At 47.5% G+C, this 72,089-nt stretch overlaps 1 protein-coding gene across 1 annotated transcript; it reads left to right on the forward strand.

The window, feature by feature from the left end:
• The first annotated feature begins 37,403 nt into the window (after positions 1–37,403).
• LOC119923596 (olfactory receptor 14A2-like) lies at positions 37,404–45,877 on the forward strand. The gene is made up of 3 exons (XM_038742936.1): positions 37,404–37,481; positions 45,014–45,082; positions 45,341–45,877. Exons 1-3 carry the CDS (start codon positions 37,404–37,406, stop codon positions 45,875–45,877), a joined length of 684 nt encoding a protein of 227 aa, XP_038598864.1.
• Positions 45,878–72,089: the final 26,212 nt, after the last annotated feature.

Raw genomic sequence — 72,089 nt, forward strand, 5'->3', positions numbered from 1 at the left:
ATCGTCTGCTTTGTCTCTATCGTCATCTCGTACGTACGCATCTTCCGGGCCGTGCTGATGATGCCGGCAGCTGAGGGTTGGGGCAAAGCCTTCTCCACCTCCCTGCCTCATCTCGTCGTCGTCACTCTCTTTGTTGTGACTTGCTTCTGTACTTACGTGAAGCCCCCGTCAGGTTCCCCCTTGTCGCTGGACCTGCTGGAGTCCGTGTTTTACACCGCGGTGTCCCCCACCCTGAACCACCTCATCTACAGACTGAGGAATCGAGGCATGAAGGTCTCCAACGGGAGAGTCATAAAGGGGAGATTTTCCCACCCTTTTCTCTGAAAGAAACAGTCTCTTTGTGTTGATACTGTCATCACTCACCTCACTAAGACACCCTACAGAGGGGCACATGTAAACAGTTATCTGGCCGAAAGGAGGCTTTCTCAGGTTCCGGAGGGATGTCTGGTAAAATCAGTGTGTGATGGATAATCCCGCCTCAGAGGGCACTGGGGTTGATACAAGCTAACGGGTTGGACCCTGTTTATATCCCACAAGGGCCTCAATATTCATCCCCATTTTACAAAAGAGGGAACTGAAACCACAGAGAAGTGGAGTAACTTGCCCAACGTCTCATAGTAGACAGGTGACAGAGCCGGGATTATCACCTAGGTCCTTCTGACTCACAGGCCTGAGCTCTATCCACTTGTCCATGCTGCTTCTCTTGGGTGAGTCTTTTAACCTTCATAATTAACAAAAGTATTGTTCCTTCTCAGACCACTGAAGCACTCCAAAACCTATCAGTCTCACGTGATGTGGAAAAGTTCCCTCCTTGTGTTGTATTCCTTAGTATCGATGTCTTCTTCTGAATAAGGTTTATCCAACTTGCTACTATTCCTTTCTGAAAGTGAACGTGTTATCAGTGCTGTGACTTGGGAAGTGAAGTAGTGCGATCTAGTGAAAACAGCATGGGCCTAATAGTCATTCATTAATTCAATCAATCGTTTTATTGAGCGCTTACTGTGTGCAGAGTACTGTCAGAGTGCCTGGGTAGACTGTAAGCTCATCCAAACTGACAAGGCTGTCCCACAGTGCCAAAACCCAGCAGGCGGCTGCCTGGTAGCCATGGCTGGGCAGTGGGTAATAATAATAATAATTATAATTATAATGGTATTTGTTAAACTCTTTCTATGTGCCCGGCACTGTACTAAGCACTGGGCTGGACACAAGCCAATCAGGATGGAGGTACTTGTGATGCTTGGGGTCACTGCAATGGACAATGCCCCTCTTCTGCAAGCCCCCTGCTCAATCAGGGGACACGGTCTTGGTCTGAAACCCAAGGTAGTTTCTGAGTGTGAGCATTTCCCCAGACTGGCTCCGACTCTTTCATCCGCCTCCTTGTCTTTCCCTTTCCCTCCACCCTCCTCCACCAAAGTCACTCTCACTGAGACAGAGTGGGTCTGAGGGGCCCTGACCTTTGGTCTTCTGGGTGGAGCAGGTCATGAAATCTCCAAAAAGCTGACTACCACACTTGGCACATAAGATGTGCTCAATAAATTGTCATCATGGATGAATAAATGGATAAACGGATAGATGATTAGATGAGAGGAGATGGATCTGAGAAGTTGGATGGGATCTGTATCCATATTTTGCTCCCTTCTTCCAATGGTCGTACCTACCCTGAAAGTGCGCCTTATTCTCCACCACTGCAAAGCTTTACTGAAGGACATCTCCTCTAAGAGGCCTTCCCTGACTAACCCCTCTTTTCCTTTTCTTCCACTCACTTCTGCACCCCCCTGACTTGCTGTCTTTATTCATCCCCCTCCCAACTCCACATCATTTATGCTCATATCCGTAATATATTTATTTATATTAATGCCTGCTTCCACTCCAGACTGCAAGCTCACTGTGGGCAGAGAATGTGTCTGTTATTTTGTTATACTATACTCTCCCAAGTACTTAGTACAGTGCACTGCAGACCGTAAGCACTCAGTAAATACGATCGACTGACTCCTAAGTTATTTTTATTAATCATCACCATCCTCAGTCACAAGTATTTATTGAGCGCTTACTATGTGCAGAGCACTCTACTAAAATCTTGGGAGAGTACAATGTAACAAAATCAACCAGCACGTTCCCTTCCCATAACAATCATATTTATTGAGTGCTTACTGTATGCAGAGCACTGTACTAAGCGCTTGGGAAGTACAAGACGGCAACATATAGAGACAGTCCCAACCCAATAACAGGCTCACAGTCTAGAAGGGGGAGAAAGAAAACAAAACACAGCATGCGGACAGGTGTCAGTACCATCAGAATAAATAGAATTATAGCTATAAACACATCATTGATAAAATACATAGAGCAATAAATATGTACAAACAAAATAAAAGTAGTAATAAATATGAACAAATATATACAGAGGCTGTGGGGAGGGGAAGGGAGTAGGGCAGAGGGAGGGAGGGGGCGATGGGGAGGGAAGGAGGAGGAGAGGAAAAAGGGGAGACTCAGTCTGGGAAGGTCTCTTGGAGGAGGTGACCTCTCAGTAGAGCCTTGAAAAGGGGAAGAGAGCTAGTTTAGCGGAGGTATGGAAGGAGGGCATTCCAGGCCAGAGGTAGGACGTGGGCAAGGGGTCGACAGTGGGACAGGCGAGAACGAGGCATAGTGGGAAATTTAGGCACAGAGGAGCGGAGTGTACGGGCTGGGCTGTAGAAGGAGAGAAGGGAGGTAAGGTAGGAAGAGGCAAGATGATGGAGAGCTTTGAAGCCAATAGTGAGGAGTGTTTGTTTCATGCAAAGGTTAATAAGCAACCACTGGCGAATTTTGAGGAGGGGGGTAACATGCCCAGAGCGCTTCTGTAGAAAGATAATCCGGGCAGCAGAGTGAAGTATAGAATGAAGTGGGGAGAGACAGGAGGACGGGAGATCAGAGAGGAGGCTGATGCAGTGTTCCAGTCGGGACAGTATGAGAGATTGAACCACCAAGGTGGTGGTTTGGATGGATCGGAAAGGACGGATCTTGGCGATATTGTGGAGGTGAGATTGACAGGTTTTGGTGATGGATTGGATGTGTGGGGTGAATAAGAGCGGAGTCAAGGATGACACCAAGGTTACAGGCTTCTGAGATGGGAAGCATGGTAGTTCCATCCACAGTGACAGGAAAATCAGGGAGAGGTCAAGGTTTGGGAGGTAGGATAAGGAGCTCAGACTTGGACATGTTGAATTTTAGGTGGTGGGCGGACATCCAGGTGGAGCTGTCCTGAAGACAGGAGGAGATTCGAGCCTGGAAGGAGGGAGAGAGAACAGGAGAGGAGATGTCGATTTGAGTGTCATCTGCTTAGAGATGATAGTTGAAGCCGTGGGAGCGAATGAGTTCACCAAGGGAGTGGGTATAGATGGAGAACAGACGGACACCAAGAACTGACCTTTGAGGAACCCCTATAATAAGGGAATGGAAGGTGGAGGAGGAGCCCGCGAAGGAGACTGAAAATGTACAGCCAGAGAGATAAGAGGTGACCCAGGAACGGAGTCCGTGCAGCCAAGGTTGGAGGATGTGTTGAGAAGGGGATGGTCCACAGTGCCAGAGGCAGCTAATACTTTGAAGAGGATTAGGATAGAGTAGGAGCCATTGGCGTTGGCCAGAAGGGGGTCACTGGTGACCTTCGAGAGGGCAGTCTCGGTGCAGTGTAGAGGATGGAAGCCAGATTGGAGGGGTTACAGGGGAGACTTGGAGCTGAGGAATTTGAGGCAGCGAGTGTAGATGGCTCGTTCTAGGAGTTTGGAAAGGAAGGGTAGGAAGGAGATAGGGCGATAACCGAAAGGTGCAGTGGGGTCAAGAGAAGGTTTTTATAGGATGGGGGAGGCGTGGGAATGTTTGAAGGCTGAGGGGAAGAAGCCATTGGAGAGTGAGCGGTTGAAGATGGAAGTTAAGGAAGAGAGGAGGGAAGGGGTGAAAATTTTGATAAGATGGGAGGGAATGTAGCCCGAAACACTGGTGGATTGGGTGGCACTTGAGAGGAGGGAGGCGATTTCCTCTGAAGATACTGCTGGGAAGGCTGGGAAAGTAGAGGAGAGGGTTGGGGGGGCGGGGTGAAGAAGAGGGAGGGGTGACTTTGGGAAACTCAGAACTGATGGAGTTAATTTTCCTAATGAAGTAGGTGGCCAGATCGTTGGCATAGCTCTAAGCTACAATGGCGTACGCAACCTCTTCTGCCATGGAAAGGCATTGATTCGTAGGACAATTTTCGTTCAGAAGAATTGATGATGGCACCGTTTTTTTTACCCAGAATCAGTCACACTGTCTCATCCCTGACAATCATGTTCCCCCTAAAAACGTTTTTGACATACAGGAACCACTGACAGCCGAAGTGACAATAGCATTGTGCCGATGCTCAGTTGTAGCATCAGAGCCTGGCAGGCGATTGCCATGGTAGCCAGTATGGGGATGCTGGAGGGAGGAGAGCTCTAGTGATGGGACCATTGGTGGATAGAGCACGGGCCTGGGAGTCATAAAGATGTGGGTTCTAATCTCAGCTCTTTCACAAGTCTGTTTTGTCACTTCACTTCCCTGTGCCTCGGTTACCTCATCTGTAAAATGGGGATAAGAGTGTGAGCCTCAAGATGGACAGGGACTTTGTCCAACCCGATTAACCTGTATCTAACAGAGCTTAGAACAGTTCTTGGTACACAGTAAGCTCTTGAAATTTACAAAATAGTTTATTATTCATTAATGCTAGCACGACATTCCCCTCCTACAATCCTGCCCTGTTTGGGGTCCGGTCTTGGTCTGAACTGTTCTCTCCCCCATTCTGGACTGTGAGCCTGTTTTTGCGAAGATTGTCTCTATTTGGTACTGAATTTACTTTCCAAGCTCTCAGTACAGAGCTCTGCACACAGTAAGCGCTCAATAATATGATTGAATGAATGAATGAACTCTAGCCTGTTCCCCGAGTGCGAGAATCTCCCCAGAATGGCCCCATTTTTGGCTTCATCCTTCTGGTTCCATCCGGCCTGTCTCCACCCCTGCTTACTCTCACCAGGGCAGCTGGGGCTGGCGGGGGGTACTGACGTCCTATGGACTGGGCTGGTCTCCTCTTCCACCTCGGATTCCTCGGTGAGCCACCAATTGGCAGCCAGGAGCCCTCAACAACTCTCTACTCTCACGTGGATGCCGACCTGCTATCCAGGTGGGCCCCCTCCCCGTAGGTAAAGCAGTCGCTGCTCCTAGGGGGAAACCTGGAGGACCGGCCTGGACCTCTGTGGAGGGACCACGTTAGCCAGGCGACGCGAGAACCCTCTGGAGATAAGGACCTGGCACTTCCAGCTGCAGCAACGGTCCTGGCCTGTGATGTTCCCATGGCAACAACAGCATCTTCTTCTTCATATGTATACACATATCCAGAGAAAGGGAGAGAGTGATATGCTTCTGAATAGGAGAAGCAGCATGGTTTAGTGGAAAGAACCTGGGCATGAGTGTCCCTGCTCTCCAGAATGCTTGCTGGGTGACTTTGGGCTAGTCACTTCACTTCTTTGGGCCTCATTTCCCTCAGCTGTAAAATGGAGATGCAATACCAGTTCTCCCTCGTATGTAGACTGTGAACCTCATGTTGGACAGGGGTTATGTGTAACCTGAATAATTTATATCTATCCCAACGCTTAGAACAGTGCTTGACACGAAGTAAGTGCTTAACAAATACCATATCAAAAATAGAATATATCTTCATATCCTCATTGGGGGAGTACGATTGGTTACTCCGAGTAACCAATGGAGAATCAGAGCCCTTAACACAGAGGTAGGGAGTGACAGATTGGCAAGATCAGTTAGTGGAGACTACAAGCAGCTTGGCCTAGTGGAAAGAGCCCAGGCCTGGGAGTCAGAGAAACTGGGTTCTAATTCTGACTTAATCTCTCATCTTCCGTGTGACCCTGGGCAGGTCACCTAATTTTCCAGTGCCTCAGTTACCCCCTCTGAGAGGCTGAGAGTCCCATGTCAGACAGGGACTGTGTCCAACATGATTATCTTGTATCTACCCCAGCGTTTAGCCACATGTTACCTGGGTGACCTTGGACAAGTCACTTCACGTCTCCTGTCTGTCAGTCTCCTTATCTGTAAAGTGGGGATTAAATCCTATGCCCTCCTTACTTAGACTTTGAGCCACATGTGGACAAGGGCTCTATCCAACCTCATTATTCCTTCCTTTTTTCATTCATTCAATCATATTCATTGAGCGTTAGCTATGTGCAGAACACTATATTAAGTGCTTGGGAAGTACAATTCATCAACAAATAGAGAAAATGTCTGCCCACAATGGGCTTACGGTCTAGAAGCGGGGAGATGGGCGTTAAAACAGGTAAACAGGCATCAGTATCACCAATATAAATAAATAGAAGTATAGATATATACACATCATTAATATAAATAAAGAGAATTATAAATATGTACAAATATACACAAGTGCTGTAATGGGGGGAGGGGCATAGAGCAAAGGGGGCGAGTTGGGTCAATGGGGAAGGGATGGAGAGCAGAGGAAAATGGCGGGTTTAGTCTGGGATTAACTTGAATCCACCTCAGCATATAGCTCAGTGATGGACACAAAGTAAGCACATAACCAATATCTAAAAAAAAGTCCTCACTCGCCTCTGGAAGAATTCAACCACCTCCTAGCTGCGTCTACAAAAACATGAATAACCGCAGAGTTTGTCCAAAACTGATGAAGAGGTAATTTAATCAATCATTCAATCTGTAGTATTTATTGAGCTCCTAAGGTATGCAGAGTCGTATGCTAAGATGTTTAAGAGACTACAATAGAATATCAAGACATAAACCCTCTCTTCAATCTAGAGGGGGGAAACAGACATTAGAATTATAGACAGAAGGAAGAAGGAAAAGGAAGTGCTTAAGTAATAGTGCATGTAAAAAATCAATGGGTGGTATTAATTGAGTGTTTACTATGAGTAAAGCAATGTACAAGGGGTTGGGTAGCGAGTACAATACGACAGAATTAGCGGACACATTCCCTGATAATAACGAGCCTAAGAAATCTATACAAAAGCAAAGGGAGTTGGTGGGTGTTATCTGGAGAGAAGAGAAATGAATGGGGAAACGTTCTGGGTGATGATGATGATGATGATAACGGTATTTAAGTGTTTGCTATAAATCAAGCACTGTTCTAAGCACTGGGGCACAAACATGGTCATCAGGTTGTCCCACGTGGGGCTCACAGTCTTCATCCCCATTTGACAGATGAGGTCACTGGGGCACAGAGAAGTTAAATGGCTTGCCCAAGGTAACACAGCAAACAACTGGTGGAGCCGGGATTAGAACCCATGTCCTTTGACTCACAGGCCCGTGCTCTTTCCCCAAAGGCATGCTGCTTCTCAGCATGGAACGGGGTGAGATTTCAGGAGTATTTTGAATATGGGGAGAGCAGAGGTCTGGTGGGGTTATCGATCATCAATCAATAAATTGCATTTATTGAGTGCTTACTAGGTAAACACTTGGGAGAGTAAATATAACAGTGTTGGTAGGCCCAATCCATGACCATGATGAGCGTACAGTCTACAGGGGAGACAGACGTTAATATAAATAAATAAATGATGGCTATTTACATAAGTGCTGTGGGACTGATAGTGAGGTGAATGAAAGGAGCAAATCCAAGCGCAAGGGTGACACAGAAGGGAGTGGATTGAACGAGGAGGACGATCCTGACAGGAGGAATGGCAACAGCTAGGGTCTGGATGGCTGTTACAATCTCTGTGATCCGGGGCTTCCCTTCCTGCTCAGAGATCAGAAATGGTATTTGTTAAGCGCTTACAGTGTGTCGAACACTCTTCTAAATGCTGGGGTAGATACAAGTGAATTAGGTTGAACACAGTCCTTGTCCCACATGGGGCTTACCATCTAAGTAGGAGGGAGAACAGAGGCACATAAAAGCGAAATGAATTTCCCAAGGTCATACAGAAGACATGTGGAGGAGCTGAAATTAGAATCCAGGTCCTCTGATTCCCAGGCCCGTGATCTATCCATGAGGCCATGCTGCTTCTCCCTCCTCAACTTTACTGGCTTCATCCTTCACCCAACCTTCTCACTGACTTGGATGCAAGCTTGATCTTGTCATCTCTAATCACTGTACATGTTTTCTAATCACTGTACATGTCTTCCATCCAGAAGGAATTGGGTTTGCTACATTCCGAGTAACAGTAAGAAATTGCAAGTGCAATTAATCAATAGGTCAGTCAATCAAGGGTGTTTGTTGAGCGCTTTTTATGTGCAGAGCTCTGTGCTATATACTTGGGAGAGTCCAATACAACAGGTCAATGAGGTAGGAGTGAGCTCTCAAAGTCATTGAAGCAACATGGCCTTGCAGGTAGAGCTTGGGTGTCAGAGGACTTGGGTTCTAATCCCAGCTCTGCCACTCATCAGCTGTGTGACTTTGGGCAAGTCATTTAACTTCTCTGGGCCTCAGTGACCTCTTCGGTAAAATTGCATTTAAGAATGTAAGCCCCACGTGGGACAACCTGATTACCTTGTATCTACCCCAGTGCTTAGAGCAGTGCTTGGCACATAGTAAGCCCTTAACAAATACCATAATCATCACCATAATTATTATTATTAATTTCATCTCCTCCATTTGTCTGCTATATGACCTTGGGCAATTCACTTCACTTTTATGTGCCTCTGTTCTACAATTACACCACAGTTCACATACTTTAGTCCCTTGTAATAATAATAATAATTGCAGCATTTCTTAAGCACTTGATATGTACAAGGCATTGTATTAAGTCCTGGGGTGGATACAAGCAAATTGGGTTATACGCAGTCCCTGTCCCACATGGGGTTTATTTTCTTAATCCCCATTTTACAGTTGAGGTAACTGAGGCACAGAGAAGTGAAGTGACTTGCCCAAAGTCTCACAGAAGACAAGTGGAAGAGCCAGGATTAGAACCAAGGTCCTTCTGACTCACATGTTTCTGCTTTATCCATTAGGCAGTGCTGCCCTTCAAGGCAACCTACTTACTCTCCTTTTCCTTTCTATTTCCCACTGCTGATATCTTGCTCACAGTTTCTTGCTGTGTGACCCTGGACAAGTCATTTAACTTCTCTGTGCACCAGTTCCCTTTCCTGCAATAATAGGGATTCGATTCCTGTTCTCGCTCCTACTGTGAGCCCTATGTGGGATCTGATTATCTTATATCCATCCCAGTACTTATTGCAGTGCTTAGCACATAGTAAGCACATACTAAATACCACAAGTATTATAACAAACTCCCTTTTTCCTCCCAGACTAAGACCCCCTTTTCCTCACCTCCCTCTCCCCTCTGCATCACCCATCTCTCTCCCTTTCCTCTTCCCTCCCGCCCCACAGCACTTATGTATCTATGCACATACCTATAATTCTATTCATTAATATTAATGCATGTTTACTTGTTTTGTTGTGTATATATCTATAATTATATGTATTTCTATTGATGCCTGTTAGCTTGCTTTGTTTTTAGTCTCCCAGCTTCTAGACTGTGAGTCCACTGTGTACAGGGATTGTCTCTATTGCTGAATTGTACTTTCCAAGCACTTAATATGGTGCTCTGCACACAGTAAGCACTCAATATGACTAAATGAATGAATGAATGAATTGCCTGGTCAGAATCTTGTACCACCTATGAACTTGAGTACTCATAAACCCCCTTAGCATTTGTGTATATACTGCATATTCCTTATTATTTACACAGTAAAATATCCCCTTTTCTTTCATCCTCTTGTATGTAGTTTATTCTGGTGGCCTTTTCCCCTGTTAAATTGTAAGCTTGTTGAAGGAAGGGATTGTGTCTGCTAACTCTTTGTATTCTCCCAAGTGCTTAGAACTGTGCTCTGCTCATAGTCAGTCTAATAAATACCATTGACTGACTGATTGATCATGCCTACTTGGCAACTGCTGATTGTTGCCAACTTGTACTTCCCAAGCGCTTAGTACAGTGTTCTGCACAGAGTAAGCGCTCAATATATACGATTGTATGCCTACTGTGGGGAGATGTCCCCCAAGCCAGCTGGGGTCTCCGACCAGAGGGCGGCTCCTGGTTCTTAAGATTGGGCAACGAGCCAAAGACCAGATACCGAGCCAGAGTGATCCATTCTGCCTCTTTATTAGGTGTACTCACATAGCAGTAGCGCAACAAGCAAGACAAGGAGGAGGTCCGAGTCCTAAACAGCAGGGCAGACTCTTCAGGGCTCTGTCTAAATGCCTACAACTAAAAATAGCAGCAAAGCCTCATATGCAAAGCCCCTCATACCGGTTAGCCTTCCCTGTATTCCCGGGATTTTTATCTGATTAGGACAGTTCCCACTCCCCAGTCTTGTAGTGTAGCAGTTCTGTGTCCTTACTGTGGGTTGCTCAGGCGGAGAGAGGGGGTGAATTCACAGATAGGGCACTTTTCCCACACTCCACCCCTGCACCCCTCCGTACGCCTAGAGCAACCTGGAGCTGGAGACCATGATAGTTTTGGTGGAGGGCCTGCGCTGGGGGTTGCTCAGACAGAGGGAGGGGGTGAATTCACAGATAGGGCACTCTTCTCACATTTCACCCCTGTGCCCCCTCCATACGCCTAGAGCAACCTGGAGCTGGGGACAACGATAGGTTTGGTGGAGGGCCTGCGTAAGTAACAGCATCCTAGCACCAAAGTTGTGCAGAACACAACGCACCCTAGCACGATTTACTGGGACCAGTGTCCCGTTCCCACACTCCCACACGCCCACAGCCATGAGAAACACCATCTGTCACCATCTTTTGATTCAGTGTTTGTATCTGCAGTCCGGCTTCGTTTAGGCAGAGCGCAGTGCTGTTCCAGTCTTGCTGTGTGTCCTCCAGGGCTTGTCGTCTCACTTTCATGGTCTCCTCCACTTGCTCTGGCCAAGCTACTGGGTCCACTAGATCCGTCGGGACGTCCCAGAGGAGACTGTGGTGTTCATGCCGCTCCCATTCGGAGAGGTCGATATAATTACCAATGTGCTACCCTACTAAAAACATATTACTACAAACAAGTGTTAAATAATTTAAATTAATTGATCATGTTTATGTTTCGTGTACTCCACACATCCAACAGAATTTCCCATTACCCATATACCAGTAGTCTCCCTCTTCTACCCTGGCAATGTAAATCGGTTAATTCTCCTGTATGGTCTCACGTCCGCTGGAGTCATGTGAGCAGAACAAATCCCTCTTTACTTGGGTATATCAAGAAGGGGAGAAGGGCTCCCATTGATTCCTGTACCCATTCCACCATCCCCACCTCTCTCCCAGGGGGACCACCTGCTTGCCATCCTTCATTATCCCTAATCCCACTAAGGCTGTGGCTCGCAGGGGCAGGTCGCCCATGGGGTGGTGTACCCTCAGTTTATTGTAATGGGAGGTACACCCGCCGTATAGTACTTGAATGGCCGGCCATGCGACAGAGGCTGGATACAGGCAAGCCAGGCTGGCGGGGGGTGGGCACTGTGAGCGGCTTACTTCTTCTGTTAGGGTGGTGAAATATGGTGGCAGTCCTGAGTCTGAATGCAGGCATCCGACCAGGCAAGGTTTCGGGCCCCACGGGCTAGCTCTCCTGTGAGTATGCCCGTCCAGGTTTTCAGAGCTACAGCGTCCTGAAACATTCTAGTGTTAATTAGCTGCTGGATCTGGCTTTCATATTGAAGGTCTCGGCCTCGGGCATCCCATAGGCCTTCTATGTCCGCTTGGTTCCCTATTCCCAGTGCGCTGCCGACCCACCCAGTGATGTCTCTCTTTCACCATCCGGGGGCCCTTGCTGGCACGCCGTTCTTTATCCACCAGGCTCATTGTCTCCAGAGCTGAGCCAAGGCAGTGGAGCAGTTTGGGTGATGGGTATCTACTCACCACGGTTCCAACGACCAGGAGATTGCTTTGGTAGTCCATCGAATGTGGGTGAACAGGCGAGCCCCTTCCAGGGTGGCTGCCCATAGGTATGTGACCGTGGTCCCGGGTATCCATTATCCATATTGTCCGGTATTACCTCCACAACCAGCAGGGGCGTGCCCGAATTCCAGGAAAAATCTGAGGGGTTTTCCCAGCCCTAGGTAGGGGCTTTCAGCCAATAACCATACTTGTGCCATGGAGGGGTGATCCAGGAAGGGCATCTCCCAGACAGCGTGATGGGTGCCGCTAGTGTTCCCTGATCCTCATATCCATCCGGTTTCTCTGTTATTGGGTTGAGGCGCAGCCATGCCACGCTTGTGCCCGGGTCACTGGTGATCTGCCACGACGTGGTGCCCACTGCGATGACATTTGTGATACTTGTCTTTGACATCGTGACGTTCACACTCCAATCATGAGAAGAATTCAGCATGTGGCAGGGCACCTGCACAGTGGCGTTGAAGGCCGTCAAAGTCTCCCAAGTCCTATTGTATTCTCCGGCTGCAATCACAGTGGCAGGCAACCATCGTCCTTTAGGCGTGGCATCCCACCACACGTTGGTTCCACCGGTCAACGGTGATGGAATGGTGGTGTCACCTTCCAGCCGGGTAAGGTCCACAGAATGTCACGTTGCATGGCCCAGTCATCGCAACCTCGTGCCCCATAAAGTGAGTCCTCTGATCCGAATCTATGTAGGCCAGCAAGCCGTATCCAGCCCCCATCACCTGAAGCCCTTGTATAGTAGTAACCTGCATGGCTGCTGCCACCGGGTAAGCAAACACCACTCCCGTACGAGTATCCACCGCGGTGAGCGCAGATCTCTTTCTCTGGCTTAGGGTCAGGGACCCTAGGTTGGCCATAAGGCAGCGAATTCTTTTGCATACAATGTTTACAATTGCGCAAGAATTCGTGTGCCTCCCTGTGGATTCCTTCCCACTCAGGTCCCCGGAGGGCTCGATAAGTGGCATCCACCCCAGTATGAGCTAGTGAGGTCCCCGGAATATTCAGTCCACCCTCACCCATCCATTCTCTGGATGGCGTTTGTAGGCCGTGCCTCCCGCTCTTGTGCCAGCGCATCTGTCTCCTCGTTCCCCGGAGTTTACCGGTGAGCTGGCACATGGTACATGGTGAGGGGGTCCTCCCGGGCTCTTAATATTCGGGCGATGTCACACCACACCAATTTTCCCATTCCTCGCCCCGTGCTACCATCCACCCCTGGGCTTCCCACACCCCCAAGCATGGGGCTAGGCTGATGTATACGGCCCACTAGTCGGTTGTCATCATCATCATCATCAATCGTATTTATTGAGCGCTTACTATGTGCAGAGCACTGTACTAAGCGCTTGGGAAGTACAAATTGGCAACATATAGAGACAGTCCCTACCCAAAAGTGAGCTCACAGTCTAAAAGGGGGAGACAGAGAACAAAACCAAACATATTAACAAAATAAAATAAATAGAATAGATATGTATACAAATAAAATAAATAAAATAAATAAATAGAGTAATAAATATGTACAAACATATATACATATATACAGGTGCTGTGGGGAAGAGAAGGAGGTAAGATGGGGGGATGGAGAGGGGGACGAGGGGTAGAGGAAGGAAGGGGCTCAGTCTGGGAAGGACTCCTGGAGGAGGTGAGCTCTCAGCAGGGCCTTGAAGGGAGGAAGAGAGCTAGCTTGGCGGATGGGCAGAGGGAGGGCATTCCAGGCCCGGGGGATGACGTGGGCCGGGGGTCGATGGCGGGACAGGCGAAAACGAGGTACGGTGAGGAGATTAGCGGCGGAGGAGCGGAGGGTGCGGGCTGGGCTGTAGAAGGAGAGAAGGGAGGTGAGGTAGGAGGGGGCGAGGTGATGGAGAGCCTTGAAGACCAGGGTGAGGAGTTTCTGCCTGATGCGCAGATTGATTGGTAGCCACTGGAGATTTTTGAGGTTGTCAAGGTATATACAATAGGTGCATGGATAGGAGCATCTGTTCTGCCCTGAGTTCAGCCCATTGGCTGAACTGACTGACCCCTTCTTCCTAGAGGATGGTATCCATGTTGGGGGGTGGGCTGCAAGCGCAGCCCACGTACTTGAGTTCCCTTTGGATGACCCGTCAGAGTACCATGTGCCATTTGGCGGTTCCCCCTCCCCCTTCTCCGCAGGCCAGTTCTCGCAAGTTGATAACGAGGGTATCGAGGGAGGGGGTCCCGGGTCGTCAAATGTCACCACCCCTAATATACTCTCGGGTACTGCAGTGATGAGTACCTGATAGGTGGCGGGGGCCATCCGGCCCACACCCAATCGTAGGGCGGTTCTCCCAGAGGAGGTGTTGTGCCCCCTAAACACTTCTATCCACATACGGAGGCTTATGAAGTTGCTGGGGTCCCCATGTATAAGGGTGACTTCTGCACCGGTGTCCAACAAGGTGAAGGTGGACTGACTATTGTGGGGACCTCAGTAAATGGTCAGGGTAACATACGGCCTCCTATCTCCTCCGATTGACCCGACCTGAATGGAGCGGCTTTGGCCACGTCCCTACAGCTGATCTCTCTATTCGCTCAGGTCCGGGTACAGCAGTGCAGAAGGCACCACCCGGGGCTGAGTGAATGGGCCTCCTTCTTTTTTTCCACCCGTTGACACTTTCGGGTGCTACAGCTGTGGGTTTGCATTCCCTTGTGGTATACCGCTGGTCCTCAGGTATATTTTTCCACAGACGAACAGCACGGTGCTTGTCTGCTTGACTATCTTTTCTCGTTTGGTCCCCGCCGCTATGAAATCTCTCCAAATTTGTGGTTGAAATAACACCTTCTGTATTGCTCCTTCCGGAGTGATGGGTTTTGTCGGGGCAACCCCTCGAACCCTGCTAGGCTTTGCAATCAGCCCCTCCAGATCCCCGAAAGCCAGTATAAGATCTATGACAGGCTTGCCCATCTATTCCTCAACCAGGGGCAACAACACTCCCGGTATGTGGGAGGTGGGCACCGACCGGAGAAGTTTACTGCACATTCCAGAATTCGAGGGTGCTGCATCGGGGCTATAATCTCCCCTGGCATATATTTTCTGTCTCATTCCAAACCTTCTCAATAACGCGCATGCCCCTTCTACATCCACCCAAGTTTATGGTTCCGTGAGTAGCTCGACCGGGGCGGCTCAGGTGTCTTCTACTGCGGCCACTACCCAGTCCGTTAGGGAGTGGTTACCACTGTGGGCTTGACCCACCTTCAACTGCTGCCAGACATGGGGGGGGGAGCTACAACTCCAGTTAGTTTAGCTAATTCTTGTGCACTTAACTTAACCCCGTCACACCCCTAGTCCCAGCATCGGACCAACCAGGACAGCAGCGTTTCTTGAGGCAGCTGTCGGTATTACTTGTGAACCTCCATCAATTCTGCGGGAGTATAATCCCGTACAGTGATGTGGTCCCTGGGTTCGGGGTTTCTTATAATAATAATTATGATGATGATGATGATGGCACTTTTTAAATGCTTACTATGTGCAGAGCACCGCTCTAAGCGCTGGGGCGGATGCAAGTTCCCACCTGGGGCTCACTGTCTTAATCCCCATTTTACAGATGAGGGAATTGAGGCCCAGAGAAGTTAAGTGGCTTGCCCAAAGTCACACAGCTGACAAGTAGCGAAGCCGAGATTAGAACCCATGACCTCTGACTCCCAATCCCGTGGTCTTCCTGAGTGATGAGGGGTCGTACCCCTCCCTCGCTGTCTTCTTCTATGATGTTTATCATTTCCTCATCATCCCATTCTTCATTTGGGTGTCAGGCGTTCGGGTCCCAGTTGGTGCCGATTATAAGTGCCCATACCCTGGGGCGGCCCATCGGACGCCACTTCAGCTTTGCTAGTCTGCACCCAAGATGCCCCCGTTCTCTACTGCTTCTTCAGCGGTCTTATTTGCCCTTTGTAGGAGTCCCGCATAAAGTTCTTTTGACTACTGATTCTCGCGAGTCACCTTTTCGGCTTCGCTGGCCTTACTTTCGCTTTCCAGCCGCATGCTCATTTCATGTCGGCATGCCGCCAGTAGCAGCCACCCTAGGTTGGCAACGGCTCTCATCGATGATTATGAAATCTTATGGATGTCCAGGGCTCGTAGAGCGTCCTCTATAACCTTCGGGGTCTCCGCTAGAGCGCACCATTCCCTGGGTGGCGATGGGGGTGATCAGCTTTATCAATCAATCAATCAATCAATCAATCGTATTTATTGAGCGCTTACTATGTGCAGAGCACTGTACTAAGGGCTTGGGAAGTACAAATTGGCATTACATAGAGACAGTCCCTACTCAACAGTGGGCTCACAGTCTAAAAGGGGGAGACAGAGAACAGAACCAAACATACCAACAAAATAAAATAAGTAGGATAGAAATGTACAAGCAAAATAAATAAATAAATAAATAGAATAATAAATATGTACAACCATATATACATATATACAGGTGCTGTGGGGAGGGGAAGGAGGTAAGACGGGGGGATGGAGAGGGGGACGAGGGGGAGAGGAAAGAAGGGGCTCAGTCTGGGAAGGCCTCCTGGAGGAGGTGAGCTCTCAGCAGGGCCTTGAAGGGAGGAAGAGAGCTAGCTTGGCGGATGGGCAGAGGGAGGGCATTCCAGGCCCGGGGGATGACGTGGGCCAGGGGTCTATGGCGGGACAGGCGAGAGCGAGGTACAGTGAGGAGATTAGTGGTGGAGGAGCGGAGGGTGCGGGCTGGGCAGTAGAAGGAGAGAAGGGAGGTGAGGTAGGAGGGGGCGAGGTGATGGACAGCCTTGAAGCCCAGGGTGAGGAGTTTCTGCCTGATGCGCAGATTGATCGGTAGCCATTGGAGGTTTTTGAGGAGGGGAGTAATATGTCCAGAGCGTTTCTGGACAAAGATAATCCGGGCAGCAGCATGAAGTATGGATTGAAGTGGAGAGAGACACGAGGATGGGAGATCAGAGAGAAGGCTAGTGCAGTAGTCCAGACGGGATAGGATGAGAGCTTGAATTAGCAGGGTAGCGGTTTGGATGGAGAGGAAAGGGTGGATCTTGAAGTGCTTTATCAAGCACTTCAGCTCAAGCACTTCAGCTACACCAGACCACATCCCCACGTTCCACTCTGATTTCGACATCTCATGGATGTCCGGGGCTCATAGAGCGTCCTCTATGCCCTTCGGGGTCTCCATAGAGCACCCAATTCCCGGGGAGAGGAGCCGCCATATCACGTACTTCAGCTACACCGACCACATCCCCGAGTTCCACCCAGATTTAGACATCTTACGGATGTCCAGGACTCGTAGAGCTACCTCTATGTCCTTCGGGGTCTCCACTAGAGCAACCCATTCCGGGCGGGGGGCGGGGGACAGCCATATCAAGCACTTCAGCTACACCCGTCCAAACCCGCGAATTCTACCCCGGGATCTGAGATTCCAGGCATCCCGCCTCCTTTTTACCCACGATTGGGGTTTGGGGCATCACCACCTAATCCTGCCGACTACGTCAATTGTGGGGAGATGCCCCCAAGTCCGATGGGGTCACATCCCAGAGGGCGGTTCCGGGTTCTTTAGATTGGACGACGACGAGCCAAAGACCAGACATCGAGCCAGAGTGTTCAGTTCTGCCTCTTTATTAAGTGTACTCACATAGCCGTAGCGCAGCAAGCAAGCCAAGGAGGGGGTCCGAGTCCTAATCAGCAGGGCAGGCTCTGCAGGGCTCTGTCTAAACGTCTACATCTAAAAATAACAGCAATGCCTTTTATATACGAAGCCCCCTCGTACACAGTCCTCCCCGTATTCACAGGATGTTTATATGATTGGGACAGTTCCCACTCGGCAACCCTGTAGTGTAGAGGTTCTTTGTCCTTGCTGTGGGTTGCTCCGGGGGAGGGAGGGGGTGAATTCACAGATAGGGCACCCTTCCCACAGCTATGAATTCCATTGTTCTCTTCAAAGCAACTACTACAGTGCTCAGGCTCAGTTGAATCACAATAAGTACTCCTGAGTGGTAGTCACCGACTGTGTCTATCAGCTCTACTATACAGTCCTCTTCCAAGCGCTCAGTACAGTGCTCTGCACATAGTAAGCACTCAGTGAATATTGTTAATGGATGGAGTAATTGAGTCCTTTGGGAAAATTTGAGTAACTCTTGCTTGGGTACACAGATCAGGTCCCTGATCGATATCGGGTTCATTCAAGTCATAAAATGTCGATTATTCTCCCCCAAATGGAAGAGAGTCCCTCAATGGACCGTACACAGGGCGGCCTTCAAGTCCCGATTCCTCGAGCTGTAGATGAGAGGGTTCAGGGTAGGGGGCACCGTAGAACACGGATACCAGCAGGTCCAGCGTCGAAGGGGAGCCTGACAGAGGCGTCAAGTAAGCACAGAAAAAAGCCATGACAAACAGGGATGACGACGAGGTGAGGCAGGCAGGTGGAGAAGCCTTTGGTCCAGCCCTCGGCGGATGGAATCCTCTTCACGGCCTGGAAGCTGCGCACGTACGAGATGACGATGGAGACGAAGCAGACGAAGTAGACGAAAGCTAACACCACCCCGGTAGTCACACACACATTGATGGCGATGTGGCCCTCGGAGGAGATCTTCAACATGTAGGGAACGTCACAGAAGAATTGGGGATCAACGTTGGACCCACATAAGGGCAGAGAGAAAGTTGGAGCTGAAAATAAGATTCCACACAGCCCACGGTTGAGTCAGGAGGCAGCAGCCGTCTTTACACAGGCCCCTCGATCCATGATGACACCATAGCATGGGGACGTCAGATGGCTATGTAGCGGTCGTAGGACATCGCTGTAAGGATGAAAAACTGAACTGCCAAACAGGACCACCAGGAAGACGTGAGCGGCACAGCCCAAGAAGGAGATGGAGTGGCAGTTGGTAAAAGAGTTGAGTACGGAGTTGGGGACGGTGACGGTGAGGAGGCAGAGGACGAGGACGGACAGGTTCCTGAGGATGGGGGTGTGGATGCGCCGTTCGAGGGCGGTGACGGCGACGATGAGGAGATTCCCTCTTAAGGCCTCCAGGTAGACCAGAAGGAACAGCGCGGCCTGGACCAACTGCATTCATTAATTCATTCAATCATATTTATTGAGCGCTTACTTTGTGCAGAGCACTGTACTAATTGCTTGGGAAGTACAATTTGGCAACATATAGAGAGGGTCCCTACGCAACAGTGGTCTCACAGTCTAGAAGAAGCTCCCGAACCTCCGAGAAAACCAGCGGGAGGAATTCTGTCGCAGTGGAGATGTTGACCACGTCCTGGTTTAGGCCAAGGGACGTGGGGTATAATCCCTGGGTTCCAGTCTCGGCTCTACCACTTTTCTGCTGGCTGACCTTGGACAAGTAACTTATCGTCTTGGTGTCTCAGTTCCCTCATCTGAAAAATGGTAATTAAGCCTGTGAGCCTCACGTGGGATATGGACTGTGCCTAAATTGATTAGCTTGTATGGACCCCAGCGTTAGTAGGGTACCTGACACATAGCAAGTGCTTAACCAAAATAATAAAAAAAAAACAAAACCTGATTCAGAGGTAGATGACAACCTCCAGAGAGAGGTTTGCACAACAGGACAGTGACTCCGTCCCTGAATAAACCTCATCTGCCCACCTCGACCAACCTCCTGGCTTGGCTTAGGACAAAACAGAAACCCTTCCAGAGTTTACGTATGCTTAGTTCGCTGTAAGCATCAACAGAGATTGTGGATACACAGGTTCAAGCCCTTCCCTTGTCATTTACATCCATTGCTACTAGAATGCCCTGGTTCTGTTCTTACAAAATGAGTTAGGAGTGCCCTGCTGTAGTACTCATCACATCCAATACCACACTCGTCACCATCAATGGTATTAATTGACCACTCCTTGTGTGCAGATCATTGTAGTAAGCACTTGAGAGAGTAGAGGTGGCGTTTCTTTCTAAAACAACCAGATAGGTTTACAGAGTTAGATAATAGTAGTAGAAATAATGATAATAAATTGTGTTGTTCATTAAGCACTTACTATCTAGACTGTAAGCTCGTTATGGGCAGGGAACATGTCTGCTCCCAAGACCTAAGAACAGTGCACTGCACATAGGAAGCGCTCAATAAATACCATTGATGGATTGGTTGAGATATGGCAAGCACTGGATTAACTGCTCGTGTAGATATACTATGGGCCGATAGGACCCTTCTCCTGTCCCACTTGGGAGGTTATTCTGATATTCCAAGTTCCTGAAAGCGTTCAACCAATCAAACAATCAATGGCATTTATTGAGCATGTACCTTGTGCAGAGCACTGTACCACATGCTTGGAATCGATAAATCAATGGTATTTATTGAGCTCTTGCTATATGCAGAGCAGTGTATTAAGTTCCTGGGAGAGTACAACATAACGGAGTCGATAAACACATCCCCTTCCCACAGAGATAGCTTGGGGGGGAGGGGCAGACATGAACATAAATAATCAAATAAATTACATATGTAGACGTAAGTGCTGTGAGGCTGAAGATGTGGTGAATACCAAGTGCTCAGAGGGTACAGATCCAATTGCAAGCTCTAATAAAAGTCCATTAGAGAGAGAAAGAACGGATTATAGCTACAATATATTATTCTCAAATTCTGTTTCCATCTGTCAGCGTCAATGTGGCTGAACTTTGCTCTTTCTACTATGGAGAATTAGATAAGGTTAAATGATAACTATGTATCAACCACTGCTTTGTCACTCGTCCGCTGACCTTCACTTCTCTATGCCCCAGTTACTTCGCTTGTAAAATGGAGATTATGACCGTGTGTTCCCTGTGGGATATATTCTCTATCCAACCTGACTGGCTTGTGCCTACTGCAGTGCTTAGTATAATAGCTGGTACATGGTAAGTGCTAATCGAATACCACGGAAAAGCACCGTACTAGGCGCTTGTGCATGGTACTTTCTTAAATAATAATAATGGTATTTGTTAAGCGCTTACTATGTGCCTGGTGCTCTAAAGCTTAGTAAGGTACTCATACTCAATAAAAGTTCGATAAATGCCACTGACTTTTAGATTAATCGATTGGGCGAACTCACAGGAAGGAACAGGGGAAATTTCAGCTCAGATTTCCTTTTATCTCAGACTCCCATTTCAAATCTCTCTTCCCTGCCCCTCACTTTTCCCCTGTTCCTCTCTTGTGTCACCGGGTCTGTCCTGGGCTGGGGAACTTCGACCTCTGCTGAGAGAGAGGCTCACTCCATATCGTCGGTCCTGGACGCTGCTGGAGGTGACAGGAAGGACTGGACGAGGGGTGAGAGCTGTCAGGATCCTTTCTCCCCCTCTTGGCTCTCCTGATGGCTCCACCGTCCCCTTAGACGACAGCCGGGTTATTTCCTGGGGGATTCCCAGTGGAAGGACGGGCCCGGGGCTCCGCTGAGAGGCTGCCCGTCCGAGAATCTCGGAAGGCTGGGATCGTGGGTTTTCTGTGGTCTCCGACCCCACAACCTAAATAACTGCACAGTCCCACTCTGGTGCTCCCTCCTAGTACAACCTCAACAGATTCATCATTCTCTTTCCATGATTAATAATAGCTTTCTGTTTCAACTCTGGGGATTGGAGATATATCGTGGTATGGAGACTAGGCTTCCTAGCACATTTGGTTAATCATGGTTGAATCCAATATTCAGATTGACTTGGTCAAAAAAAGAAAAGGACCCCAAGATCTCATTCCAGTTTTGACACTGAATGGCTGTGTGTCACAGGCACCTGCATCATTTATGAAAAGTGTAAGCTCGTTCTGTGCAAAGAATGAACCTTGGCCTTCTGTTGTACTTCAATTTGCTTGATTGATTTAATACTTAAATATTGAAGTATATTATACAATAAATAGTAGCAACAGTAAGAGTAGGAGTATAAATCATAATGGTGTTTATTGAGTGACAACTGAGATCATAAAGGGTGTTGTAAAAATTCAATCTGTACCCCTGCTTCTGGCTTCTGGAGCAGATATGAGGATCAAAAGAAAGTCTAAAACACCCTTCTGCGGCTACATCTTCAATTTTCTTTAATGATATTTGTTAAGCATTTACTATGTACCAGGCACTGCATCAACAACTGGGGTAGATCCAAGGTAATCAGGCTGGACACAGTCCATGTCCAACATGGGGCCCACAGTATTCATCCCCATTTTACAGATGAGGGAACGGAGGCCCAGAGAAGTGAAGTTAGTCGCCCAAGGTCACACAGCAGACAAGTGGCAGAGCCAGGATTTGAAACCAGGTCTTTGTGACTCCAAAGGCCCGTGCTAGTGATTAATAAAGAGGGTGAATCCAAATGCAGGGATCCATCCCCAGGCATGGAAACTAGATTTAAATACCAGTCAAGAGCAGCTGGATAAAAACTCTTCTACCAAACTAGTCAAAGCCATTGATAATTGGCAGCGTGCAACCAGGGAAAGTCTTTATCGACAAATAACTCAGATCTTTGCAGGCCGCTCAAGTCTTTCTAGAGTCAATCCTTGGGGAGAGAAATAACAGGGTCAGAGTGTGAAGTGAAATTTTCTATTTCTGGAGAAAAGACCCCCAACCAGGACCCTCCCCATCACCATTTTCACGTCCCTGTTCCTCAGGCTGTCGATTATAAGGTTCAGGGCGAGGGGCACTACGGTGTAGAACATGAACACCGGCAGGCCCAGCTGGAGTGAGGAGCTGGAAGTCGGTTTTAAGTGGGCGAAGGCGGGCGTGGAGAAATAAAGGTGACGACGACGAGATGGGGCAGGCAGGTGGAGAGAGCTTTGGCCCGGCGCTCGGCGGCCGGCATCCTCAGCACGGCCCAGAAGATTCGTACGTATGAGATAATGATGAGAATGAAGCAGTCAACGCCTAACGCTACTATAGAGGTGACGCTCACGTCGAGGGTGACGTGGTCCTCGGAGCAGGTGATCTTCAGCAGGGACGGGACGTCACAGAAAATCTGCTGGATGGTGTTGGACATGCAGAAGACCCGGGAGAAGGTCGAAACTGAAAGCAAGACTCCAAACCTGCCCCACTGAGCTACGAGGCCTCAAGCCATGACGACCTCGTAACTCAGAGGGAGGCAGATAGCGGCATAGCGGTCTTAGGACATGGCCGTGAGGACGAACAACTCCGAGAAAGCAAGCCAGACCACAGAGACTTGAACGACACAGCTCACTAGGGAGATGGATCTCTTGTCGTTCATGGGAGTTGTGGAGGAAGTTGGGGACGGTGACGGAGATGAGGCTGAGGTCGAGGAAGGTTAGGTCCCTGAGGAAGAATTACATGAGGGTGTGGAGGCGCCGGTCGAGGGCGGTGATGGCGACGGAGAGGAGATTCCCCGTTAGAGCCACCAGGTTGATCGGAAGGAACAGTGCGGCATGGACAAGCTGCAGCTCCCAAACCTCCGAGAATCCCAGCAGGAGGAATCCCGTCACCGTGGCGACGTTGGGCGTGTCCTGCAAGATGTCCATGGGCATCAGATGATAGGACCTGATTTCAGATAGGTATTAAAAACATTCAGGGAGAAACCCACACGACAAGATAATGCCGTTGTCCTGGGACGAACCTCAATCAGTCCATTAATCAATGAATGGTATTTTTTGAGCACTTACTGTGTGCATAACACTGTCCCGAGCACCTGGGAGAGTCCACTATAGGAGAGTTGGTAAATACATCCCTTACCCACAACATACTTGCAGTCTAGAGGGGGAACATCATCTGATCATCTCGTCCTGCCTCCCGTATTAATTTAGGACAAAACGGAACATTTTCCACGTCGATGATGTCTGTTGTATTCAGAAGCATCATCAGAGATTGTGTCCAGAGTGTTCTGCACAAAGTAAGTGCTCAGTACGTTCCATTGACTGATTTGGGCTATAAAAGTCTAGAACGCAGGGGTTATGTAATCACAAAACTATGTGTTTAAGGAAGGCTGGTGCTGAACAATTCGCTTTGTCAGACACTACACACATGCACACAAGCCATTTCTTCCTACAACACAACACACTACGTCCAAACAGGCTCGTAGTGTGGAATGGAAGTTTGCAAATTCTCAGACTGCTTCCTAACCAAGACACGTTCCAGCCAAAACAAGGATTATGGCAAAATTGAGCGTATCAAGTAACTTACTCTCAGGATTTTTTTAATCGTATTTGTTAAGCACTTACTGTGTGCTGGGCACTGTACTAAGCACCGTGGGGGATACAAGTAAATCGGATTGGACACAATCCCTGTCCCACACGGGGCTCACGTTCTAAATCCCCATTTTACGAACGAGGTAACTGTTGCACAAAGAAGCGAAGTGACCTGCCCAATGTCACACAGCAGATACGTGGTTGGACAGGGATTAGAATCCAGGTCCTTTTGACTTCCCGGTCCATGCTCTTTCCACTAGGCGACACTGGTTTTAATTTAGAGAAATTGTGACTCTGACCCTGGTCATCAAGTTCCCTATTGAAATTTCCCACACCTTTCTCTGCTCCTCTCCGGAGTCACCAGGCCTGTCCTAGGTTGGAGAGCATCTACCTCTGCAGAGAGAGAGGCTCACTTCATCACAACAGTTCTGGGCATTGGTGGAGGTGACAGGAAGGTCTGGGCGAGGGGTGAGAGCTGTCAGGATCCTCCCTCCCCCTCTCGGCCATCCGGATGGCTGTGCCATCTCCTCAGTCGACAGACGGCTTGTTTCCTGGGAGATTCCCTGTGGGATGATGGGCCTAGGGTTCCGCTCTGAGAGTTGACTGCCCGGGAATCTCGAAAGGCGGGGATGGTGGGTTCTCTGTGTTACCGGCCCCCACAACCTAAATAACTGCCCATTCCCGTGTGGTTCTCACTCTGGTACCCCTCCCTTGACAACATCAACAGACTAATCATCATTACTATTCTGTGATTAGTAATAGCGTTCTGGTTAAACTCTGAAGTTTGGAGCTTCATCCCATGCCAGGGCTAGCGACCATCTCAAATCTGCAGCAATCCATCTTAGACATTCCCCTCTAGACTGCAAGCTCATCACGATCAGGGAATGTGGCTACCAACCCTGTTATATTGTTCTATCGTACTCTTCCAAGTGCTTAGTAATAATGATGGTATTTGTTAAATCCTTACTATGTGCCAAGCACTGTTCTAAGCGCTGGGGGGATACAAGGTGATCAGGTTGTCCCACATGGGACTCACAGTCTTAATCCCCATTTTATAGATGAGGTTACTGAGGCACAGAGAAGTTAGGTGACTTTTCCAAAGTCACACAGCAGACAGGTGGCGAAGCCGGGATTAAAACCCATGACCTCTGACTCCCAATCCCGTGCTCTTTCCACGGAGCCACGCTGCTTCTCTAAGGAAGCGTTTCTTGATTCTATCAAGGACTTCACATAGTAAGCCCTCAATAAATATGATCGATCAATTGATATGTATTATTTTCCCCCACTGATTTCCTATCTGCCGTCTCCATTCCTCCCAAACTCACCATCTCCCTGTGCCTCGTTTCCAACTCCCCCCCACTCAGATTCTTACTTCACCAACTTTACTGCGCTTGGAATTACCTCTCCCTTCATGTCCACCAGATCACAGGGCTTCCCATTTTCAAAACTCCTTCCTGAAACTCTATTAAATCCACGGGTCCTTCCCTGATTATTTTTTCCATAATGCTACATGATAAGTGTTTACTATTTTCCAGGGACCGTTCTGAGCAACCACATGTCCAAGACTGAACTCCTTGTCTTCCCTCCCAAACCCTGCCCTATCCCTGACTTTCACATCTCTGTTGATGGAAATAGCATCCTTCCCGTCTCACAAGCCTGCAACCTTGGTGTCATCCTTGACTCCGCTCTCTCATTCACCCCTCACATCCAAGCCGTCACCAAAACCTGCCGGTCTCAGCTCCGCAACATTGCCAAGATCCGCCCTTTCCTCTCCATCCAAACCGCTACCCTGCTCGTTCAAGCTCTCATCCTATCCCGTCTGGACTACTGCATCAGCCTGCTCTCTGATCTCCCATCCTCGTGTCTCTCCCCACTTCAATCCATACTTCATGCTGCTGCCCGGATTATCTTTGTCCAGAAACGCTCTGGGCATATTACTCCCCTCCTCAAAAATCTCCAGTGGCTACCAATCAATCTGCGCATCAGGCAGAAACTCCTCACCCTGGGCTTCAAGGCTGTCCATCACCTCGCCCCCTCCTACCTCACCTCCCTTCTCTCCTTCTACAGCCCACCCCGTACCCTCCACTCCTCTGCCTCTAATCTCCTCACCGTGCCTCGTTCTCGCCTGTCCCACCATCGACCCCCTGCCCACGTCATCCCCCGGGCCTGGAATGCCCTCCCTCTGCCCATCCGCCAAGCTAGCTCTCTTCTTCCCTTCAAGGCCCTACTGAGAGCTCACCTCCTCCAGGAGGCCTTCCCAGACTGAGCCCCTTCCTTCCTCTCCCCCTCGTCCCCCTCTCCATCCCCCTCATCTTACCTCCTTTCCTTCCCCACAGCACCTGTATATATGTTTGTACATATTTATTGCTCTATTTATTTATTTTACTTGTACATATCTATTCTATTTATTTTATTTTGTTAGTATGTTTGGTTTTGTTCTCTGTCACCCCCTTATAGACTGTGAGCCCACTGTTGGGTAGGGACTGTCTCTATGTGTTGCCATCTTGTACTTCCCAAGCGCTTAGTACAGTGCTCTGCACACAGTAATCGCTCAATAAATACGATTGATTGATTGATACATACAAGCTAGGCAGGTTGGACACAGTCCCTGTCCCTCGTAGGACTTCCAGTCTTATTCCCCGTTTTACAGATGAGGTAGTTGAGGCAAGAAGTGAAATGACTTGCCCAAGATCACGTAGCAGACAATTGGTGGAGGCAGAATTAGATCCCAGGTCCTCTGACACCCAAGGCCATGCTCTATCAACTAGCCTATGCTGCTTCCCTGTGCTTCCCTGCCTCAAGCTGCTTAATTGTCTCGGTTTGGGCCTGTGTAAAAAGCCCCCATCCTCATCCTTAATAATAAGAATAACAATAACAATAAAATAACAATAATTATTATTGTGGTATTTGACAAGCGTTTATTATGTGCCAGGCACTGTACTGACTGCTGGGATTCGATACAAACTAATCAGGTTGGACATATTCCTTGTCCCAAATGGGGCTCACGGTCTCAGTCCCCATTTCACTGATGAGGAAACTGAGGCCCAGAGAAGTTAAGTGTCTTGCTCAAGGTCACAGAGCAGGAAGGTGGCGGCACCGGGATTAGAACCCATGTCCTCTGAGTCTTACGCCTGTGCTCTGGGCACTAAACCATGCTGCTTCTCTGGGTTGATCCTCCAAGCCAGCCTAGGGGAGGGTCTTGAAATTGATTTAGAGTCATTTTTCGTTATCTCTAGATTTGCAATCAGAAGACCTCAGAAAATACAACTGATTAAATGACCGATTGATTGTTTAAGTTAATGAACAAGATGAAACTCAAAGCGTGGCCTAGTCGATATAGCATGGACCTGGGAGTCAGAGTGACCGGGTTCTAATTTCGGCTCTGCTACCCTTCCGCTGTGTGACCTTGAGCAAGTCTCTTCATCTCATCTGGAAAATGGGGATTAAGACTGCAAATCACATGTGGGACAACCTGATTACGTTGTATCTACCCCTGGGCTTAGAACAGTAATTGACATATAGTAAGCGCTTAACAAATGCAATTGTTATTATCGTTATTATTATAATTAGGGTTTCTGAAAACGGGGAGATGGGAAGGTATCACTGATACTGGCTGGGTGGACACGACGGGAAAATCCCTGGTTTCAGATGGAACAGGAATTAGCCTAGGGTTCATCCTCTTCTTGGGGTGAGGAGGTCACTGCATTCTCTCCTCTTAATGGTCCTGTACTCTTTCAAAATATCTCAGTCATGGACAATGGAGAAATAATCTGTCACACCACATTTCCTCCTCTCCCCTTCTAGTCCATCAGAGCACAGTTTACCCTATCTTCAAAGCCCCTCCATCATCCCACCACTTCCAGGATGCCACACACGATTCACTTTTCTTCTCCATTTGTCATTTGTCAACTACCAATCAGCATCTTAGACCACTTCTCCATTTTTGCATTCACACCCACCGTTATAGATTTGTTCATAGTGGCTTTTAAAAAATAAATTCTGTAAGCATATAGTCATCTGTTTACCATTCTTTCCAATCTCTTCTTCATCCTTTCATTGATTAATTCTGTGAGTATCTCCCCTGTTAGATTCTAAGGTCTTGGAAACGTTCACTACAGTACTTTACACCCAGGGTGCATTCGACAAATATCGTTGATGGATGGATGGATGGATTGATAGATGGATAGATTGTTAGATGGATGGATTAATAGATGGATGCATGGCTGGGTTTTGGATCGATGGATGAATGGATGGATGGATGGATGGATAGATGGATGGATAGATGGATGGATGGATGGATGGATGGATGGATGGGTGAATTATTTATCTGCAGTGGGACCTTAGACAAGGCACTTCACTTCTCTGTGCCTCAGTAACCTCATCTGTAAAATGGGGATTGAGACTGAGAACTATGTGGGATAGGGACTGTGTAAAACCTGATTAGCTTGTATCTGCCCCAGCACGTTGTACAATGCCTGACCAATAGTAAGCGCTTAACAAATACCACTATTATTATTATTATGGATGGATGGATGGATGCTTGGACAGATCCGCCCTTTCCTCTCCATCCATACCGCTACCCTGCTCATTCAAGCTCTCATCCTATCCCGTCTGGACTACTGCATCAGCCTGCTCTCTGATCTCCCATCCTCGTGTCTCTCCCCACTTCAATCCATACTTCATGCTGCTGCCCGGATTATCTTTGTCCAGAAACGCTCTGGGCATATTACTCCCCTCCTCAAAAATCTCCAGTGGCTACCAATCAATCTGCGCATCAGGCAGAAACTCCTCACCCTGGGCTTCAAGGCTCTCCATCACCTCGCCCCCTCCTACCTCACCTCCCTTCTCTCCTTCTACAGCCCACCCCGCACCCTCCGCTCCTCTGCTGCTAATCTCCTCACCGTACCTCGTTTTCACCTGTCCCGCCATCGACCCCAGGCCCACGTCATCCCCCGGGCCTGGAATGCCCTCCCTCTGCCCATCCGACAAGCTAGCTCTCTTCTTCCCTTCAAGGCCCTGCTGAGAGCTCACCTCCTCCAGGAGGCCTTCCCAGACTGAGCCCCTTCCTTCCTCTCCCCCTCGTTCCCCTCTGCATCCCCCCATCTTACCTCCTTCCCTTCCCCACAGCACCTGTATATATGTATATATGTTTGTACATATTTATTACTCTATTTATTTATTTATTTATTTTACCTGTACATATCTATTCTATTTATTTTGTTTTGTTAGTATATTTGGTTTTGTTCTCTGTCACCCCCTTTTAGACTGTGAGCCCACTGTTGGGTAGGGACTGTCTCTATATGTTGCCAATTTGTACTTCCCAAGCGCTTAGTACAGTGCTCTGCACATAGTAAGCGCTCAATAAATACGATTGATGATGATGATGACAGGTGGGTGAACAGAAAGACAGATGGACGGATGGATGGTAGGACGAATGCATGGATAGATGAACGAATGGATTCGAGGCAAGGATTTGCTCAGTCAAATTCATTCATTCATTCAATCGTATTTACTGAGTGCTTACTGTGTGCAGAGCAATGTACTAAGTGCTTGGAAACTACAATTCAGGAACAAATAGAGATAATCCCTACCCACAACGGGCTCACAATCTAGAAGGGGAGAGATAAGCATCAAACAAATAAACAGGCAGTCAAATCTGGGGAACAGTTTCCATGATTGTTTCCCTTCTACCTTGTCACCCTCTTATTTTCTGATTTTCACAACCACCAAGTGTGGTCTTAAAATTCCTGCAATTACTGTTATTACCAGTAGCAGTATCAGCATTATCATTATTGAATTTATTAAGAATTTACTTGCAAAAGACTGCCAAGCGCTGGAGTAGAAACAACCTAATCAGATTGGACACGTTTCTTGACCCACAGCGGCTCCAGGTGTAAGAGAAATAGAGAGCACATATTGCACCCCGATTTTACAGAGACTCAAAGAGGGTACGTGGCTGGACCAAGGTCATACAGCAGGCCGGTGGCAGAACCGTGCAGACATTTCAAATCTCAAGATCCCAGCCAGATGCTCATTCCACTAAGCCATGATGCAACCCAAACAATCACTTGTCGGTTTTTATTTATTCATTCAAAAATATTTATTGAGTGCTTACTGTGTTCAGAGCACTGTACTAGTGACGGCATATATTAAGTGCTTACTACGTGCAAAGCACTGTTCTAAGCGCTGGGGATGTTACAAGGAGATCATGTTTTCCCATGGGGGGCTCACAGTCTTAATCCCCATTTTACAGATGAGGGAACTAAGGCCCAGAGAAGTTAAGTGACTTGCCCAAAGTCACACAGCTGACAATTGGCAGAGCCGGGATTCGAACCCATGTCCCGTGACTCCAAAGCCCGTGCTCTTTCCACTGAGCCACGCTGGAGAGTACAATTCAGAATATAGAGAGATAATCCCTGCCCACCCCGGGCTTACAGTCACACACGGTTTATCAACCTCTGTCCCAGACATTAACAAATCCTCAGGCTCTGGACTTTCTCTTTGTACAGCTCATTATATGGATACCCCCACGGTCAGACCCTGATGAGGAATGGCACAATCAGCAGAAGGAAAATGACGTTTTGTCCCTTAAGGATGGAGGAAGACCCTCCCCTTAAGTACCCTCCCCAGGGCAGCCTTTATGTCCCGGTTCCTCAGGCTGTAGATGAGGGGATTCAGTACCAGGGGCACCACGGTGTACAGCACGGACAACAACAGGTCAGACGACCGGGGGAACCTGACGGAGGCCTCACGTTATTATAGAAATAAGTCATGACAAGGAGAGTGACAGCGACAAGATGGTGCAGGCAGGTGGAGAAGGCTTTGGCCTGGCTCTCGGCGGCCGGCATCCTCAGCACGGCCAGGAAGATGCACACGTATGAGGCGATGATGAGAATGAAGCAGACGAGGTCTAAAGATATCCCATCGGTGACGCTCACATGGATGGCAACGTGGTCCTCAGAGCAGGAGATCGTCAGGAGGGAGGGGACGTCACAGGAGAACTTATGGACGATATTGGACCCACAGAAGATCAGGGAGAAAGTCGAAGCTGAATACAAGATTCCAAACATCACCCCAGTGAGCCAAGAGGAGGCCGCCATCTTTCCACAGGACGTGTTCATGATGTGCTTGTAGCACAGGGCATGGAAGATGACGGCAAAGCGGTCATAGGACGTACCCTGAGGAGGGGAAACCCTGAACCAGCAAACAGCACCACCATGAAGACCTGTGAAGCACAGCCCAAGAAGGAGATGGAGATGCAGTTGCTCAAGGAGTTGAGGACGGAGTTGGGGACAATCATGGTGATGAGGCTGGAGTTGAGGATGGACAGGTTCCTGATCAAGTAATAATAATACAATAATGGCATTTGTTAAGCACTTACTATGTGCAAAGCACTGTTCTAAGCGCTGGGGAGGATAAGATGTTCAGATTGTCCCACGTGGGGCTCAGGTAGAAAACACTTGTTCTCCACTACAGTTAACAAGAACCGCGAAGCAGCACGACCTAGCGGAAAGAGCCCGTGCCTGAGAATCAGAGGATCCGGGTTCTAAACCCGGCACTGCTACTTGTCTGCTGTGTGACCTTGGGCAAATCACTTAACTGCTCTGTGCCTGTTTCCTCAACTGTAAAATGGGGATTCAATACCTGTTCTCCCTCCTACTTACAAGGTGAGCCCCATTTGGGACAGGGGCTGTGTCCAGCCTGATTGATTTTTATCTACCCCAACACTTAGAACAGGTCTTGACACATAGTCAGCACTTAACAAGCACCATTTAAAAAAAAGAGGAGCTTCAGTTACCTCTACATTTGCAAATTGTTCTTCTAGTGCAAAGAGTTGGAAACGACTGTGAGCCCACTGTTGGGTAGGGACTGTCCCTATATGTTGCCAACTTGTACTTCCCAAGCGCTTAGTACAGTGCTCTGCACACAGTAAGCGCTCAATAAATACGATTGATTGATTGATTGATTACATGGGGTTGTGGAGGCGCAGGTCGAGGACGGTGACGCTGATGATGAGGAGATTCCCCGTCAGGGCGCCAGGTCGACCAGGAGGAACAGCGGCACGTGGACCAGCTGCAGCTCCCTGATGTCCGAGAAACCCAGCAGGAGGAATTCCGTCATGGTAGAGACTTTAGGCATTTTGGCGAGGCAGCATTGGATTTCTGCAATGGATGAGGGAAGAGCCAAAGATAGAGTCAGTTGATGGGATTAGTGAAGGAACTGATAGGACAGTTGCTGGTGATTCTCTATGGAGAGGAGACAGTTATTGAACTCAAAATAACCTTTGAGGTCACCATGGAGGCATTGAACATTTCTGGGGAATGATGTCCACTCCCTGCACAGGATGAGGGAGGGAAGAATTTAATTTAGAGACATTGATGTCGGGGGTGAAGGAATAGGACTGTCAATCATTTTCTATTTCTTGAGTACTTACAGAGGATATAGTATTAGTACATATAATCACTGCCCCCGAGGAGCTTCCATTCTATTGGAAGCACCAAGCTTAGAATCGTCTAGAAGCAGGGTGCACTATTGGGAAGAACACAGACTTGCGAGTCAGAGAACCTGGGTTCTAATCCCACCTCTACCAGTTCTCTGCTGCATAGCCATCGGAAAGTGACAATTACTCTACGCCTCAGTTTTCTCAGTAGTAAAATGAGGACTCTATACCCGTTTTATCTCCTACTTAGAATGTGAATACCTCGTGGGACACGGACTGTGTTCTACCAGGTTGCCCTGAATCTTCCCCAGCACTTAATACTTTGCTTGCCACATAGTAAACACTTAATAAATATTAAGATAATTATTTTTGGTTGAGGAGACCGAAACTAAAATGAATAGCAGATAGCAGAGGTAAGAGAACATAACGATATGTTCATGACTGTTGTGAAATTCTTTCGGTGGTTTTACAGTCAAACAAGAAGTGTCTTTACACATAGATTCATCCATTTAGTGGAGAGAGAAGAAGCCTGGTAGACAGAAGAACCTGGATTCTAATCCTGTCTCCGCCCCTTGTCCTCTCTATGACCTGGGGACAGTCACGTACCTTCTCTGTGCCTCAGTTAACTCATCTGTAAATTGGGGATTATGACTGAAAGCACCATGTGGGGCATGGACTGTGTCCACCTTGATGAGCTTGTATCCACCCCAGTGATTAGTGCGGTATCTGGCATATAATAAGCACTTAACAATACCATAAAATAAACAAGAAAAATAAAACCCACATATACATCAAAATGACTCCATTTGCTCAATATCTGCATTCACACTTGTACTCACACAAACACAAGCATACCTCATCTTCATCTAGTCCTTTCCTAAAGCATTGCTCGGCTTATGTCTCCCCTCTCTTCAACCTCCTTTCATGATAAGTTGTGTCTTTTCACAAGGAACAAAAACTCATAATGGGCCTGAAGGCTTTCTTCCCGATGACTGCACTTCACCCCGTTTCCATCTTTCAGCACGTCTTCTCAGCTCTCAAAACAACTTTCTAGTTGTTACTCACGGTCGACTCTCCCGTTTCCATCCCAGCCTGGAACTCGTTCTCTTATCCTTTCAAAAATCACAGACAGCACAGTTCTTTCCGAATTCTGAGCACTGCTAAAATCCCCCCTCCTCCAACCAGCTACCCCGATTCATTTCCCATGCCTCTAAAACAACTTCACCTAACTCAAGCGCGAATCAACTCGTGTGCATCCTAATTTAATGGAAAAAAGCATGGGCCCAGGAGTTCTCTTCTAGACTGTGAGCTCCTTTAAAGCAGCTTACAGGCCTACCAGCCCTGCTCTATTGTACGCTCCCAAGCATAGCTTAGTGGGGGTCAGAGGACTTTGGTTCTAATCCTGCCTCCGTCCCTTTGCTGCTTTGGAATCTTGGGCAAGTCGCTTCCCTTATCTGGTCCTCAGTTTTCTCATCTGTAAAATGGCATGCAGTAACTGCATATTCATCTTTCCATTATCTTTTTCCTTCTAGTAGGGGCAAGGAATGTGTTCTAAAGCGGATAGAGCACGAGCCTGGGAGTCAGAAGGAGTCAGAAGGACCTGGGTTCTAATTCCACCTCTGCCTCTTGTCTGCTGTGTGACCACGGGCAAGTCATTTAACTTCTCTGAAGCCTCAGTTACCTCATCTGTAAAATGGGGGTTAAGACCATGAGACCCATGTGGAACGAGGACTGTATCCAACCTGTTTAATTTGTATCTACCCCTGTGCTTTAACAGTGCTTGGGACATAGTAAGAGCTTAATAAGTACTACTATAATTATTATTACTCTCCCAAGAGCTTAGTGCACACAGTAAGTGCTCAATAAATATTATGCAAGATTGATTGACTGATAGTAAATTATACTGTGTCAACCTTGCCCAGTAGACCGGAAAATTCTTGAGGGAAGGCATTCCAACCTTTGGGAAGAGCTCTCACAGGTAGGAATTGCTGATAGTGCCAGTGGCTGTCCAAAAGTGGTCACACATCCTCAGCCCTGTCATTTACCCTCTGCAAGGGATTCTGGGACCCACTGAAGGCCAAAGTGACTGTCCACAGTGCTGACACTGTGCTGGAGCACCGTAGCCCGGCGGGTAGTTGGCATGGTAGTGAGATTTGAGGAGAAAGGAGGAGAGGTTTGTGATGGTTGGGGGTTACTGAACTGGAAAACACCTCTCCTCCTGCTAGCACCCCTTCCTTGATGGGGGAAGTGGCCCTAGTCTGAACCCCAACTTAGGCCCCAGACTTCCTCCACCTCTTCCATTCTCATCCTCGTTCCCCCTGCCCCTCCATCCTCCTCACCCACGGTCACTCTCACTAGAGCAGCGTGGGGCTGGGGTTCGCTGACCTCTCCAGGGCTGGGCTGGTCCCCTCTTTCCCCTCGGACTCATGGGTTTGTTCACCCAGGAAGGAACAGAGAGGAGTCCTTGAGCTCTCCCAGCTGTCCCGCAGACCCTGAGGAGCACTCCAGATCGGGCCCCGTCCCTGTAGATAAAGGAGGAGCTGCTGCCTGTGCCCTGAGCAAGCCATGCACCCTCTGGGCACCTGGTTCCTGAGGCTCCTGGGAGACAAGGGCCCGGTCCCTGCAGCATCAGGCATGGTGCCAGCACCCGGGATTTCCGTGCAAACAGTGGCATCTGCATCCCAGCGTCCCAACGGTTCCTGTTTTCACCGACAGTCTTTAGCTACTGTGAATAGTTTCACCTTTGTCTAATTCAGAACCTGAGACACTAAATCTGTCTGTCTATCAGCCAACTGTAACTTTTTCTTATGGCCTTTGGGAAGCACTTACTATATATCAGGCACATTACTAAGTGCTGTGGTAGTTACAAGCTAATCAGATCGGACAGAGTCCATGTCCCCAGTGGGGCTCATGTCTCAATCTTCATTTTACAGATGAGGGAACTGAGGCACGGAGAAGTTAAGCAACCCTGCCCAAGGTCACACAGCAGATGATCGGTGGAACCGCGGTCAGAACCCATGTCCATCTGAACCTGAGGCCCGCGCTCTACCAGTAGGCCACACTACTTCTTCTGACTTGTCCTGATTGCAAATCCCTTGAAGCTCTGTTCATACTGACTATATAAACTGTACTCTTGAATCAGGCGTTCGTCCACTTTTCCATCTTTCCCTTCTCTCCTCCCTCCTCTACAGAGTTTAATCTGTGTCTATCTCCCCCATTAGATCATAATCTCCTGGAGAGGAGGAACAATGCAGTTATATTTCTTTTCAACTCTCCTGAGAGCTTACTACAGTGCTTTGCTCTCCGGATGCGATCAATAAATACCATTGATAACAATAATAATAATAATTATGGTCTTTGGTAAGCGCTTACTATGTGCCAAGCACTGCTCTAAGTGCTGCAGTAGATACAAAGTAATCAGGTTGGACACGGTCCTTGTCCCAAATGGAGGTCACAGTCTCAATCCCCATTTTACAGATGAGGGAACCGAAGCACAGAGAAGTGAAGTGACTTGCCCAAGGTCAAATGGCAGACAGGTAGCGGAACTTGGATTAGAACCCACGAGCTATGACTCCCAAGCACCTGCTCTGGATGGATGGATTGATGTATGGATGGATAGATGAATGATTGGAAGGATGGATGGATGGAAGTAAGGAAAGATGGACTGATGAGAGAGGATGGATTTGACAAGACAGATGAAGCTGCAGTCATCCTTTCTTCCCTTCTCCCATACTTCTTCCCATTTTCCAACTTTCATTCCCACGAGCACAGTCATGCTAAAGAACGTAACATTATATTTTCATAGTCATTCCTAATAATGATAACATTATCGTATTTATGAAGAGGTTTTGTGCCTAAATTGTTCCATGTTCTGGAGTAGAAACAAAGCAATCAGTACAGACACAATTCCTGTTGCACCGGGGCTCAGAGTGTAGGAGGAAGAGAGATCCTAGGGATGTTAAGTCACTGCCCCTAGGTCACACAGCAGGCATCAGAGCTCAGTCTCAATCAATCATTCATATTTATTGAGCACTTACTCTGGTCCCAGCACTGTACCAAGCATTTGGAAAAGTTCAAAATAACAGAGTTGGTAGATACGTTCCCTGCCCACAATTAGCTTACAGTTTAGAGCTATTCCCATTCCTTTAGGCCATGATAAAGTATATATATGTATATATATACATGGCAATTGTTAAACACTTGCTATAAGCCAAACACTGTTCTAAGCACTGGGGTAGATACAAGGTAATCGGGTTGTCACACATGGGATTCAAAGTCTTAATCCCTATTTTAATGATGAGGTAATTGAGCGGTGAAGACGTTAAGTGCCTCGCCCAAGGTCACACTGAAGACAAGTGGCAGAGCAGGGATTACAACCGCCCCAGAACTAGATTTACTGTACTAAGCACTTGGGAGAGGTTCAGAGTAACAGAGTTCTTAAACATATTCCCTGCCCACAGTGAGTTACAGTCTACAGGGACTCCCCTTCCTTTAGGCCATGATGCCTTCCCAAAACTGGATTGTCAGTCATACTTTAGTTTTATCCGCCTCCTTCCCAGACTTCGACAATTCATCAACGTCCAGCGTTTTCTGTGAACCCTGTAGGACAGCTAAGTATCTGGCTAGGTCCAAGGGCAATTCCTTGGATAAGTGGTGGGGTCAGATTATTTGTTCAAGGAAGGAGACATTTTGTCCCAGAGCAGAGGCTGGGTGAGTGACCCTTTTAGGATCCTGCCCATGGCGGCCCTCATGCCTCGGTTCCTCAGGCTGTAGAGGAGGGTGTTCAGGGCAGGGGGCACCACCGTGTAGAACTCGGACACCAGCAGGTCCATGATCAAGAAGGAGTTTGAGGGCGGCTTGATGAGGACAAATACACCCGCAAAGAGGAAAGCAGTGACGACGACGAGATAGGGCACGCTGGTGGAGAAGGCTTTGGCCCAGCTCTCGGCGGCCGGCATCCTCAGCACGGCCCGGAAGATGTGCACGTACGAAACGACGATGAGAATGAAGCAGAAGATGCCTAACGCTACTCCGGTGGTGATGGTCACATCGACGGCGATGTGGTATTCGGAGCATGTAATCTTCAGCAGGGAGGGGACGTCACAGAAAAAGTGTTGGACGAAGTTCGATCCGCAGAAGGACAGGGAGAAGGTCGAAACTGAAAACAAGACTCCAAGCAGGCCCCCACTGAGCCACGAGGCTGCCGCCATCTTCCCAAAGGCCATTCTATTCACGACGACCTCGTAGCGCAGAGGGAGGCAGATGGCCGTGTAGTGGTCATAGGACAACATCGTAAGGACAAAATATTCTGCACCTCCAAAGAAAGCCACCAGACAGACCTGTGTTCCATAGCCTAGGAAGGAGATTTCTCTACGGTCGTTCAGGGAGTTGTGGATGGATTGGGGGACGGTGACGGAGATGTAGCAGATGTCGAGGATGGACAGGTGCCTGAGGAAGAAGTACATGGGGGTGTGGAGGCGCCGGCCAAGGGCGGTGATGGCGATGATGAGGAGATTCCCTGTCAGGGCCTCCAGGTAGACCAGGAGGAACAGCGAAGCGTGGACCAGCTGTAGTTCCCGGACCTCCGGGAATTCCAGCAGGAGGAATCCCGTCACCGCCGTGAGATTGACCATTTCCTTCCCAGAGATAAGATGTTCTAGCTGTGTAGGAGAAGACCGTTTTTAACCATTACATATGTGTCGTCATCACACAGTAAGGTCTTCGTAAATCCTTTTATGACTATTCCCATTTTCTTCTGATGGGCAAGATCATGGTGACACCATGATCCGTATTTGACTCTCCCAAGTGCTTAGTACAATTCTCTGTGCATGGTCAGGGCTCAATACATAGAAAGGCAGCGTGGCTCAGTGGAAAGAACCCGGACCTGGGAATCAGAGGTCGTGGGTTCTAATCCCGATCTGCCGCTTGTCAATTGTGTGATTTATGGCAAGTCACTTCACTTCTCTGGGCCTCTGCTCCCTCATCTGGAAAATGGGGATGAAGACTGTGAGCCCCATGTAAGACAACTTGATCATCTTGTATCACCCCAGCGCTTAGAACAGTCCTTGGTAAGCGCTTAACAAATACCATTGTTGTTAATACATGTCATTGATTGACGGCTTGATTCATCAATGGTTGCTTCCCCTTCTAGACTATAAACTCCTTGTGGACAAGGAACATGTCAACCAACTCTGTTGTATTATACTCTCCCTAATGCTTGGTACAGTGTTCTGCATGTAGTAAGGGCTCAATGAATGCCATTGATTGATCGATTTGTTGATGGCACACAGCCAGTTTGAGGTTACCCAATTTTTATTAGATTGTAAGTACCATAATGATAATAATAACGTGTTTGATTCACCAGATGTGAATACTACTTGTACTGGAATGGATAAAGTCCAATCAGATCAGACACATTTCCTGTCCCACAAGGGGCTCATAGTCTAAGAAGAAGGAAAAAAGAGATTTTAATGCCCATTTTACAGATGAGGAAACTGAGTCGTAGAGAATGTAAATGATTTGTCCAATATCACACAGCCACCGAGTCCCAGCCCTCTGACTCCCAGCCCTCTGTTCTTTCCATTAGTATACAACCTTTAACCCCACATCGATATCGATCAACCAGTGGTATTTATTGAGCGCTCACTGTGTACTATACTAAGCACTTGGGAGGATACAACAGAATTGATAGACACATTCCCTGACCACACTGAACGTGTCTTCATACCTAAACTGTGAGCCCTATGTGGGACCGGAACTGCGTCCAAACAGATTAACTTGTCTCTACTCCTGTGCTTAGAACAGTGCATGACACATGGGGAGTACTTAATAAGTAATAATGTGAATAAGGATGAATTAATGAGCATACAGTCTAGAGATGCATGGAGACTGTCTGGATCCTTTCAGGAAAATATATATTTTGTATGGTATATGTTAATGACAATGAAGGTATTTGTTAAGCGTTTACTATGTACAAATCACTGTTCTAAGTGCTGGGGTAGATACAAATAATCAGGTTGTCCCACGTGGGCTCGCAATCTTAATCCCCATTTTACTGATGAGACAACTGAGGCACAGAAAAGTTAAGAATTTGCCCAAGGTCACACAGCTGACAATAACAATAATAATAATAATGGTACTTATTAAGTGCTTACTATGTGCAAAGAACTGTTCTAAGCACTGGGAAGGTTACAAGGTGATCAGGTTGTCCCACGGGGGCTCACAGTTTTAATCCCCATTTTACAGATGAGGGAACTGAGGCCCAGAGAAGTGAAGTGAATTGCCCAAAGTCACATAGCTGACAGGTGGCGGAGTCAGGATTAGAACCCATGCATGATCTCTGTCTCCCAAGCCCGGGATCTTTCCACTGAGCCATACTGCTTCTCACTTACTATGCACTTACCCTATGCCAGGCAGTATACTAAGCACTGGGGTAGATTCAAGCTAATCAAGTTGGACACAGTCCCTCTCCCACATGGGGCTAACGGTCTTAATCTCCATTTTACAGTTGAGGTACCTGAGGCAAAGAGAAGCCAAGTGACTTGTGACTTGTCCAAGGCACACAGCAGACAAGAGTCAGAGCCAGGATTAGAACCCAGGTCCTTCTATCTCCCAGGCCCGGGCTCTTTCCAATAGGCCACACTGCTTCTCCGCTGTGGTCCCTAAACTTCAAACACAGCACTTTTCCTGACAACTTGATAACTGGTAGAATAGCACGTAGAGTTCTCACGTACCAGTCACCAACTGAAATGGTACGGATTGAATTGACAAATCTTGTCAGCCTCCTCTTCTATGAACGTTGGAACCCCAAGAGCATATCTCTGATTTTCACCTTCTCTCTGTTCGACGAGAGTCTGGACCAAGCCGAGGCATGGAGATGGTGGGTTGTTTTATCTCTCTCCAGTTGGGAGGTGTTGCGGGGCATCGTTGTATCACTGTGTCCCCCCCACCACCGCTTTTACTAGTTGGTGTACCAACGCGCTATTTTAAAAGCTGTCTGGACAATCCACTAAACAAGTGGTCCATGAATTCACGTTCAGGTATATACTAGAAGTCGTAACTGTATTCATTAAGTGCTTACTGTGTGCAGAGCACCGTACTACGCGCTTAATGCAGTGCTATGAACATAATAAGAGCTCAATTCATACAACTGAATGAATAATAAATGATAGGAGAAAGTACACGGGTGAGATTTTAAACACCATCCCTGTCCCTCACGCAGATTACAATCTAAAAGTAGATAGGAATCACATCTACCAACCTCGTTGTATCGAATTCATTCATTCATTCATTCAATTGTATTTATTGAGCGCTTTCTGTGTGCAGAGCACTGTACTAAGAGCTTGATCGCTTAGTACAGTGCTCTGCATCATCATCAATGGTATTTATTGAGTGCCCACCATGTGCAGAGCACTGTACTAAGCACTTCATTCCTTAATAGATACCATTGATCTTTATCCTTCATCCTTCATTCTCAGAAAAGATTCCACACCGGTAATAAGAATACAGTAAGTGCTTACCAAATGCCATAACAATGGTATAGTGTGTGCCTAATAAATATCATCATAATAATAATGATATAATAATTGCTTAACAACTGTAATAATAATATAGTGAGTGCTTAACAAATACCATAATAATAAGGTAGTAAGAGCTTAACAAATGGCATAATAATAATATAGTGAGTGCTTAATAATGTCCACATAATAATGTGGTACGTATTAGACAAATCACATAATAATAGCATCGTGAGTGCTTAACAGATGCCATAATAATAATATAGTGAGTGAACAGTGCCCCAGCGCTTAGAAAAGTGCCTAGTGGCATATAGTAAGTGCTTAACAAATATTATTATTATTATTGTTATTATTATTAAATTCCATAATGATAGGATAATGACTTCTTAACAAATATCACAATAATAATAATAAAGTAAAGACTTAACAAATGCCGCAATAATAATATAGGGAGTGCTTAACAAATACCACAATAATAATACAGTGAGTTCTTAACAAATTCCATAATAATAACATAATGAGTGCTTACCAAGTCCCATAAAAAGATAGTGAGTGCTTAACAAATACCATAATAAGAATATATTAAGTGCCTAACAAACGCCATAATAATAATATAGTGAGTGCTATATAATAAGAATATAGTAAGTGCTTAACAACTGCCATAATAACAATATAGTGAGTGTTTAACAAATGCTATGATGATAACAATATGAGTGCTTAACAAATGCCATAGGAATTTGTTAGGAATAGCACTATAGTGAGTGCTTAATATATACCATAATAATAGCAGAGTGAGTGCTAAACAAATATAATAAACTAGTGAGTGATTAAGGAATACATCATCAATGATAATAATATTAATAATTATAATGATAATAATATTAATATTAATAATTATTATAAATCTAGGCAGATAAATCTAGGTGGACCAATCTCTCCCTTGAGTTTTGCCATTTTCCTGCTTGTAGAGGTTGAAGATAATGGCCCACTGGGAATCCTAGCCTCTGTGAGCAGGCGGGATCCCCAGGGATGGGAGAAGATTAGAGTCGCATGTTCTTAAGGAATTCATAAAACTGGCTCCTCTGTTTGTGCAGCACCTTATTCTAAGAGTATTTGCCATCAGTTTTGGTCTCAGAAGGGAAGACCATCAGAGATCTAGAGCATTTTCTGGTGATCGTGAATGCGGTGGCTGAGACCCGGGTAATCATGAGATCTAAGGAGAGTATCCATCAATCAATGGCTGTTTAGTGGGTGCAGAGCACTGCACTAAGCGCTTGGGAGAGTACACTAGTACGGAGTGGGTAGACACGTTCGCTGCCCACTGCCTACTTGTTTTGTTTTTGCCAGCCTACTTGTTTTGTTTTGTTGTCTGTCTCCCCCTTCTAGACTGTGAGCTCGTTGTGGGGTAGGGACAGTCTCTATATGGTGCCAACTTGTACTTCCCAAGAGCTTAGTACAGTGCTCTGCACACGGTACGCGCTCAAAAATACATTGAATGAATGAATCCAGTGCTCACTATGTGCACAGCACTGAATGAGCGATTGAAAGAATCCAACATAACAGAGTTGGTGCACATGATCCCTGCCCCAGTGAGCTTACACTGTATATGGGGAGGCAGGCATCAGTGATATATATTGAGTGTTTGAGTGAAGAACACTGAATTAAGCAACTGGAAAAGTACAATATAACAGATTCGGTAATTATAATAATAGCAATTATTATTATAATGATTAAATATATGATTATTATTAATAATAATAGAAATTATTATTATGGTATTTGTTAAGCACCTACTATATGCCAAGTACTGTTCTGCAGACACATTTTCTTTCTACAGTGAGCTGACCGTCTAGTGCGAGCAAGCAAATCTCTCTCATTTCATTCCAGACCTTATTCTAGGAAGACCCATGAGGAAGGTGAGCTTGATTTTCCTGGTTTTAATAATTGGGGCATTAAACTGAAGAAATTAAGAGAAGCGAAGTGGGTTGCCCAAGATCACACAGCAGGAAAGTGGCAAAGCCGGGATTATGCTCTTTCTATTAGACCAAGCTCAGTGTACTGTTTACAGGACAGGGGGTGACTAGGCTGGGGAGATATGTTCTGGTATGAAGCAGGGACAGAGAACAGAGAGTTTTTTTTATGATGATGATCGTATTTGTTAAGCGCTTACTATGTGCCAAGCACTGTTCTAAACGCTGGGGTAGATACAAGGTAATCAGGTTTTCCCACGTGGGGCTTACAGTCTTTATCTCCATTTAACAGATGAGGGAACTGAGGCACAGAGAACTGAGGTGACTTGCCCAAAGTCACACAGTTGATGAGTGGTGGAGCCTGGATTAGAACCCATGATCTCTAACTCCAAGCCCGGGCTTTCTCCACTAAGCCACGCTGCCTCTATTTGTTACTGCATGATTATCATCATTACTATACCATTATTATGGTATAATATTACTATTATTATTCTAATTACCGTTCTATTCCACTGTTCTACTTTCTGTGCTGTTCCACTGTTCTACCGTTACTCTTCTAATAGCTGGAGTAGATTACAAGTTCATTAGGTTGGTTGCAGTCCCTGTCCTGCATGGAGCTCGCAGTCTAAGTAAGGTGGGAGAAGAGAAGAACTGAGGCATAGAAAAGTTTAGTGACTTGTCCAAGGTCACACAGCAAGCATTTCGCAGAGCCAGAATTAGAAGCCAGCTCCCCTGACGTCCAGACCCATGCTCTCTCCACTAGGCCATGCTGCTTCTCCCAGGCTTGTTAGTTTGAGGGTCCCTTGAACGCTGCAGAGACCCTGCCCTGAGAGGTCTTAACCTGCCCTCCATCCTGCCGTGGCCTGTGTTATGGTGCCTTGTACCATATTTATTTATTTATATTAATGACTGTCTCATCCATTAGACTGAAAACTCATTTGGGCAGGGAATTTGTCTGCTAATTCTGTTGTATCATACTCTCCCAAGCATTTAGTACGGTGCTCTGCAAATAGCCAATAAATACCATTGATCGATTGATTGATTGTGAGAAGCAGCATGGCTTAGTGGAAACATCATGGCTTGGGAGTCAGAGGTCGTGAGTTCTAATCCCGGTTCTGCTGTTTATCAGCTTTGTTACTTTGGGCAAGTCACTTAACGTCTCGGTGCCTCAGTTACCTCTTCTGTAAAATGGGGATTGAGACTGTGAGCCCCACATGGGACAACTTGATTACTTGTATCTACCCCAATGCTTAGAACAATGCTTGGCATATAGTAATACTAATATTATTAGTAGTATTGGTATTATTATTGTACGCGGTGGTACTGAAAACAGCAGGAGCTTGTGTTCAGCTGTAGTTGCAGCTTTCCTCGTTTTGAAGAAAAATTAAAGTTGCTGGGATTTTTCTCAAATATTTCCCTGCCAGGACAGCATTTCCCAATAGTCAATCCATCCATCAATCAATAGTATTGATTGACTGTTTTTCAATTGTAGAAATCGGAGAAGCAGCGTGGCTCAGTGGAAAGAGCACGGGCTTTGGAGTCAGAGGTCACGGGTTCAAATCCCGGCTCTGTCACCGGCTCTGTCAATTTTCAGCTGTGTGACTTTAGGCAAGTCACTTCACTTCTCTGTGCGTCAGTTACCTCATCTGTAAAATGGGGATTAAGACTGAGAGCCCCCCGTGGGACAACGTGATCACCTTGTAACCTCCTTAGCGCTTAGAACAGTGCTTTGCACATAGTAAGCGCTCAATAAATGCTATTATTATTAATTTGTAGACGCCACGCCCTGGATAGAGGGGAGCAGAGGAGAAAATGCAAAGGAGGAAAGAGTAGGATTTAATCCTCATTTTGCAGTTGAGGTAACTGGGGCCCAGAGGAGTGAGATGACTTGCCCAAGGTTACAGAGCAGACATATGGCAGAACCGGGATAAAAGCCCAGGTCCTCTGACTCCCAGGCCCGTGCACTAGTCACTAGGCCACAGTGCATGGATAACTTAATATTTTCACCTCCATTCATCCCACAGGACCGTATTCCCCATTTCCCCACAAGGAAGAAATGGTTAATCACACAGCGGTGATAGATTTCCTCCTGCTGGGATTCTCGGAGATCCGGGAGCTGCAGCTGGTCCACGCCATGCTGTCGCTCCTGGTCTACTTAGCGGCCCTGACGGGAAATCGCCTCCACGTCGCTGTCACCGCCCTCTACCGGCGTCTCCACACCCCCATGTACTTCTTCCTCAGGAACTTGTCCGTCCTCGATCTCTGCTACATCTCCGTCACCATCCCCAAATCCATCCACAACTCCCTGACCGACCACAGAGAAATATCTGTCTCGGGTTGCATCTCTCAAGTCTTCTTGGTAATCACCTTTGGGGGTGTCGAAGTAGCCCTGCTCACGGTGATGTCCTACGACCGCTATGCCGCCATCTGCTTCCCCCTACACTACTAGGTCATCATGAACCGAGGGCCCTCTGGGAAGATGGCCAACGCCTCGTGGCTCAGCGGGGGGCTGAACGGAGGCATCCACACCGCCGTGACTTTCTCCCTCCTCTTATGTGACACCACCGCTATCCGTCAGTTCTTCTGTGACATCCCTCCCTTTATCCGGCTCTCCTGTTCCAGACGCTACAGGGATGAGATCGCCGTTCTGGGCCCCAGAGGGTTTCTGTCCCTCGTTTGTTTCATCTCGATCGTGGCCTTGTACACACACATCTTCAGGGCAGTGCTGAGGATGCCGACCATAGAGGGCCGGGCCAAAGCCTTCTCCACCTGCCTGCCTCACCTCAGCATCGTCATCTTGTTTCTCTCTACTGCTTCCTTTGCCCAGCTCAAGCCTCCTTCAGTCTCCTTCTCGACACTGGATCTACTGGTGTCCGTGTTCTACACCGTGGCGCCCCCTGCTCTGAGCCCCCTCATCTATGGCCTGAGGAACCGGGACATGAAGGCCGCCCTGGGGAGGGTCCTGAGATGGAAATTTTTCACATAGAATGGAATGCCTGTAGTCCGTTCCAAAGTTGAAGATCAGCATTTACTCTACCCATAAATCAGCGGTATTTATTGCGTGCTTATTGAATGTAGAGCTGTCTACGTAGCGTAGATCCACTGGAGGACAGAGTACATGTTTACTATTCTATTTATTTTGTTAATGTTGTGCATCTAACTTTAATTCTATTTGTTCTGATGACTTGACATCTGTCCACATGTTTTGATTTGTTGTCTGTCTCTCCTTTCTAGACTGTGAGCCCGTTGTTGGGTAGAGACCATCTATGTTGCCAACCTATACTTCCCAAGAGCTTAGTACAGTGCTCTTCACACAGTAGGCGCTTAGTAAATACGATTGATTGAATTAATGAATGAATATGTGCAATCTGAATATTTTGGCACCTAGATATTCAATTAATCGTATTTACCGAGTGCTTCAAATTTTTTAATGATATTCGTTTAGCGCTCCTATGTGCCAGGCTCTGCTCTAAGACCTAGGGTAAATTAAGCTCACAGTTTTAATCCCCATTTGACAGATAAGATAAGTGAGGCATGGGGAAGTTAAGTGGCTTGCCCAAAATCTCACAGCAGACAAATTGCAGAGCCAGAATTAGAACCATTGTCCTCTGTCATATGTATTGAGTGCTTACTGTGTGCCAAGCACTGTACTAAAAATACCCTCCTGCTTGATTAGGATATATAAGGGTAGACAGAGAACATATCTATCACCTCTATTGCAATATCCTCTCCTAAGCGCTTAGTACAGTACCCTGCACACAGTATGCACTTAATAAGTACCATTGATTGACTGATTTCAGTAGTACAATTTGTGCCTTGATCTTGTGTATCTCACCGCCAGCCCCTCTCCCATATTCATTCAATCGCATTTATTGAGCACTAACTGTATGCGGAGCACTGTATGAGTAGTAGCGTGGCTCAGTGGAAACAGCCCGGGCTTGGGAGTCAGAAGTCACAGGTTCTAATCTCAGCTCTGCCACTTACCAGCTGTGTAACTTTGGGCCAGTCACTTTAGTTCTCTGTGCCTCAGTTCCCTCATCTGTAAAATGGGGATAAAGACGGTGAGACCCACGTTGGACAACCTGTTTACCTTGTAATGATAATAATGATAATAATAATGATGGTATTTCTTAAGCGCTTACTATGTGCAAAGCACTGTTCTAAACGCTGGGGAGGTTACAAGGTGATCAGGTTGTCCCACGGGGGCTCACAGTTTTAATCCCCATTTTACAGATGAGGTAACTGAAGCACAGGGCAGTTAAGTGACTTGCCCAAAGTCACACAGCTGACAAGCGGCAGAGCCTGGATTTGAACCCATGACCGCTGATTCACAAAGCCCATGCTCTTTCCACTGAGCCACGCTGCTTCTTACACTGCTTGCATCTACCCCAGCGCTTAGAACAGTGCACATAGCGCTTAACAAATGCCATCATCATCATCATCATCACTGCACTAAGCCCTTATCCTGCCTCTAGCCTAGAGCATCTTCCCCCTTCATATCCGACATATCACCACCCTCCCCTCTCTAATCTCCTCCAAGAGACCTTCCCTGACTAAGCCCTCATTTCTCCTGCTCCTTCTCCCTTCTTTTTCATCTATGCGCTTGGATCTGTGACCTTTGGGTATTTGATATTCCTTTACTCTGTGTTTAGCACTGGACTAAAACCCAGCCCACACACTTCACTCCTCTAACGCCAGCCTTCTCACTGTACCTCAATCTAGTCTATTGCACCGACAATCTCTCGCCCATATCCTGCCTCTGGCCTGGAACACCCTCCCTCCTCAAATCCAACAGACAATGACCCTGTCCCCTTCAAAGTCTTATTGAAGGGACATTTCATCCGAGAGGCCTTCCCTGACTAAGGGCTCCTATCGTTTTCTCCCTCTCCCTTTGGCCTTGCCCTGACTGGTTCCCGTAATTCACTTCTCCCTCAGCCCCAAAGCTCTTATGTCCATATCTGGAATTCATTTATTTATATCAATTGCTGTCTCCCCCTCTGGGCTGAAAGTTTGTTGTAGGCAGAGAATATGTGTGTTATTCACAGGAGAAGCAGCATGGTGTAGTGGATAGAACACGGGCCTGGGAGTCAGAAGGTCATGGGTTCTAATCCTGCCTCTGCCACTTATATGTTGTGTGGCCTTGGACAATCCCTTATCTGTAACTGTGCCTCAGTTACCACATCTGTTAGATGGGATTTGAGACTGTAAGCCCCATGTCGGACAAGGGACTGTGTCCAACACAATTTGCTTATATCCACTACAATGTCTGGAACATAGTAAGCTCTTAACAAATACCATGACTATTACTATTATTATATTGAACTTTCCCAAGCTCTGCATATTGTAAGCGCTCTATAAATACGATTGACTGAACCGAATGGCTTGGGAGAGCACAGATAAGAAACTGAGGTACAGAGAGGCTAATTAACGTGCCCAAGGTTATAGCGGGCAAGAAGCCAAACTAGGCTTCCCGTTTCAGGACCCTTTCCTGTAGACTGTTCTTCTGAGACCCTCATTTCCCACCCCATAAGGTGCAGAGTCTTGAGGGGCTAATCAGAGCTGGTAACTTTCCCCTCCTCCCCCATGCAAACTCTCCTCACGTCTGTGGGGCACCGGGAACTACCCAAGGTAGTCACCTTAGGCACGTCACTTCACTTCTCGGAGCCTCTGTCCCCTCATCTTTAAATGGGGATTAAAATGTGACCTCAGTGTGGGACACGGACTGTGACCAACCTTATTAGTTTGTATGTATCCCAGCACTTAGTTCAATGCCTGGCACATAGAGAGCACTTAGCAAAGACCATAAAATAATAAAAGACAGCACAGTCACTGTCACAATCGTTTCATCCTCCACACGCATCTCAACAGTCTGGGGAGTTTGGACCCGGGGGAGATCTGAGAGCTGATGTCACCCCTTCCCTTCCCCTGTTTCCACTGCGGCTTCCTCTGGGGCCACACAAGTACAAATTTGGGGCTCACCCCGGGGATGCCAACCCCCTTGCCTCTGAAAGCTTCTGGGTAATAAAGCCCAAAGTTTCCCCCCCGTGTCTTGTGGTTCCCAAACAACCAAACAGAACTTATCCAGCAGAAACAGGTGAGTCCAGCAAACTGCACCCACCACCTATCATTGATGAATCGATTGATTTATGGAATTTTTAACGTTTGCAGAGCACTCTATTAAGCGTTTGAGAGAGTAATAATAATAATTCATCCATTCATTCAATCGTATTTATTGAGCGCTTACTGTTTGCAGAGCACTGTACTAAGCGCTTGGGAAGTACACGTTGGCAACATATAGAGACGGTCCCCACCCAGCAACGGGCTCACAGTATAGAAAGGGGAGACAGACAACAAAACAAAACATGTGGACAGGTGTCAAGTCACCAGAATAAATAAAAATAAAGCTAGATGCACATCATTAACAAAATGAATAGAATAGTAAATATGTAAAAGTAAAATAAATAGAGTAGTAAATCTGTACAAACATATATACAGGTGCTGTGGGGAGGGGAATGAGGTAGGGCGGTGAGATGGGGAGGAGGAGAGGAAAGAGGGGGCTCAGTCTGGGAAGACATTCTGGAGGAGGTGAGCTCTCAGTAGGGCTTTGAAGGGAGAAAGGGAGCTAGCTTGGCGGATGTGCGGAGGGAGGGCATTCCAGGCTAGGACGTGGGCCAGGGGTCGATGGCGGGACAGGCGAGAACGAGGTACAGTGAGGAGGTAATGATTATGGTATTTGTTAAGTGCTTACTATGTGCCAAGTACTGTTAATGGAACGCAATCCCCGTCCCGGTCTGAGAAAACTGAGTGTACTGAACGGAAGTGTGGGCCTGGGAGCGAGCAGAGAACAGCAGCAGCCAGCACTGCTAGACTGGCCGCTTCCTGCTCCCAAGTGGTCGTCGAGGGCTGGGATCCTCTCTTATATCGATGGCATTTGAGTGGGGGAGAACAGACCCGATCACCTCCCTCAAGGACCTTACTTCCCCTTTCCCTCTGTGGGCCTCCCCTCCTGTCTGCCCACTCCAGCTCCCTCACCCATAAAGTTGTAGTTCTAGGAGGCTTAGAAAGAAACCATGAAGAAACAGAAGAAGCGGTCGGACAGGAGCATCTGCACGCGCTTATAGTGGGAGGGCAGGTAACCTTTGGGGTTGTTGCACTTGTCCGTGTTCTACCGGCCCCACTCGTAGCCGCTTGGAGTCTGCTTGGAGGCGGTTAGCTTGCAGGACCCGGGGGTGAACCTGGCAGAAAAAGTTTGCAGACGGGTTCGCTGCCGACAATATGCTTATAGTCTAGAGGGGGCGACAGGTATAAACATAAATAAATCAATTCTAGATGTAATTAATGAATTGTAATTTATTATATAATATAACACACTATAATGTACAATGATCTAATAAATCTGTGGATATAATGCACTTGGATCTGCACCCTTTATTCACCTTCCCTCAGACCCACAGCATTTGTATACATAGATATAATTTGTACGTTTATACCAATGTCTGTCTACCTCTCTAGACTCTAACTAAGCTCTTTGTGGGTAGGAAATGTGTCTACCAACTCTGTTACACTGTACTCTCCTCAAGCGCTTAGTATAGTGCCCTGCATGCAGTAAACACTCAATAGACATGATTGATTGATTGATTGGAATGTACATAAGTGCCGACTCAATGGAACTTAATAATAAATAATGATAATAGGATTGTAAGATTCTTTAGGGAAGGGATCATGTCAACTTGTTCTATTGTACTCTCCCAAGGGCTTAGTACAGTACTCCGCATACAGTAAACATTCAGACACCATTGACTGATGTTGTTAGGCTATGCCACGTGCTTATTTACTAGACCTTTTCTCCCAGGCTGTAGTGGTGGTGGGGTGGGGGGAGTTAAGTGCGGAGATCCAGATCCCCCCAACCCTAGAGTAATCAAATTCCTCTATCATGTCCTTGAAAATGTATCAGTCTAGGTTTTCAGCACTAGAATTGAAATAAAAAAATCCGGGAAACATATCGGGAAACCAGATCATCGGGTCTGAGACACCACTCTAGAGCATCTAGTGATACACACAAAAACTAGATAGAACTTTTCCTCGTGTGTCCTCATGAGACACTTAAATCACATCATGTTGCGTAACAGGTGTGATCTAGTGGACACACAAAGACAGTGTGGTTAGTTAATACATGTCAATCAAGCATGGCTTAGTGGAAAGAACATGGGTTTGGGAGTCAGAGGACATGGGTTCTAATCCCGGCTCTGCCACTTGTCTGATGTGAGACCTTGGGCAAGCCACCCAACTTCTCTGTACCTCAGTTACCTCATCTGTAAAATGGGAATTAAAACTGTGAGCCCCCCCGTCGGACACTTTGATTACTTTGTATCTACCCCGGCACTTAGAACAGTGCTCACCACATGGTAAGCGCTTAAAAAGTGTTATTAATATTCTTCTTACTATTATTGAGTGCTTACTAATCTTGGGAGATTACAATACAACAGATGGTAAACACAATAAAAGCAATCAATGGTATTTATTGAACGCTTGCCTTCTGCAGGGCATGTACTAAGTGCTTGGAGGAGATTCCAGAACAACCGAGTTGGTAGACACATTCCCTGCCCACGAGAAGCTCAAAGTCTAGAGCGTAGAGACAGTCATTAAAATAAATTACGTCTATGTATATAGGTGCTGTGGAGCTGAAGGTGAGGTGATACAAATCCAAGAGCATAGGTGACACAAAAGAGGGAGAGAAAGTCAGGAAAAGTGGGCTAATTTGGGGAAGGCCTCTTGGAGGAAATGTGACTTTATTAAAGTTTTGAAGGTGAGGGGAATGGTGGTCTGGTGTATATGGAGCGTGGCTCAGTGGAAAGAGCCCGGGCTTTGGAGTCAGAGGCTCAAATCCCTGCTCTCCACTTGTCAGCTGTGTGACTTTGCGTAAGTCACTTAACTTCTCTGGGCCTCAGTTACCTCATCTGTAAAATGGGGATTAAGACTGTGAGCTCCCCGTGGGACACCCTGATCATTTTGTAACCTCCCTAGCTCTTAGCACAGTGCTTTGCACATAGTAAGCGCTCAATAAATGTCATTATTATTATCATTATTATTGAGAGGGAGGGGATTCCAGAGTAGGGGGAGGAGTTAGAATAGGGTTCCTTGGAGGGATAGACGAGACCGGGTACAGTGAGTAAGTTGATGCTAGAAGAGTGGAATGGGAAGATTGGCCCGTAATGATGATGATGATGATAATAATGATAATAATAATAATGATTGTTAAGCATTTACTATGTGCCAAGCACTGTTCCAAGCACTGAGGTAGATTCAAGGTAATAAGGTTGTCCCACGTGGGGCTCACAATCTTAACCACCATTTTACAGATGAGGGAACTGAGGCGCAGAGAAGTTAAGTGACTTGACCAAAGTCACATAGCTGATAAGAGGCGGAGCCGGGATTAGAACTCACGACCTCTGACTCCCAAGCCCAGGTGAGGTAATGTCAGGAATTTTCTAGTACCTCAGAAGGCACTGTTGACTTCTGAGGTAAGAAGGGAAGAATAAGCAATGTGTTAGTGGCTACGTAGACCTGGATAATACTTGGAAAAGACTCCCACTTTACTTCTCATTTCCCACTGCCCTCTCATCCTACCTGGCTGGATAAAACCATCTTCCAGAAGGAAACGGTCAATCTCACGGAGATTTCGGAATTCTCCTGCTGAGTTTCTCGGAGGTCCGCGACCTGCAGCTGGTCCACACGGCGCTGTGCCTCCTGGTCTACCTGGAGGCCCTGACGGGGAATCTCCTCATCGTTGCTATCACCGCCCTCGACTGACGCCTCCACACCCCCATGTATTTCTTCCTCAGGAACCTGTCCGTCCTCGACCTCTACCTCATGTCTGTCACCGTCTCCCAGCCCGTCCATAACTCCCTGACCGACCGTAGAGAAATCTCCTCCCTGGGCTGTGTTTTCTAAGTATTTGCGTTCATACTCTGTGCCTGTACAGAGACTCCCCTATTCACGGCGATAGCTGTGCAGAGACTCCCCTACTTACGGGGATGTCCTTCGACCGCTACCCAGTCATCTGCCTCTCTCTGCGTTACGGGGTCATCATAGATGATCGGGCCTGTGGGAAGATGGCTGCTGCCTCGTGGCTCTTTGGATCACTAACCGCCATGACACACACCATCGCCATCTTCTCCGTCCCCGTCTGGAGGTCCAACGTCCTCCCCCAGTTCTTTTGTGACATTCCTCAGCTCATCAGTCTCGCGAGGCCCAGGGGAAATTTCCAGGAATTTGTAACAAAAACCATCTCAGTCGGTCTCACCTTCGGTTATTTCCTCGCCATCGTCGTCTCGTACGTGTGCATCTTCCGGACCGTGCTGAGGATGCCGGCCGCCGAGGGCCGGGACGAAGCCTTCTCCACCTATCTGCCCCATCTCCCCATCGTGACTTTATTCGTAGCAAATGGGGCCTTTACCTACCTTAAAACCGTGCATGACTCCTCCTCGGCCCTGGACCTGCTGGTGTCCGTGTTCTACACCGTGGTAGCCCCTGCCCTGAACCTCTTCATCTACAGACTGAGGAGCCGGGACATGCAGGCCGCCCTGGGGAGAATGATAGTGGAGAAATGCTTCTAAAACGGCGGTAGAACATCCTTCTCCATGAGGTCATGGACCCTTCTAGCCCGAATAAAGCTGGGTCCCCACCCCTTAGCATCAGTCCCTCAGGTGATGAGGGAGTCTCTTGTGCAGAAAGACGGCTGACCTGATTACTGAGACCTCGGGATCAAGGTCCTGCAGGCCTGAATTGATTACAGCACTGGCTACACGCAGTGGTGGCTGCAGAGATTGATCATTTGTCTGTAGTATTTGTAAAGCGCTTATTACCAATCAAACAATCGTATATATTGAGCACTTACTGTATGCAAATCACTGTAGTAAGAGCTTGGGAGAGTATAGTACAACAATACACTGACATTCCCTGCCCACAGCAAGTTTACCGTCTAAAGGGGGAGGCAGACATTACTATAAATAAATTGCAGGTATAAACACAAGTGCAGGAGGGTGAGAGCAGGGTGAATAAAGCATGCAAATCGAAGTGCAAAGGCAACGCAGAAAGCAGTATAAGAAGAAGAAATGGGGGCTTAATCGGAGAAGGCCTCCTGAGGAGAGGTGTTCTTAATAAATCTCTAAAGGTGGAGAGAGTGAGAGCTCAGAGGAGGATCACATAATTAGTCAGTTTGTCAGAGTTCCCTTCATTATTGGAATGTCTCTACATTATAAATTCATTGTGAGTGGTGCCTTTGTCTGTTTTTTATTGTATTCTACTAACCCAAGCGCTTACTATAGTGCTTTGCGCTCCCCAAACGAAGAAAATTGAGTGAATTTGTGACCATGGATATCGTCAGAACAAATAGAATTATAGCTATATGCGTGTCATTAACAAAATGAATAGAATAGTAAATATGTACAAGTAAAATTAATAGAGTAATACATCTATACAAATATATACAATTACTGTACTGAGAACTTGGGAGGGCACAATAAGAAGTGAGCTGATAGGATCTGTGCGCACACGGAGCTTACAACTGACTATGTGCAGATCGCTGAACTAAGTGCTTGGTAGCGTCCAGTGCAACAGAGTGGATAGACACAGTATCAGCACTCAAGAAGCTTTCAGTTGTTGTGTGAGAAATTGGTATTGAAATGAATTACTCCAAGGGGAAGCATCAGAGTGTAAAAATATGTCCATGTCGGAAAAGCAGCTGAAAAGTAGTAGAGCCTAGGGGAAAATCACAAGCCTGGGTTCATTCATGGGTTCATTCATTCGTTCATTCGATCGTATTCATTGAGCGCTTACTGTGTTAAGGGCACAGTACTAAGCGCTTGGGAAGACAAATAGGCAACATACAGAGAAGGTCCTTACGTAACAACGGGCTTACTCTCTAGAAGGGGGAGACAGAAAACAAAACAAAACAAGTAGACAGGTGTTAATACCATCAGAATAAATAGAATTATAGCTATATGCACACCATTAATAAAATAAATAGAGTAGCAAATATGTACAAACATACATGAGATAGAGTAACAACTACATACAAATATACACAAGTGCTGTGGGGAGGGGAAGGGGGTAGAGGGAAGGAGGAGGGCGATGAAGAGGGGAGGAGGAGGAAAGGAAAAGGGGGGCTTAGTCTGGGAAGGCATCCTGGAGAAAGTGACCTCTCAGTACGGTTTTGAAGGGAGGAAGAGAGCTAGTTTGGTGGATGAATAGAGGGAGGGCATCCCAGGCCAGAGGTAGGACATGGGCCAGAGGTCGACGGAAGGACAGGCGAGAACGAGGCCCACTGAGGAGGTTAGCGGCAGAGGAGTGGATTGTGAGGGCTGAGCTGGAGAATGAGAGAAGGGAGGTGAGGTAGGAGGGAGTGGGTGATGGGGAGCTTTGAAGCCGATAGTGAGAAGTTTTTGCTTCATGTGAAGGTTGATATATGCAACCACTGGAGATTTTTGAGGAGGGGATTGAGATGCCCAGAGCGTTTCTATAGAAAGATAATCCGAGCAGCAGAGTGAATTATAGACTGAAGGGGGGAGAGACAGGAGGATGGGTGGTCAGAAAGGAGGCCGATGAAGTAGTCCAATTGGGATAGGATGGGAAATTGAGCCAACAAGGTAGAGGTTTGGACGGAGAGGAAAGGGCGCAACCTGGCAGTGTTGTGAAGGTGAGACTGGCAGGGTTTTGTAACGAATTGAATGTGTGGGGTGAATAAGAGAACAGAGTCAAGGATGATACCAAGGTTGCGGGCTTGTGAGACGAGAAGGATGGTAGTGCCATCCACATTGACGGGAAAGTCAGGGAGAGGACAGGATTTGAGAGAGAATGTAAGAAGCTCAGACCTGAACATGTTGAGGTTTGGGTGGCGGGCGGACATCCAGGTGGAAATGTCCTGAAGGCAGAAGGAGATATGAGCCTGGAGGGAGAGAGAGGGAGCAGGGGAGGAGATGTAGATTTGGGTTTCGTCTGTGTAGGGATGATAGTTGAAGCCTTGGGAGCGAATGAATTCACTAAGGGAGTGCATATAGATGGAGAACAGAAGGGGATCAAGAACTGATCCTTCAGGAACCCCTACAGTAAGAGCATGGGAGGGGGATGAGGAGCCCGTATAGGAGACTGAGAATGTACGGACAGAGAGTTGAGGAGAACCAGAAAAGGACAGAGTCCATGGAGACAAGGTTGAATAAAGTGTTGAGGAGAAGGGGTTGGTCCACAGTGTCGAAGGCAGCTGAGAGGTCGAGGAGGATTAGGATAGAGTAGGAGAGTAGAGTAGGTTCTAATCCCAACTCCACTATTTACTTGCTTTGTGAACCTGAGCAAGTCACTTCACTTCTCTCTTCCTCATTTACATCATCTGTAACATGGGGATTAAGACTGTGACCCTCATGTGGAACATGGACAGTGTGCAATCTGATTGGCTTGTATCTACCCCAGTACTTAGGATAGTGCCTGGAACATAGTAACCTCTTAACAAATACCACCAAAAACAGGGTAGGTGGTGGAGCTGGGATTAGAACCCAGGTCTTCGGCCTCCCATGCCTGTGTGCTTTCCACTTACGTTATGCTGCTTCCCAATCACAGACTGGAATGGAAGATATAGAATACAAGTCCAGGTTGAAAGGAAGGGGCAGATGAAAAGCCAGGAAGGCAGAGAAGATGGAACAGGAAGGCGACATGTGAGATGAGCGGTCAGACGTGGTGTGTGGGTGGCAAACCAGTCGCTGTGGAAAAGATACTGACCGCCCAAAGAAGAAAAGGCTCTGAGTTGGGAAGCGTGGATTAATCATAATTACGGTATTTCGTAAGCACTTACTATGTGCCAAGCACTATTCTAAGCGGTGGAGTACATACAAGGTAATCAGGTTCTCCCAAGCCCGGGCTCTTTCCACTAAGCCATGCCGCTTACCTCTAGTTGAAACCGGTAGAGGCCAAGCTTCCAGGATCCCAAGAGGAGGTCAAAGAACAATGAAACTGAGGTTAGACTAGCCTGAAAACTCGTTGCTGAAAGGGATTGAGTCTATCAACTCTGGTCTACTGTACTCTCCCAAGCGTTTAGTGCAATGCTCTGCACAGAGGAAGCGCTCAATATTGATTGATTATTCACCCCACCCTCAGCCCCAGACCACTTACGTACATTTCCATAATTTATGGATTGCTATTAATGTCGGTCTCCACCACTGTAAGCTCATTGTGGGCAGGGAATTAATCTACCAACCCTGTCCTATTGTACTGTCCCAAACGCTTAGTACAGTGCTCTGCACACAGGAAGTGCTTAATGAATACATGTGATTGATTGTCTACTAGACTGCCTTTTAGGCTATGAATAACAGAATCAATTTTCTGTGCCTCTATGGGCAATCCACAGATTCTCCATGAAAATGACCAACACCACCTTGGTGAAGGAATTCCTCCTGCTGGGATTCTCGGAGGTCCTAAAGTTGCAGCTTGTCCACGCCGCGCTGTACCTCCTGGTCTACCTGGCAGCCCTGACGGACGGGGAATCGCCTCATTATCGCCATCACCGACTTCGACCAGCGCCTCCACACCCCGATATACTTCTTCCTCAGGAACTTGTACGTCCTCGACCTCTGCCTCATCTCCACCATCATCTCGCAATCCATCCACAACTCCCTGATCAATGGCAGAGCCATCTCTCTCTAGGACAGTGTGGCCCAGGTCGTTTTTGTGATTTTGTTTGCTTTCTCAGAGTTGTTCCTCCTCACGACAATGTCCTATGCCCGCTAGGCCGCCATCTGTCGCTCCCTGTGCTACGAGGTCATCATGGACTGAGGAGCCTGTGGGAAGATTGCCGCCGCCTCATGGCTCAGCGGGGACCTGTTTGTGGCGATGTACACAGCAGGGACATTAACACTGAGCTTCTGTGGCTCTAACCTGATCCAGCAGTTTTTCTGTGACGTCCCTTCCTACTGAAGATCTCCTGTCCTGAAACGCACCCTGTCATCGATGTCAGCGTGGCCACTGGTTTTAGCTTGTCTTTCATCTCCTTCGTTTTCATCGTCTTCTCGTACGTGTACATCTTTCTGGTCGTGTTGAGCATGCCGACTGCCGAGGGCCGGGCCAAAGCCTTCTCCACCTGTCTGCCTCTCCTCGTCGTCGTGAACGGTACCTTCGCCTAACTCACGCCCGTGTCTGACTCCCCTTCGGCCCTGGACCTGCTGGTGACCGGGTTCTATATCGTTGTGCCCCCCATTTAACCCCCTCATCTACATACTGAGGAACCAAGGCATGAAGTCCACACTGAGGAGAATGATAGCGGCTGTAGAAACCTCTTCTTCCTGAGGTCAAAGACCCTTCGATCCTGGGGGATTTTGGGTCCCTACCCCTTGGCGTCGGTGACATGGGAACTACTGGTGACCATGGAGTCTCCCACAGAGAAAGAGGGACGGCCAGTTGCTGAGACCTCAAGATCCAGGGCCACCATGCCCGAATAGATTATAATGCTAGCCGTCTAAAGGGAGTGGTAGCCGTGGAAATTGGCAATTTGTTTGCAGCATTTGTAAAGTGATTATCATCAATCAATCAATGGAGAGCTTACTGTGTGCAGAGCCCTGTACTAAACTGTTGGGTGAGTACAATATAACATAATCAGTAGATACGTTCCAGTTATGTGCTGGGCACTGTACTAAGGGCTGGGGTAGATATGAGACGATCGGGTTGTACCCAATCCAGCGTGGCTCAGTGGAAAGAGCCCGGGCTTTGGAGTCAGATGCCATGGATTCAAATCCCAGCTCTGCCACTTGTTAGCTGTGTGACTTTAGGCAAGTCACGTAACTTCTCTGTGCCTCAGTTACCTCATCTGTAAAATGGGGATTAAGATTGTGAGCCCCATATGGGACCACCTGATCACCTTGTATCCTAACCAGCGTTTAGAACAGTGCTTTGCACATAGTAAACGCTTAACAAATACCAAAACTTCATAAGAGAAGCAGCGTGGCTCAGTGGAAAGAACACGGGCTTTAGAGTCAGAGGTCATGGGTTCAAATCCCGGATCCACCACTCGTTAGCTGTGTGACTTTGGGCAAGTCACTTAACTTCTCTGGGCCTCAGTTACCTCATCTGTAAAATGGGGATTAGGACTGTGAGGCCCACATGGGCAATCTGATCACCTTGTAAATCCCCCAGTGCTTAGAACAGTGCTCTGCACATAGTAATCGCTTAATAAAAAATTTCATCATCATCATCAATCCCTGTCCCACACGGGGCTCACAGTCTTAATCTCCACTACATAGATGAGGTATCTGAGGCCCAGAGAAGTGAAATGATTTGCCCAAGGTCACACAGCAGGTACATAGCAGAGCAGGGATTAGAACCCAGGTCCTCTTCTGAATCACAACCCCGTGCTCTTTCCATTAGGCCGACCCCGTATACTAGCGTTAACTGGGACCAGATCAACATGTGGGTGAAAATGAGGTTACTTTTAATAATCAGTCAGTCAGTCAGTTAATAGTATTAACTGAGTGCTTACTGTGTGCAGAGCATTATATTAAGTGCTTGGGAGAGTACAATAAAACAATATAATGGACACATTCCCTGACCACAGCAAGTTTACGTTCTCGAGGTGTAGACGGATATTAATAGGCATAAATAAATAACAGATATTGACATTAGCGCTGTGGGGCAGGGACGGGGGGATGAATAAAGGGAACAAGTCAGGGTGACGCAGAAGGGAGTGGGAGAATCAATCAATCAGTCAATCAATCAATCGTATTCATTGAGCGCCTACTGCGTGCAGAGCACTGTACTAAGCGCTTGGGAAGTACAAGTCGGCAACACATAGAGACAGTCCCTACCCAACAGTGGGCTCACAGTCTAGAAGGGGAAGACAGAGAACAAAACCAAATATACTAACATAATAAAATAAATAGAATAAATATGTACAAGTAAGATAAATAAATAAATAGAGTAATAAATATGTACAAACATATATACATATATACAGGTGCTGTGGGGAAGGGAAGGAGGTAAGATGGGGGGATGGAGAGGGGAACGAGGGGGAGAGGAAGGAAGGGGCTCAGTCTGGAAAGGCCTCCTGGAGGAGGTGCGCTCTCAGTAGGGCCTTGAAGGGAGGAAGAGAGCTAGCTTGGCGGATGGGCAGAGGGAGGGCATTCCAGGCCAGGGGGATGACGTGGGCCGGGGGTCGATGGTGGGACAGGCGAGAACGAGGCACGGTGAGGGGATTAGCGGCAGGAGGAGCAGGAGGGTGCGGGGTGGGCTATAGAAGGAGAGAAGGGAGGTGAGGTAGGAGGGGGCGAGGTGATGGAGAGCCTTGAAGCCCAGGGTGAGGAGTTTCTGCCTGATGCGCAGATTGATTGGTAGCCACTGGAAATTTTTGAGGAGGGGAGTAACATGCCCAGAGCATTTCTAGACAAAGATAATCCGGGCAGCGGCGTGAAGTATGGATTGAAGTGGGGAGAGACACGAGGATGGGAGATCAGAGAGAAGGCTGATGCAGTAGTCCAGACGGGATAGGATGAGAGCTTGAACGAGCAGGGTAGCGGTTTGGTTGGAGAGGAAAGGGCGGATCTTGGCGATGTTGCGGAGCTGAGACCGGCAGGTTTTGGTGACGGCTTGGATGTGAGGGTTTTAATGAGAGAGCGGAGTCGAGGATGTCACCAAGGTTGCGGGATTGTGAGATGGGAAGGATGGTAGTGCCGTCAACAGAGATGGGAAAGTCAGGGAGAGGGCAGGGCTTGGGAGGGAAGACAAGGAGTTCAGTCTTGGACATGTTGAGTTTTGGGTAGCGGGCAGACATCCATATGGAGATGTCCTGAAGACAGGAGGAGATGCGAGCCTGGAGAGAGGGGGAGAGAGCAGGGGCAGAGATGTAGATCTGGGTGTCTGGGAGAACATGAAAGGAGGACTGTAACGGGAGATGGAACTGTAAGAGAAGACTAGGAAAGCCAATAGTCATGGCACCCAACTGGACGTTGGTCTTTTGGTGCTGCTAGACAAGGGCACAGAGAAACTGCGACGGTGGTCAAGAGGGTCACTCATGGATCCTGGGACCAGAGCAGCCAGAAACCAGACTGTCCAGTACAAAACCAGATTCATGATCAATCAAGCACTTAGTACAGTGCTCTGCACACACAAGCACTCAAAAAATACGATTGAATGAATGAATCAATCAATTGTATTTACTGAACACTTACTGGGTGGAGAGCACTGCCCTGAGCCCCTGGGAGAGTATAATACAGCAGAGTTGGTGGACACGTTCCCTGCCCGCGAGTTTACAATCTAGTGAGGGAGAGAGACGTTAATATACATAAATAAATTATGGATAGGGACAAAGGAACTGTGAGGCTAAGAGAGGGGTGAATAAAGGGTGCAAATCCAAGTACCAGAGTGACACGGAAGGGAGTGGGAGAAGAGGAAATGAGGGATTAGTCAGGAATGACCCCTTGGAGGAAATTTGTATAAGGCTGTGAAGGTGGGGAGAGTGAGAGCTCAGAGGAGGATCGCACAACTAGTCAGTTGGCCAGAGTTTCGTCCGTTATCAAAATTTCTCTACATTATAAATTCATTGTGAGCAGTGAATATGTCTGTTTATTGTTGGGTTGTACGCTACCAAGCGCTTACTACAGTGCTTTCCACACAGCAAGCACTAAACGAAGACAACTAAATGAATTTGTGACCATGGGCATTCACATGAGTGAGGGCGGTAACATTAGTGGTACAGTCTGAGCCCTGCTGAACCTCGGGGATAACGTCACTTCGGGGACTCCTGAGTCTTCCAGGTAACAGGTCTCTCAGGGCGAGCCTGGGTTTGGTCCTCCTGGGGGAACCCCCTCCCCCCTTCCCGCCCTGAACAGCGACTGCTGTCTCCGAAAAGCCCGGAGCACTGGTTTTATGCCAGACTCTTTCCCGTCACAGCCACAAACCCACATGAGGAGACGAGAAGGAACTCAGCATCCCCAACCTTGGACAGCCCCGGTGAGTCAAAATCAACCGCTCAATCCATCCATCGTAGTTACTGAGTGCGGAGCCCTGTACTGATATAATTGAGTCGATAGACCGGATCTGTGCCCACACGGAGCTTACAACTGACTGTGTGCAAGAGAAAGACAAAGGACAATGAAGCTGAGACTAGACTAGCTTCGAAGCTCTCTGTGGGCAGGGAACGTGTCTTCCAATTCTGTTCTACTGCACTCCCCCCCCAAAAGGCTTAGTACAATGCTCTGCATCCAGAAAGTGCTCAATAAATACCATTGATTGATCGATTGCCTACTGGACTGCCTTTTAGGCTATGAATAATATGAATACCTGTATCAGATTCCCTCAGCCATTTTTGGTTCGCTTGAAGAGTAGCCTACCTGCAGAGCACACTCAAAAACAGGAAGGGAACTTATATTCAATCTTGTCACATATATTTATATTAATGCCCTTCTCCTCCTCTAGACTGTAAACTCGCTGTGGGCAGGGAACGTTTCCAGTAACTCTGTTCTATTGTATCAATCAATCGTATTTATTGAGCGCTTATTGTGTGCAGAACACTGTACTAAGCGCTTGGGAAGTACAAGCTGGTAACATATAGTGACAGTCCCTACCCAACAGTGGGCTTACAGTCTAGAAGGGGGAGACAGAGAACAAAACCAAACATACTAACAAAATAAAATAAATAGAATAGATAGATACAAGTAAAATAAGTAAATAAATAGAGTAATAAATATGTACAAGCATATATACATATATACAGGTGTTATGGGGAAGTGAAGGAGGTAAGATGCTGGGGATGTAGAGGGGGACGAGGGGGAGAGGAAGGAATGGGCTCAGTCTGGGAAGGCCTCCTGGAGGAGATGAGCTCTCAGTAGGGCCTTGAAGGGAGGAATAGAGCTAGCTTGGTGGATGGGCAGAGGGAGGCCATTACACGCCTGGGGGAGGACGTGGGCCGGGGTTCGATGGCGGGACATCCTGGCTGAGTAGGTGCGAATGAAGTAGTCGTTAATGCAACTTGATAATAACAAGGGCCTTTTTCCCGGGGTGGGGGTGGGGGGGAGTCAGTCAGGACCGTACCGGGTAGGGGGGTTGGGGGGTCACTATAAGGAAGGTCGCTTTAGTGTGGGGGGGGGCGGGGTGGAAGCAGGGGGCGTCTATGGCGGCGCTCGGAGGAGAGGAGCCTTCCGGGAGCAGCTAGGGGCCACGCGGTGTGATGGCGGGCCTCTTGGGAACGGAGTCCCGGGCGTCTATGGCGGGCCTCTCTGGCGCTCTGAGGAGAGGATCCTTCCGGGAGCAGCGGGGTCCATGCGGTGTGATGGCGGGCGGGAGGGCCTCTCCCAAGCAATTAGTACAGTGCCCTACACACAGAAAGCTCTCAAGAAACACCATTAATGGTGAAAAAATATTAGGCAATGTAGGTAATTCATTCATTTCTAGACTAAGAGCCCGTTTTGGACAGGGATTGTCTCTTTCCTTTGCTGACCTATACTTTCCAAGTGCTTAGTACAGTGCTGTGCACACAGTAAACGCTCAATAAAGACGATTGAATGATATCAGGATGCCATTATGACACACACTTAAAAGGTGTTTGCAGAAATGATCAATTAATCAATGGTATTTATTGAGCACTTACTGTGTGCGAGCACTGAACTAAGTGCTTCAGAGAGTGAAATAGAACAGAGTTGGGAGAGTATAGTAAAGCAGAGTTGGTAAAAATATACTTGTAAAGTGTGTGTGTGTGTGTGTCTGAGAGAGAGAGAGAGAGAGAGAGAGAGAGAGAGAGAGAGAGAGAGAGAGAGAGAGAGAGAGAGAGAGAAAGGGGTGGGTGGGTAGGACCCCAGACCTTTTTTCATTGTTTCAAAGCTATTGCCTTCCCATCTTGGGTCTTTGTGAAAGTGAAAATGCAGACCTGAAAGCCAAAACGGAAGGAGGCTGATAGTTGAAAATAAAAATGGGGATTTTCAGATTCTTTCCTGTATATGTGCTCCTTCTGTGTCTCCATGGGAAGTTCCCAGATAATCCATGAAAATATGAAACACCACCAAGGTGAGAAAATTCCTCCTACTGAGATTCTAGGAGGTCCGGGAGCTGCAGCTGGTGCACACCACGCTGTTCCTTCAGGTCTACCGAGCGGCCTGATGGAGGATTTCCTCATCGTCGCTGTCACCTCTCTCGACTGGTGCCTCCAAACCCCCATGTACGTCTTCCTCAGGAACCTGCCCGTCCTCGACCTCGGCCTCATCTCCGTCACCGTCCCCAGGTCCACCCACAACTCCCTGATCAATGGCTGAGCCATCTCTCTCTGGGGTTGTGTGGCTCAGGTCGTTTTTGTGATTTCGTTTGCTTTCTCGGAGTTGTCCCTCCTCACGGCGATGTCCTACGACCGCTAGGCCGCCATCTGCTGCCCCCTACGCTACGAGGTCATCATGGACGGAGGGACTTGTGGGAAGATGGCCGCCGCCTCATTCATTCATTCATTCAATCGTATTTATTGAGACCTGACTATGTGCAGAGCACTGTACTAAGAGCTTGGGAATTACAGGCTGGCACAGCGAGGCCTGTTCAGGTCGATGTACACAGCCAGGACATTAACACTAAGCTTCTGTGGCTCTAACATGATCCAGTAGTTCTTCTGCGATATCCCTTCCTTACAAGAGATCTCCTGTTCCGAAACGCACGTAGTCATCAATGTCAGCGTGCTCACTGGAATTAGCTTGGCTTTCATCGTCTTCTCATGCGTGCACATCTTCCGGACTGTGCTGAGGATGCCGGCCACCGAGGGCAGGCCAAAGCCTTCTCCACCTGACTGCTTCACCTCATCGTCGTCACTATCTTCCTCTCGACTGGAGCTGTTGCCCGCCTGAAGCCCGTGTCTGACTCCACCTTGACTCTGGACCTGCTGGTGACTGTGTTCTACACCACGTAGCCCCCCGCCCTGAACCCCCTCAGCTACAGCCTGAGGAACCGGTACATGAAAGCCGCCCTGGGGAGGGTCCTACCGGGGCATACATTCCTTCAGAATAAAGATCCCCTACTTTTGACCTGACATTTATCCCTAGAATATTTCCAAACCCCCTGGTTATGAACCGCACTGCACTAAGTGTTGTTGTTTCTCCTTCCCTAGTGATCAGCCCATCAGTGGTATTCATTGAGCACTTACTCTGTACAGCGCACTGTAGTAAACATTTGGGAAAGTCCAACACAACGGAATTGGAACCCCTCTCACAAGGAGCTTACAGTCTTTACCACTGCTCGCTACCCTATCTCCTTTCCCTTGGCTTCCCAGATTCCAAATCCTTCCCTGACTAAATTGCTATTTATCCAGTATAATAACGGACATTCCGTTTACAGCTGATCCATCGTATGTCCACTACAGATCACTCTCCCCACATTCACAGCCTTATTGAAGGCACATCTCCTCCAAGAGGTCTTCCATGACTAAGCCCTCATTTCTTCTCCCACTCCCTTCCGCGTCACGCTTGCACTTGAATTTGCTCCCTTTATTCACCCCTCCCTCAGCCCCACAACACTTATGTCCATATACACAATTTATTTATTTATGTTTATTTCTGTCTTCCCCACTAGTCCGTAAGCTCACTGTGGGCAGAGAACGTGCCTACCGACTCTATTATATTGTACTTTCCGAAGGGCTTAGTATAGCATTCTGCTCACAGTAAGCATCCAATAAATACCACTGATTGACTGATTGGTTAATATGGTCCCAGGTGACTTCCCATTCAATATTTTCACATTAAGTGGCTAGCCTCCTTCTCTCTAGAATCCAGCTGCTCTCCCAGAATTGATTCCCAATGCTTGGGAATATTGCAATGTAGTATTTGGTGTGGTTGGGGTATGTGGGTTCCCAGTCAATTTATTCACTGTCCCTTCTGGGTTTCCTGGGACCTTAGTTCTTTACCTCTGAGTACTTGTATACTTACCCTACCACAGCCCCATAGCACTTATGTCCAAATCTTTACATTCTGTTGCTTCCCATCTTTAATTCTCTTGAATGTCTGCCTCCCCCATAATATTGCAAGCCCCTTGTTTAACAAGCCTAGTGTTTTCTCCAAGGGCTTAGAACAGCTCTCTGGTAGTGATCACCAAATGTAGAAGCATAATAGCCTAGAAGAAAGACCCCAGACCTGGGAGTCAGAGGACCTGGGTTCTAAACCCCTCTCCACCACTTGTCTGCTCTGTGACCTTAGTCAAATCACTTCACTGTGGTTAAGATTCCTCATCTGTAAAATGGGTCTGAAGACTGTGAGCCCCAAGTGAGACAAGGCTGTGTCCAACCTTACACAGTACTTGGCACATAGTAAGTGCTTAACAAATGCCATTTTTATTATTATTATATTTATTGTCTTCAGTGAATAAGAGGACAAAAACACAGACAGAGGAAAGAGTTGGTTAAGAAGGGATTCTAGATCATAAGGAGGGAGTCAAAAGGAGACCGTTGATCACAGAAATGATTTCAAATGACAGAAAGGAAGTCCCTGAGAGGACATCTTAGAATTTATGAGGAGATGATACTGGTAAAAAGACATCATACCAGTGTCCTCCACTTAAGGCCCTCAATCATCAGTTATCACCGTCAGTGGTGTTTATTGAGCACTTACTGTGTGCAGAGCACTGTACTGAGCCTTTGAGAGAGTACAGTATGCCGGAGAAGGAGCCTGGCTTAGTGTTTAGAGCATGGGCCTGGGGTCATGGGTTCTAATCCCAGCTCTGCCACCTGTCTGCTGTGTAACCTTGGGCAAGTCACTTCACTTCTTTATGCCTCAGCTACCTCCTCTGTAAAATGGGTATCGAGACTGTGAGTTTCACGTGGAACAGGAATTGTGTCCAACCCAATTTGCTTTTACCCGCCCAAGCGCTTATCACATAGTACTTGGCACATAGTAAGTGCTTAACAAATATCATTATTACTAGTATTTTCATTGCAGTATAACAGAGTTGATAGACACCTTCTCTACCCATAAGAAGAAAAAAGTCTAGAGAGAGACAGGCATTTGTCTAAACAAATAATTTACGGTATATATTTCATAATTTATAAATATGAAGTGCTGTGGGGTTGAGAGTAGCTTGATTATCCTCATGGCGAAGCCAGGATGATTCATTCATTCATTCATTCATTCAATCAATCATATTTGACCGCACAGTAGATTCTGGGGGCTTTCAGTCGCTAGGTCCCTCAGAACAAAAGAGGAATCCTGCTTTCTCCAAAGGGAACAGAGAGGCCACATGGGAAGGATTATAAATTGCCACTCGAGAGGAGCGCAGAACATGGAAGACACCATCTTTAGGGAACTCCTCAACAACGGAAAGATGTCTCCTCCCGGGTGCAACCAGCAGTCAATCAGTGGGATTTATTGAAAGCTTACTGTGTGCAGGGCACTGGACTAAACGTTAGGGAGAGTACAATATAACAGAGTTGGGAGATACGTTCCCTGGCCACAGTGAGCATACAGTCCAGAGGTGGGGGAAAGACTTTAATCCATCAGTGGTATTTTCTGAACGCTTTCTGTATGCAGAACTCTGTACTAAGCGCTCGTGAGAGTGCATTATAACAGAGTTGGGAGACAATTTCCCTGACCACAACGAGCTTGACGTCTAGAGATGGAGGGGCTGAACAGCAAAAAGAGGAGGCTTTTTTAAGTCTGGGGGGAATGTGACGAGAAATCGCCTGTTTCCATACATTGGTAAGTGCCAACGTGCATCAGGAAATCCATCTCAATGACCTTAGAGCTGCTTCATTGTTCATGTGAGTTCCTGCCTGATCTTTGTCTTCCTCTATCTTGATAAGCGCTTACTATACTCCAAGCACAGGTCTAGGCTCCTGGCTAGATACACGATTAAACAGAGTCCATGTCCAACATGTCCCACAGTCTAAATTGGAGGGAGAACAGGCATTTCTATAGGTAATTGTTAAGCATTTACTGTGTGCCTTGTAATAATAATAACAATAATAATAATTATGTCATTGGTTATGCACTTACTATGTGCCAGGCACTTTACTAAGCGCTGGAACCGTTCTTAGTGTTGGAGCTGATAGAAGACTGGACGTAGCCCATGTCCCACATGGAGCTCACACTCTAAGTGGAATGGAGAACTGGTGTTTTTTTTTATACTGTTAAACACTTAGTACATGCCTAGTACTGTTCTAAGCGCTGGGGGAGATACAAGATAATGATAATGATAATGGTATTTTTTAAGCGCTTACTATATGCCAAGCACTGTTCTAAGCACTAAGGTAGATACAAGGTAATCAGGTTGTCCGACATGGGGCTCACAGTCTTAATCCCCATTTTACAGATGAGGTAACTGAGGCACAGAGAAGTTCATTGCTTGCCCAAGATCACACATCAGACAAGTTGCAGAGACGGGATTAGAACCCAAGTCTTCCGTTTCCCCAGCCTGTGCTCTTTCCACTAAGTCATGCTGCTTCTCCAATAATCAGACTGGACATAGACCCTCTCTCACATTGGGCTCGCAGTTTACATAGCAGAAAAAAAAATAATCACTATTTGCAAATGAAAGAACTGAGGCCAGAGAAGTTATGTAACTGGCCCAAGGTCTCACAGTAGGTCACACTGCAAGCTAGTGGCAGAGCTATAATTAAAACTCTGTCTCTTGGTCTAGGAATACCCTTGAATTTTGTTTGGTCTCTGTGCTTCTGTCTTCCTATCTCTATTTCTCTACGTCTGCCTGAATTTAAGTCACCCTGCTGCTTCGTGTTTGTCTTTGTGTTTATTTGTATTTTATTTGTCCAAGACTGAACTCCTTGTCTTCCCTCCCAAACCCTGCCCTCTCCCTGACTTTCCCATCTCTGTTGACGGCACTACCATCCTTCCCGTCTCACAAGCCCGCAACCTTGGTGTCATCCTCGACTCCGCTCTCTCATTCACCCCTCACATCCAAGCCGTCACCAAAACCTGCCAGTCTCAGCTCCGCAACATTGCCAAGATCCGCCCTTTCCTCTCCATCCATACCGCTACCCTGCTCATTCAAGCTCTCATCCTATCCCGTCTGGACTACTGCATCAGCCTTCTCTCTGATCTCCCATCCTCGTGTCTCTCCCCACTTCAATCAATACTTCATGCTGCTGCCCGGATTATCTTTGTCCAGAAACGCTCTGGGCATGTTACACCCCTCCTCAAAAATCTCCAGTGGCTACCAATCAATCTGCGCATCAGGCAGAAACTCCTCACCCTGAGCTTCAAGGCTCTCCATCACCTCGCCCCCTCCTACCTCACCTCCCTTCTCTCCTTCTACAGCCCACCCCGCACCCTCTGCTCCTCTGCTGCTAATCTCCTCCGTGTACCTCGTTCTCGCCTGTCCCGCCATCGACCCCCGGCCCACGTCATCCCCCGGGCCTGGAATGCCCTCCCTCTGCCCATGCGCCAAGCTAGGTCTCTTCCTCCCTTCAAGGCCCTACTGAGAGCTCACCTCCTCCAGGAGGCCTTCCCAGACTGAGCCCCTTCCTTCCTCTCCCCCTCGTCCCCCTCTCCATCCCCCCATCTTACCTCCTTCCCTTCCCCACAGTACCTGTATATATGTATATATGCTTGTACATATTTATTACTCAATTTATTTATTTATTTTATTTTACTTGTACATATCTATTCGGTTTATTTTATTTTGTTAGTATGTTTGGTTTTGTTCTCTGTCTCCCCCTTCTAGACTGTGAGCCCACTGTTGGGTAGGGACTGTCTCTATATGTTGCCTACTTGTACTTCCCAAGCGCTTAGTACAGTGCTCTGCATACAGTAAGCGCTCAATAAATACGATTGATGATGATTTGGGAGAGGAGATAAGAAGGGAGAGGGCGTTCCAGGGCAGATAGGCTAGGGTGACTAGATAAATAAGAAGAGTTGCAGTATCTCAATCCTCACAAACATTTAAGAACAGGGAACGTTCCCGGGAGAATAAATCGGTTTGAGTGTTTGCCTTCATTACAGGTCAGAGGCAGAAGAAACAGAAATCTGAGAGGTCTGATGCAACCTAACAATTTCACTTTTCCTGTGTTTTCTTGGTACCCTCAGGCAGTCCTCAGACCACATGGCCAATCACACAGTTGTGACAGAATTCCTCCTGCTGGGTTTCTCGGAGGTCCGGGAGCTGCAGCTGGTCCACGCTGTGCTGTTCCTCTTGGTCTACCTGGTGGCCCTTACGGGGAATCTCCTCATCGTCGCCGTCACGGCCCTTAACCAGTGACTCCAGCTCCCCATGTACTTCTTCCTCAGGAACCTGTCAGTCCTCGACCTCTGCGACATCTCTGTCACCGTCCCCCAATCCATCCACAACTCCCTGATCAGCAGCAAATCCACCTATTTCAGAAGTTGTGTGGCCCAAATCCTTTTGGTCATTCTTTCTGCCGCTCCAGAAGTGCTCGTTCTCAGAGCCATCTGCCGCCCCCTGCGCTTAAACTCCATCATGAACTGAGAGGGCTGTGGAAAGATGGCTGCCGACTCATGGTTTAGCAGAGGGCTTTTCAGGGCGATGTACTCTGCCGGAACGCTCGCATTAAGCTTCTATGAGTACAATGTGATCCAGCAATTATTCATCAATCGTATTTATTGAGCGCTTACTGTGTGCAGAGTATTCTGCGACTTCCCCTCCTTACTGAAGATCTGTCATTGACATCAGCGTGGCTTTGGGTATCGGCTTTAGTTTCATCTCCTTCGTCTCTGATGTCGTCTCCTATGTCCGCATCTTTTCAGCCGTGCTGAGGGTCCCGTCCACCGAGAGTCGAACCAAAGCCTTCTCCACCTGCCTGCCCCACCTCGCCGTCATCACCCTTTTTCTCTCGACCGGAAGCTTCGACTACCTCAAACCCGTGCCCGATTCCCTCTCGACGCTGGACCTGCTGGTGTCAGTGTTCTACACCGTGGTGCCCCCAACCCTGAACCCCCTCATCTACAGCCTGAGGAACAGGGACATGAAGGCCGCCTTGAGGAAAGTTTGTGGCTGAAACTCATTTCTCTGGTCCGCTTTCCCCTCTGCTTCGACTCTGAAATTTACTGTGTACCCCTTAAGCACTTTGATACTCACCCCAGCCCCACGATACTCGTATAAATAGTCTCATAATCTACTATTTCCCCTAATCGTGATCTGCTTTAATGTCTGTCTCCCCCTGTAGACTGTAAGCTTCTTGAGGGCAAGTACCTTGTCTACTAACTCCGTTGTTTTGTACTCTCTCAAGTGCATAGTACAATTGTCTTCAAACAGTAAGCGCTCAATAAAAATCCATGGATTGGTTGATTGCCATCCGAATCACCAACAATGCATAGGGACAGGAAGCCACAAAGGTCAGAGGAGATGATGGGATAGATAAAGAAGGCAGAGAAGGACGATGGGCAGACAGAAATTGGGAAGATCCCGGAAACCAAGGGTGGAGTGGTCAGAGGATAGTGAGAATGAATCAATCGTATTTATTGAGCGCTTACTGTGTGCAGAGCACTGTACTAAGCGCTGGGGAAGTACAAGTACAAGTGAGAAGCTGCTGTGGGGCTGGTGGTGGTCCCACAAAGACAGAGGAGCCAGGGGGTAGGGGTGTAGAGGAGGAAGATTGCCGAGGAATCATTGCTACAGGAAATGGACCACAATAGAGGCCATTGAAGCACCAGGTAGAAATGATCCTGGGTCATAATTGCCCAGGGAGAAGGCAGGATCAAGAGGGAAAGATTATAATCTTAATTTTTTAAAATGTTTACTGAAGTGCTTACTCTGTTTCAAGTACAGTACTAAGTGATGGGATAAGAGAAGAAGCATGGTCTAGTGGGTAGGGTATAGGCCTGGGAATCGAAAGTAGCTGATCTGCCACTTGTCTGATGCACGACCTGGGCAAGTCGCTTCACTTCTCTGTCCCTCAGTTGCCTCATCTATAAAATGGCAAAGAAGACTGTGAGCCCCATACGGGAAAAGAACTGCGTCCATCCTGATCAACATGTGCCTAACCCAGAGCTTAATACCGTGTCTGGCACACAGTAAATATTAAACAAATACCATTAAAAAGATAATAATGATAGATATAAAATCACTGAGCAGACAGGTCGTGGAGCTGGGATTAATGATAATAATGATATTCATTTATTCACTGATTCAATCATATTTATTGAGCGCTTACTGTATGCAGAGCATTGCACTAAACGCTTGGAAAGTACAATTCAGCACTAAAGAGAGACAGCCCTGCCCACACAGGGCTTACAATCTAG

Source organism: Tachyglossus aculeatus, unplaced genomic scaffold (genome assembly GCF_015852505.1).
Source record: "Tachyglossus aculeatus isolate mTacAcu1 unplaced genomic scaffold, mTacAcu1.pri scaffold_201_arrow_ctg1, whole genome shotgun sequence".
NCBI lineage: Eukaryota > Metazoa > Chordata > Mammalia > Monotremata > Tachyglossidae > Tachyglossus > Tachyglossus aculeatus.

Bases quoted from the DNA above. Each gene is read 5' to 3' on its own strand.
- LOC119923596 (XM_038742936.1), top strand. From the start codon at position 37,404: ATGAGAATGAAGCAGAAGATGCCTAACGCTACTCCGGTGGTGATGGTC. The intron at 37,482-45,013 runs GTAATCTTCAGC...CGGGAGCTGCAG, and splicing joins CGATGTGGTATTCGGAGCAT to CTGGTCCACGCCATGCTGTC. The intron at 45,083-45,340 runs GTCACCGCCCTC...CTACACTACTAG, and splicing joins GAAATCGCCTCCACGTCGCT to GTCATCATGAACCGAGGGCC.